The sequence below is a fragment of the Fistularia commersonii genome, chromosome 17 (genome assembly GCF_037954325.1).
Source record: "Fistularia commersonii isolate RoL2024-O1a breed Wild chromosome 17, RoL_Fcom_v1.0, whole genome shotgun sequence".
Taxonomy (NCBI): Eukaryota; Metazoa; Chordata; class Actinopteri; order Syngnathiformes; family Fistulariidae; genus Fistularia; species Fistularia commersonii.
Window position 1 is genome coordinate 8,005,640 of NC_141300.1, and position 72,089 is coordinate 8,077,728.

The following is a 72,089-nucleotide window of genomic DNA, read 5'->3' on the forward strand; positions in this document are numbered from 1 at the left end:
CGGTCTTTTGGTAGACATCGGAGGAGAAATCTTAAAGGTAAATTGCTTGCATAATGGATGTTTCCAAAAATACAGAGGAGTAGGCAGGCACGCTGACTGAGGTTTTGGCGGAGCTCCAAAGTATGGGCCCTGGGCCAGCCATTCTCATTGCACATTCCCTCCACTGGACCTATCCTGCTGCTTTAGGTGTGAGGAGAGCAGTAAGGCAGCTTTTGTACCGCCACCTGATCCCCCCCTGCACACGCATGAAACACACACAAACACACGCACACGCTCCCCAGCATCCCTCTGAATATACAGCTTAGTGAACATCCCACCAGCACCGCCGTCTGACACTCATTTCTTTGTATGCTTTTTCCACTCTCTAATGACCTTCACGACCATGTTGTCATTTTCCTCTCCACTCCACTTGATCTCGTCACCTCTCTTCATCCTCTTCCCTCTTCTGCCGGTCTTTGGGGTGATTGTATGGTGATATTTTATTGCACGAGCATCTGGAAAAGCTAAAAGCTAAAAGTTCGGACATTCCTGCCGATCCAAGTTATTGATTTAGATTATTATAAAGAGACTCTTTGTTTGCAGAAGTCAATTGCTTAGCCTGCTGCTGCTCCTCTCTTGGCTCCAACAGCGCTTTGTGTCTCCAGAGCGTAATTGTATTCAGGAACCAAGTGTTTTGTGTGTCATCTTACACAAATGTAAAATTGTTTTATACTCCGGGTCACCAATCTCGATAGTAATGGTCTGCTTTTGAAAAAAATATTTGAGATATCTTTGAGTGTTCCCAGTAGAAGAACAAAGGACCAGTGAAACCTTGAATAGTTCACAACAAAGAACTGCTTGCAGTTTGAGATATGGAGTCCAGAGGGGCTCTTGGAAAATAGAAAGCAATTGCGAGCTTAAAGCACTGATGTGATGAGTTGACAAAAATTTTCACAGTGCTACCAGCATATTTTCACTCAGGCCAACACCACATACATCCAGCACCAAAATGACAGGGAAAAGACTTTCAGGAAATTGAGTTTTCAATGAAGCACCTTTAACCCACTCTTTCACCTCAGAGTGAGAAAAAAAAAGAGCATAATGAATAAAACACTACTACTTCTGCACACAAAACACATGTGTACCTATACCACAAATACACCAGTTTCTCAACACTCAGCAGTCTCAGGCATCAAACTGGTGCTGTGGTGAAGCCATATGGGGCGCCACTGCTTGAGGAGTTTGGAGATTTGATATGAGGCCAGGAGGAAAGCATACAGACAAACATGCATGCACATAAGGCCTTAATTGACTTGTAAAACCCAACTAAAACACACATTTATGGATCAAATTTTAGACCAGTTATACTGAATTGATATCAGCTTGTGCCCCACTTGCAATTCTGTCACCACCGACATTCTCTCTTTACACGCAGTCCAAGAGCAATTTATACTTTTAAAAATAAAAGTGGATGAGCCATCTCAAAGACACCACCAAATTGGCAGATTGACATGCAGCCATGTGTAAAGTAATTCGAGCTTGTGACAAGGATTTTGGTGTTGGGTAAGAATTATTCAGCTGCAAAGGGCCCGAGGGGAAGTGTGCAAGGCATATGTTAAGAAATAAATAACCCCTTACTCTTTGTAAACTGACAGCTGAGGCTTTGGTGCTACTTTCTTCATACTGCTCTTTTTGTTGCTTGAGGCATTCATCCTCAGCTCCAGACCTCAACCACTGGTCTGGGCAAATACAATTGGGGTTATGATGTATGATCGTGACTGTTGACTCTGTGGAGCTGGATCAACCGCTGCCTGATGGAGGTGCTCGCAGAGCCATTCACACCGGTTTCCCCAGCCGGTGGCAGAGATAGTTCCAGACACTCCTGCTTTCAGATTCTGAGGAGATGTAGAGTAGATGTGATTTTTCACAACCAGGCCCAAACCCAGCCAGGTCTCAGCCTCAAGCCTTCCTCCAAATGTGTTAAATACCTCCGAAAGGTTTACCAGAGGATGAGACAAGGAAACACATTCCGAAGAGTGATACCCCGGGACCGGTCATATAGGCTTCGCCGTCATATTCTCCATCCCTTGTGTCTCCATCTCCTCTGTGTACATCCGAGAGGTTTTTAAATCAATACACCTAATAGCTCCTTTGTGACCATATAACTGCATCACGGGCCCACTTGGTGCATTGTGGTCATTTTTAAAAAGTAAAGCAGTCATTACACTGTGCAGCCTCTGCAAGCTGTCCTGAAGAAACCATATCATAAGGGGGTTTTATTACCAAAGTTTTTAATTAATTTCATGCTTTGTGTAATTTTTGTAGCGATAACCAGCAATACTGGTGGGCCAAGCTCATATTAAAAGACAAAAATGAATTTAACGAAGACAGTGTCATTGCTTTAATATCGGTGCTGGGAGTTAGATTACTTTGCGCTCATGTTCTGCAAAAACAATTGTGTTTTTGGGTTGCTAGTTTCAAATCACAGTGTAGGAAGATGATCATCTGAGAGCATTTTCAAAAGTAAGAACAATGTTTCTCCGGTTTCTTCAGTATCTTTGGTTATGAATTGACAAGATACACTGGTATTTCAAATTTACTGTTACAGCTAAAAGCTCAGATTAGTTTTGGAGGATGGCGGTGTACAGTACGGTGACCAATTATAATAAAAACCTCAACAAATGATTGTTGAAATTGAAATGGCAGAATAGTCCAGGTATGGTGACTGAATCATAGAATTGATCCTGGCAGTCTACAGAAAAATTAGTAACTTACAGAGTGCATTTCAAGGTGCTTGAGACCTTACTGAGACACTTGTCTTTCTTTCTCCAAAGTTTTGCACATATTTTCTTAAAACATAGGTATATTTACCTAAGCCAGTGATTTGCTTTTTTGGTGCCATTTGTCTGTGTCTGTCTTCGAATCAGTTGGATCAAGAAATATTCCAGGCTGATTTCAATATAACACGGTGAAGGACCATAGGCCAAGAGGCAAAACATTATATTTAAGAGCAGATCTGTGTTATAGGGTTATTCCAAAATTCTGTCACCGTTTTTATTTTTTTTTTTATCTTTTTTTTTTTTTTTTCAAGGGGATATTACAAGGCCATTTATGAAATCAAGCATATCTCCACTGAACTGTTATTTCAAGGGATTTGGATGGAATTTGGCTTGTCAGAGTCGTCCTGGGATGGAGAATTCTATACAGTACAATTATCACAGATGTCACATTTTCAAACAATATTCGTTAATATTCTTTGAGTAATTTTTTTTACCCCCTAGAGTTAAGCAAGACGGCTTTTGCATTTGGAAAGAATTCTGCATATTGTATGTGAACCAAATTCTGCTGCCTTAAAGGTGATTTTCTCCAACCACAAGGCCACCCTCACACATCAGCTTTAATATGTAATACCCCAGAGGAATATACAAGAAGGTGAGATAGAAGTTTGGTTACCAAGAAATTACATTTTGGTGCTAACTCTAAGTTTCATCTGGTCTGATCTCAAAAGAAGCAGCTGCAGTGTTAGCCAAAGTAAACTGGGACCTGAGAAGCAGTGTCTGGGATGCCTGAGGAAAGGCAACAAACGTCAGTGTGCCCACCATTTTCACTGTCTCATGGCTGACCGACTAATCCCAGATATTCCTCCATGATCTAAACCTGCCGTCCTCTTAAGCAATAGAACAACTGTGGCATTGTGTCCCTCCACTAAAGGAGTCTGTGATTCATTTACTGGCAGTGCTTTCTGGATCCTTGTCCTTTATTTTTCTCATCCTCTGCACTCTAGTGCGCTTCATCATGTCAAAACCCAACTGGTTTCTTTGTATAATTGTGTTTATAGAATCCAACATGAATCCAACGCTTAGGTATAACCATATTCATTTGTTTTAAATATGATTTTACTGTTTCAAGAAATAGGAATTGTACCTCCAAGTTTAGAGTTTGAGTTTGGCAGAATTTTAGAATTCTCTATTGATAGAACTGGTCATTTGTGTCATGACACCATCTCTTTGAAATGATGCAAGAGTGCTCTCTGCTGGCTAAAGTAAGGAGGGTTATAATTATACTTAAACACTGTACATTGATATTGAGGTTGGAATGATACCTATTTTTATCTAATTTGTCTTTTGGCATAAAAATGTTTGCATAAATCCCTCTCTGTCTTCTGTTTGCCTAGTTTTTCATACATATATATATATAGAGAGAGAGAGGGAGAGAGAGAGAGAGAGAGAGAGAGAGAGAGGGAGGATCCTTTAATACGGGAAATTGTGCTTATTATTTGACAGTGTTTTACCTTCAAATGTGAAAACATGTTAACAGAATTTCAATCAGGCGAAAGCTTGGCAAAAAATATGACCCTCTCGACCCACTCTGCTCCTTCTCGCCAGGTCTGCTTCACCCTGGTGCCAGATCAGCTGTTTACAATGGGAGTGAAGAGATGAGCCTGCAGCCAGCAGCCCTGTCCCTGCAGTTGCTGCCACTGGACGTTTACTGATTCATGCTATCCAGAAGACAATGCCTCTGTCTCCCAGACACCACTTCTGAGGACCACGCCTTCACAGCACACATTGTGCACCATGGCAGGAGAGACTCGGCCGATGCACACCGTCAAAGAGCCGGACGCTGAGTCCACACTGCAGGATGAGGGAACGGTGCTGGAACAACAGAGTGACACTACAGCACAGGAGTCTTCAGAGCACTTTTCAAGCACAGACACTGATGCCAGGGCCAGCAGCAGAGGGCCGAAGATTGATAAAGTAAAGAAGGAAAGGGACGGTACTCAACAGCGCGAGGCTGTTATACGGCCACAACAAGCAGGGAAAATTGACTTCAGATCATTACAGAACCGATCAAAATTCACCACTGACAGGACTTGGTCTGGTAGCAAAGGCAGTCCTCAATCGCCAAGTGGAAAAGGACGCAATCGAGAGAAGAGCAAACGGTCTGGAAAGGCAGATCGTAGCAACCCACAGCACCTGTACAGTCTTAGCATTACAAATCCACGCTCCAACCTCAACATTGGTATTGCCTACCCACAGCAGAAGGTTTCACCGGCGAAAAAGCTGGAGACCAGTCGTGGCCCAGTCTCGGGCAGCTACCAATTCCACACTCCCAGTATACCTGAGAGAGAGGTCGAGATCCAGCAAGAAGAGCTCAATTATAGCCGCTGTTTCCAGGAGGCCTCTTCTAACATTACCTCCTCAAGCTATACCTCACAGGCCCTGGGTTCCTCAAGCGGGACGCCGTCGCACCAACACCCACCCCTGTCACAACAACAGCAGCCTGCTGCCATGGAGAACAACAGTGTTCAGAACGGTAGTCAACTGATCCTGGCTGACTTCCAGCTGACTGGCTCTAACACATGGCAGTCTCCTGAAAGGACTTTTAACGGTGCTAACTACGGAGTTTCTTCCCAAAAATCCACTGCACTTACAGAAGCCAGTAAGTCAAGTGCATTTATGCCAGCTCCATTTCAATACGGATATCACTTTCTGGAGGAATCGACCTCTGACTCCTTTCCCTGTGAACAGAACCCGCAATCCCAAGACTTTACAGACTCTTCTCTCGGTTCTGTTCACGTGACCCACAACTCATTTCCGCTGATGCCCGGTGAGGGACAGAACCTTGTTCCGAACAACACAAATTTTGGTAACGAACAGCAGTCGGAGCACCGGACCTCTTATTCTCACACCCAGCAGCCCCAGTTTATTCAAGGGGTGGCATCCACCATCCAGTGCCCGAGGAATCTGAGCGAGGACTCAGCCAGCAGTGACAGCTCTGGGTCCAGCTCACAGCAGTCAGAGCAAGGGAAAGGCGCCCTGCCAGAGGGTGACGCTGCTCGACAAACGGACAGTAGGGACGCGGCAGTCGCCTCAGGTACTAAGAGGAACTGTCACCCCAAAAACACAACTGCCAACCAAAGAACACTCATCCAAGCAAGTGTGCACCACACGAGAAACATTCAGCAAGGCCCCGCCTCCCAAATGCACTTTTCCAACAAATCATTCAGCAATGCTCCATCTAGCAATGTTCTCACGGGCTCAGTTTCATATGATAAAACCATAAACAGCAAAGTTTTAAATAGGATACCACACACCTGGGAGGGGCCTAATAAGACATATTCTCCAGCAGAGCAAAACAGTATTCAGTACAGTGATATAAATAAGTTTCAGTTTCAGAGCCAGCCTGTGCTCGACAAAAGACAAAATACGTCTAAAAATAGTAGAATGCCCTGGCAGCAGATTCGACCAAGCGCCGCAATGCCTAACCAAAACCGAATTGACATAACAAGGCCAATGGGCAATCAAAAAATGGCTTACATGGTCTCTCCTTCTGACTGGCAGGATGACGGTAAATCACATAAACACAGTTCCCTGAAAAACCCCAGTTTTTTCCAAAACAACAGGACTAGCGAAGGCTTTTCTAACCAAAGGCAGGAGACTGTAAAGCATAACAGCACTGTCTCTACTTTCAAAGTAGAGATGAGCCAGGTGTGTGAGTCCAAAAGCAAGGCTGTATATTTTGGGCTTAATCAGTCTCTTCCGGCATCATCGTCATCGAGAAGCTACAGCTATCCGCCATTACAAGTTCCACAGATGGGACTAATGATGGTGTCACCTTACGAATCCCCTTTGCCTTCCCCGGTTCACACCCCCGCATCCAGTAGTACGTGCTCATCCCTCTCCCCGGCCTCCACTAGCCCCGTTAACATCAGTTCAGAGGACAGTCAAATTTCAAAAACAGCACCCCCTCATCCATTTTATCACCAGACCCAAGCCAACAAAACACAAATACCTTCAGATCACTTGAACGCTCATCCTCACCAGTTCCATTCAGAAGCTCAGAGAAACCTTCCTTATGCGCCAGAGCGGCCAAAAGATGACATGATGAGCTATGTGCAAAATAGCCTGCATCCAAAAGCGACAATAGAAGGAAGCAAAGGTTACATCGACAGTTTCGGAATGGAGCACCTCCAGCCTCCGCCACCGTACTCTGCACATCAGCTCTTTGCCACCTCATTAGCCACAGCGAATCTTGACCAGTTAGATGTGCTTCTAACATGTAAGCAGTGTGACCAGAATTTCAATAACCTGGCTTCATTTCTGGGACATAAACAATACTGTTCGCAGAACGCATTCGCACAAAATGACCTCAAAGACATAACAAAGATGGAGGACACCAGGAAGTTCCACCAGGAACCAACGAAGGCAGCGTCATCTGTGTCAAATGTTTCTATGTCGAGATGCCCATCTGAACTTCACCTGTCTCTGTTGGGTCTGAATAAAAATGGAGAACTTATATCAGATAGTGAAACAAAAGGAGACACCAAGGACGATCCAATGAAACTCAGCTTGTTCTCAGGATCTGGTAACCTCCCTGCCCCTCTTCCTGAACTAGAAATGGAGGATGCAAAATTAGACAGCTTAATCACAGAAGCCTTAAATGGACTGGGATACCAGTCGGACAATGCGGAGATAGACAGCAGCTTTATAGATGCATTTGCTGATGATGATCTCACCACTGTCAAAGCCATATCAAATAAACAATGTGTGAAAACCAAAGAGTCCCTTGTATTTGAGACCAAAAGTAAACAAGCAACAGGTGATGATAGGTCTTTCACCCGTGGAAAGTATTTTTATGATTCCGATGGTGAGAGCCCTAAGACAGATAAACAGTACACAGAGAGCAAGCTGGAGAAAATATCTCTGAATTTGGAACAAGACAAGAAAATTAATATAAAAAAAGAAGTCTCTCATAAAAATTCAAGAAGTGCCTCGAGGGAGAAGACAAGGGAACAAGACAGTAAAGTGAAAGAGGCAAGAAAACTGTGCAAGAACGAGGATGAAAACTCAAGTGCCCCAAGATTTCTCCTAACAAGCAAGTTTTCTGAACGCTGTGGTGTTAAAAGCTTTCCGGACAGCTCTGCACTTCGAGGGTCAGCACCCTCACAAACCTCAACATCGCCAACCTCAAGGACTGCAGTGAAAGAAAGCAAAAGAAAAGGCACTGGAGGAGGTACTTGGAGTAAGGAACTTATTCACAAAATAGTTCAGCAAAAAAATAAGCTCCATAAGCTACATGTTAAAGGTACCAAAAACCTCCAGTTTTCCTTGGTGATGGAAAGACTAACTCCCACCGTGCAGAATCCTGCTTTTGGAGAATATGACTACGTCTCAGATTCGGACGATGAATGCGAGCCTGTAAAGATTGCAAGCCAAGGCCGGCTGAATCAAAGCAGTCGGTGTAAATACACGTACACTAAAGAGTGCAAATGGCGAGCGAGGAGTGAAAGGGACCAAGCCGCGTGGAGGCATGAATCAAAGGAGTGTTTTGAAGTGAAAAAAAGTGAAGAGGTTTCTCTTTCACCTGACAAGCATGGTCCTCACCAGAGACTCAGAAGACGGGGTAGCAGGTCATCGACAAGCAGCGAACTCAGCACATCTGTGAGTGTTTCAAGTGACAGTATTAATAGCCCCAAAAGCACTGATCGCACCGACTCGGACTGTGAGAAGAAGGCGGACGGCAAAAAGAAAGACTCACTCTCGGAGCAGAAGTCCAATGAAAGGTCCTCCCCACACAAATTGTGCAGAGAGTCCGGCACACTCGCACTGACATTCACTAAATCGGTCAAAAAATATAATCCAGACAAGCCCATTCTCTCTGATAACAAAGGTATTACAGAGAATCCGGCAAAGTATCATGTAGAAGCAGACTTTACTGTTCCGACATCTTCCTCACAGGTAAAGGAAACAACCGCATCCTTTGAAAAAAGCAAAAACTCAAATACAAAATCGAGAGAGAATGCAACAGCGGAGTGCAAAGAACCCGGCAAAGCTGTTACTCCATACAGTGACACCTTAGAAAGCACAGACAATCTGTGCCCCAAAGAAGAGCCGGCTCAGTATTGCGGCACAGATAACAAGGGGCTCCGGTGTGACTCGCACTCTCCTACGGTCGACAAAGAAGCTGATTTCAATATTGACAGAAACACAAAGGCCAGACGGAAAGACGGGACCCAAGTCCGACTGCCAGAGCTATCGGAGAGTACTACGTTTAAAAAACAGAGTGATAATGTTTGCATGGCGAAGGAGGGAATCGCTTTAGTCGGTGACCTGGACGCACACAAGCAGGCATCTCTCTGCTCCTCGTTGATGGATGAGGTGTGCCTATCACCGACAGAAACCCAAGGCCCCTTGATACAAAAAGATACGCTTCCCCTCATGCCCTACCCCCTGGATCAGGAACAGGGGCTCATGAAATCCCCTCTTACGTTTGACACTTCATCAATGTTTGGGGACCTCACAGGATTTGACAGTGGGCTTTACACAGATGTGCCAATTCAAAAAGATGGATTTCATTCTATTGAGACCCCGGTTGATAAAAAGGAGGAGTTTGTGTCGTCATTTTCTCCCTTTCTGGAACACCGAGACTGGGGCTTAATCGTAAGTCCGGTGCTACCAGACGAGATATCCGAGTACAAAGGCAACTTCGAGAAATCTAATGAAAAGAAACCTGATTACAATCATGTACCTTTGTCGCTTCCAGAAAAAATAATAGACTACACAGCAAATCTCAGCAGCTGTGCTTCAGAGGATGAGTTGGAGATAAAGAGAATTGTGAATGAGCTTGAAAACCAGCTGCAGACAACAAAATTGGAAAGCCCGTCCTTGGTGGCTCGGGATGTCCCTAAACAGCTGCAAATGAGCAAATTTTCCCCTTTACGACTAGACGAAGAGTCCGAGAGTGAAAGTTCCAATTTGACTATGACGGGCGCCGTGCAAACCATAGTGAGTCCCGTGACAAGTTTGCCCACAGAGCCTTACGCTGAACCTGGACTCCCATGGTCCAGTCCATTCCAGTTCGAGCTGATGGGGGAAAACCAGAGTCCCCGCACTTCAATTCACAATGAAACAGGAGAACTGGAAGATTTTGCCAAAAAGGAGGACAATGCTACAAACATAATAACCACAGCCTCACAAACTGTTCTAACCAAGCTCAACAATGACAATCAGTCAGAGGAAATGAAGCCTGAAAAGGACATTTCTTTAGAGACAAAGGAAGAAATTCTGGAGCAGAAACAATACACAGAAAACCTGATGAAAAGCCTCGAGGTGATTTCTGATTCTATATTCAAAAAAGAAACCATTATATCAGAACACAAGGATCTGAATGTCACCTCCCTCCCAAGTCCAAAACAACCAGAAATTGAATGTCAAGAAGCCGATCCATTTGAGAAAGAAGATGGCCCTGAAAAGGAAGTAATGACTGGGAAGGAGACCGTATTATCGCCTTCAAATATCAAAGAGCCGACGGCTGATATTGAATTCATTCTCACTAAGTCACAGCCATCTCTCTCTAACTGTTCTGACCGCACAGCTGACGTTGAGCAGTCAAGTGAGCCTGCGGAAAACAATATTAGCAAGGCTGAGACTCGAGTCGTGTCTGAGAGGGATATGACTGAGAATAATAATAATTTGATTGAATCCAGTCACTGCTCCAGTGTGGTGACACCTGTCTTAAATTCTCTCACCGAGTCCTTTGTGACCAGTAATGCAGAGGAAAATCTAAATCAGCTATTTGAAAACAATTGTGATCATCCACAGCATTTAACAGATAACCCAGAGGGAGCAGAGGCACTGAAAGAAATATCTGGTCACTGCAGCAGCCGTCATCCCTCCACAGCTCTTCTTGACTCCAGTGTAGACTTTGGCAAGAGAGCAGAGGGTGTGATGAAAATAGCAACGGGAGAAGAATCCACCGAAATACATAATGATCCCAATGACACGGAAGTTGAGTCCACAGACAGGGAGATCAAGGAGGAAACAGATGAAACTTCAAAAAAGCTTAATTTGTTTGGTCTATCTCCCTCCGAGACCTCTGTCAATGCTAAGGCATACACTCGTAGTCCGAGGGCCGACGTGTCGGTGGAGATAGTCACTACAGACAAGCCGTGCAGTCCAATACTGGTGGAAAACAATCCAGAAAGTACCAGTAGCTGCTCATACTTTGAATCAGTTCAATCAACTAAGGGTCAACACGGTCTTATTATCATGACTGATGGTATCATTGACAGAGAAACCAAAAGTTACTCTTGCAAAGTTCTTCCATTCAGTGACTCCATGAAAACTGAGCAATGCCTCAAATTTGACATGATTCAAAAACAAGAGGAGATTTTAGGTGTTCAGGAGATCAAAGAACATGTTCCATTGGACTTTATGGCATGTGAAGAGAACTCACCGTGCAGAAAAGAAGTTGAAGGAAGTCAGTGTCACTTGCCACAAACAGCTCCGCCCACCAGTCCTCCATTAAAAACCTCCCATCAAGCAACCACGCAGAAATTAGACCTAGAAGGGGAAACGTGCCAACCGCAAAGCAAACTTAATATCCCTGTTCACCTGGACGCAGGTCAAAATATGACATCCCATGTAAGCAAAACTGAATATCAAGAGGAGGTTCAAAAGAGTGATGAAAAAATGAGTCAAATAAAAGGAACGGAGTATTCTCTTATTAGCCCACCTGCCCTGGACCTGAGAGTAACTGATTGTAAAATCTCTAGATCTGATGCCGTCATAACCCCTCCTCCTCCTGTGTCCAGCTCAGCCAAACCCCCGGCAGGATCAGATAGCCTTGAGAAAAGCAGTTATGATTTTAAGCTTTGTCCCCTCAACTACAGCAGCCTGACAGATGAACCCCGACAACCGAACCAATATAGCTACATGGCCATTTCACCAGCGAGTAAACCTGTGGAAAATCACGAAGCGAAGCTGAGTCTGAAAGATGACCGTAAAGCCTGTGACATAAGTGTTAACCCTGCGCTAATTTTCAACAAAACTGAAACAGCCATTGACACAGCAATGTCACTGAACTCAGATCCAGCAGCTCAACACAGTTTCACAGACGAACCGTTGGCCGTACAGGAGAATATGAAATTCACGCGTCTCCCATTGGGTCTTTCAGATGAAGTCAAAACCACAGATGACTCAGCTGGTGATTTAAAAGGAGACTGCCACGATTCGATCAAATCCGATGAACATTTACACACACGTGCTCAAAATGTGGCAAAGGTCGACTCTGCAATTTTCAGCCCTCAAGAGATTCGGGTGGAGGGCAGGACACTTCTCACTAAAGATATTGCAGATGGTCTACTCGCTCCTGAAAAACTCCCTGTCAGTGAAAATGAACCAATTCCACCAGCTTCGTCAGAAAGGCAGCAAGCAGTCGAGATATCTCACCAAGTGCAAAAAGAAACATCGCAAAAAAAGATGCAGAGCAACAGTCAGCAGGGCAAAGTCCTTTGTGAAATCTGCTTGATGTGCTTCAGGACTGTGCCAGGCTTAAAGAGACATAAGGCCATGAAACATTTGGTCAGGGCAGAGAAACACATTGGTCCACAAAGCTCCACTGCACCCTATCAGGGGAATATGCTTGTTTATGAAGTAACACAAAATCCAGAGAAAGATCACAAAGATGACTCACCAACCTACCAAACGAAAATAGATGGTGTGTCTGAGAAAAGTAACACCCTCAAACCTAAGGCAGCAAATACCAAGTCGGTTCGAGCGGAAATAGCAACTGATATAAATGCAGGGGCAGCGGATGAAATACGCCATCAAAACTCTTTGTTGCCCAATAAAGCAAAAAAGAACAACAAACCTCGGAAGAACAAAAATACTGTGGCAAACATAAAACTTGATCCTTTCTCTGATGAGCTTTTGAATATACTAAAAACTGATATTCTTCAAGCTATAACTCCTGATTTCAAAAGCGGCGGACAACAAGAGCATTGCAGCTCTCCTGAGGGCGAAATCCATTCGCATCCTGACAGGCATGTTGCTGGAGCAGAGGAATTCCCCCACTCTGGTACTTCAACTTCAAACTCCGCCTTAGATAATACATCTCGGTCCCCAACAAAAGACAACAATGTACCCGCCGAAACTATGGAAGTAAATCAAATCACCGATAAGGAAGAGATTAAATGCACGGGAGTGAATGAAATTGCGAATGTGGAAAAAAGTAAAAATGACAATTTGGAAAGATCAATATTTGCAGACAAAGATATTACCAGAGATCTCGATGGGTCCAAAAAGATAGGTTCAAGAACGATGTATTCTGTGGAAGAGTTATGTGAACAAAGAGAATCAGAGGAGGAACTTGCTCAGGAGATTCTAAGAAAAGTAGCAGTTGAGATCAAGAGTGAGAAAAACACTTGCCCTTCAGATGAGGTAAATTCTCTCTCTTGTCTGGCTCCCTCTCCTATCAGTCCTCCTGGCATAAGTCCCGATCTGAAGGCCTTACTTGACGATGACACCATTTTCTCACAGTTGTTTCCCCGAGACGAGGAGGCTAAAAGGAAAAAGTGCCCGAGGGTTTACAGTAAAAGAAACAAAAGACAAAAGCTCTCGACTGAAACAAACGCAGCTCTGGAATATGCACCTTCTTCTGACACCACCTTAGAAAACAAAGATCACTTTATGGAGAGACAAGCAAAGAAAGCGCCCGCTGTCGACCAAACCAAACCCTGTGAATATGAAACAATATCTATCGATGATACAATCATGTTGAATATATGCCACAACACCAGCTTGAAGGCCGAATCCAAACCAGCGCTGGACATCGCGCAAGGTGTTCAGAAAGATGCCCTCGATGATATTGAAGAGCTAGGCAACAATCTCTTGAACCCCCTTCAAAGCACCATTGATAAATCTTCAATCGAATGGAGTGGCTCTGGTGACTTCAGTGGCTTTCACGTAGACTCCATGGTGACTTCCGACCCCTGCGCCCATAGCCTGCCCATTGCACCTTGCGCTATGCCCATTCCCGATGACACATACACAATGGAGCCCTGTGTTTCAGACAACATACAAAACTTCCACAGCATTGACATTCAGAATATCAATACCACCTTTCAGCTTCCTGAAATTCAATTCTTTGACTCCAGCAAAGACATCTCGGTGGCTCCTCCAAATGCAACTGGTGACATGGAGAACAAGGAAGAGGAAAAGTCCAAGAAACTGACCGAGCGGCGTGGCAGAAAACGGCAAGATGGTGGAATTAAGGTTAAAGATAAGCAGTACAAGTGTAAAGTGTGCTTCACTTGGTTCCTCACTCTTGGCGAGTTGAACTTTCACAAATTGTCCCACAACCCGTCACCTCCGCCAACCTGCTATATGTGTGTCCAGCGCAAGTTCAGCTCAAGAGAACAACTAAGGGACCATTTGACAGAGAAACATGCCAAAAACAAGACAGGTATCTGGACCTGTGGCATGTGCCTGAAGGAGATATCAGATGTGTGGATGTACAATGAACATTTAAGAGAGCATGCCACTCAGTTTGCTCGCAGGGGCCAGACCCAGGGCTCCATGTTAAGCATTTCAGGTTGCTTCATGCAGGAGACAGCCGTGAAGAATTTCATCACCTCTATCATGCAGCACCGTCCAAGCAAAGCCAATAGAGAGTCCAGTAAAGCCACTAAAGAACAGGAAAAAGCTGTTGCTGGAGGCAGCACTGTGGGAGAGGGGAAAACCTCTGAGGAGGCCGAGCCAAAACTTCCCAAAACCAAAAACAGCAGTGGAGTAGGTGGGAGGCAGAACACGTTAACCCCGCTTGAGGTTCTCCATAAAACCGACACATCTAAAAGTGTGGAGATGCATCCCAACTGCAAGGACCCCTCGAGGGACTGCCACCACTGCGGAAAGAGATTCCCCAAACCCTTCAAACTGCAGAGACATTTAGTGGTTCATAATTTGGAGAAGATTTTCCTGTGTCACAAATGTCCCGTCTCGTATCAGGAGGCTCAGGACCTTAAGGAGCACCTGAAGAGGGCTCATGAAGAGGTGGATGAGCTGGATTCGAAACATACCACTCTTTACACCTGTGAGCTCTGTGCTGATGTCATGCACGTGATTAAAAAGTCCTTCATATGCAGCACCTGTAACTATACCTTCTCCAAGAAGGAGCAGTTTGATCGTCACATGGAAAAACATCTGTCGGGCGGAAACAAAATTTTTAAATTCAGAGGTGTTCTCAGACCTGTCAAAGTCTCTGTATCCAAAGAAGATGAATGTGATTCCCCGGCAAGTAAAAAGAGAAGGATTCTCTCTGACAGCCTGCAAGACAACAGTTCAGACAGCGGCATTGCCAGTGTATGCTCATTGCACCTAAACCAAAACTCTGAAACACAGTCTTCCAAACAGTCTGTTTCCACCCTAGATGATTCCACGCAAACCATCGTGAATGAATATCACTGCGATGCGAACAGTACAAATGTGAAGACAGAGGACATTGCCGAGGACTATTCAGAACTACTTGTGGAGCTGGAGAAATGTATTCATATGGAGTCCGCGACACCCAAAGAGGAGGAAATTGACCAACCTCCATCACCTAATCTTGATAAAGAGAATAATGGAAGCTCAATTACTGAATCATTTGATGTGAAAGAAGAGAATGAGTCTGTCTGTATTAGAACGGAGATGACCTCATGGTCCAAAGAGAATAGCAGTGTGGTGGAGATAATTAAAGGGAGGGAAGCCTCCGCTGAAGGTGACACAGCTGAGGCAGAAGAAAGAACAGATTCAATTCCACCCGGTGAGGATTCTGTTGTCAACTCGAGAGAGCCCGAGTCAAAAAAGCAAGAATTAGAAGCAGATATGATAGACCAGCAGAGAGACGACAAGGTGCAGATGCACGCTACAAAAGCCTCCAGCAATGTCCTCAAACATCAAACGTTATGTCTCGGTGCTGTACAAGAGGGTGGCAGTGAAATGAAAGACAAGATTGCCCAACTCAAAACAACTGATAACGGCAAAAACAGCGCTACAACTGGCGGCGCAAAAACTGTAGAATCGACGCCAGTCCTCCTCTCCAAGATTTCCCCACATACCTCAGCCATAAATGAAGACAAAGAATCATTGAGAACACAGAAAAAGAGAAAAGACGTGAAATCCCCCCAGAGCCTGCAGAGAGTTTCCTTTCCAACCACACAAGAGAACTTCGGTGTCGACTCTCGGGTCAAAAAGAAGTATCGTCCCACCAAGAGTGTCAATCCCTCATTGCAAAGAAAGTCAGATGGACCCAACGATTACCCCGTGCTGTCCTCAGTGCGGGATGATGTTGTGAGCAACAAAATAGTGTCAAAATGCAAGACGTCAACCTTGGGTATGCAATTCAAAAGAAGTTTGCTTGACAGCTGTACGCCAAAGAAAGCCGAGATTGTGAACTCTCTTAATGGGGATTACAAAGCCAAAAAGGGACCTCTGGGACGGCCTTTTCATGCCTCCATTTCTAAAGTGTCCTCGGTTCCAATGAACAATGCCTTGAATAAATCTAGACCAAAGCAGGGGGTTAGGTCAGTGGAGACTCACTCGTACAGGACTGCAGAGTCCCAGAACCACCTCCTAAGCCAGCTGTTTGGCCAAAAACTCACTAGCTTTAAGATTCCTTTACGGAAGGACACGTCAGAATCTATTAACTGAGTGGGGTTTGAGGGATCTGTGAAAAAGAGACTGTAAATTTCACAGTCATCAATGTTAAGACAATTCATTATGGTGAATGAGTTTGCACAGCTCTTTTCTGTGAAATGCTATCTTTAAATACTTACATAGTCACTTTATGTCTTCTTTGTATATGTGTTTTTTTCACACAAATGTGAGGACTAATAACAGATATGAATTTTGGGTCGGAAATGAATATGTTAGTTGGAAAAATCATTTTGCTTTTTCTGCTTTTCTTTTGCCGGATATTATCTGTTTCACAGATTCTATTTCAGTTACCAAAAGGAAAGTAGAAAAAGAATACTTGAAGATACAGCAACCATTTTCCATTTTGCATTTGTAATTTCAAAAAGGACCAAATGATCAAATAATTTCCCTGGACTATTGTCTTCTACATGCTTCCAACATATTCATTTTGTATTATTTTTAACATTACTGCACTGCATTGACATTCATCATATTAGCCTTTTGTATAAACATTACCTGGTGCTACATTGTTTTGTTTGTAATGTGAATGCCAATGTCCTCAGAAGGGAACATGAGACCTGTAGCAGTTACAGTACATGCATCCAAGTGTTTTTACTGGTTCTCTGTAATAATTTACTGAAGATACTGTGTAAACCCTCCAAGTACTTCATATGCAAGAACATAGAAAATGAAATTAGGAAAGATTCCATTGTATAAACTCAGGTGCATACAAGGGCATCGCAGTCCCAAGACCTGTAATCGGAGTTCTTCCCGTGCACTGATAATACCACACAAAAATGACAAACTCAATCATCTGTGTCTTCAACTCCAACTGTTTAATTATGAATAGTATTTACTTGGACAACAAAGGTGCTTTATCTTGTTTATACTGTATGTATCTTATATTGTATAATATTGTAGGTAGATTATTGTTTGGTGTAATGCTTATTGTCAAAGTTTTATTTTAATAATGTGCAAAAGATTCAAGGTAAGAAGAAAGGGAAATGCAGTGCCTCTTGCAAGCTGTAAAGTGGTTCTCTAAGTGCCTCTTTTATAGTTGTTTATTAAAGATCTGTATTGGTCTCTCTTTTCTGTTCTTCTTTCGTTCTTCCCCATCTCATGCAGACACTCTATGCAATGAATGCGAATGGCTGAACCCAGAAACAGGTGCACATACAGAGAATAACACTATCTAATACTTCTTTTGGCCACAGATAGGCACTTCCAGCTAGACGGGTCTGACTTTACATCTATTAGACATTTAAGACAAGATAGAACCTTCCATTGATTCAGCCTTCTTTTAGTCTACGAGGCAAGAAGTTGTCACTTGTGTTGTGTTGCTCTCTCACCATGTGTAAAATGGCTTCTTTTCCTACACGAAACTTTTTTTATCATCACATAGGAATAAAAAGCCATAGTGCACAGTGGCACAGGTGTGGAAACACAGTGGCATGATGGTGAAGAGGAGCTGCATCTCTCATCATCCTCTGACCTCCAATGATACCTGAGAAAAGGGCAGGGGGCGGGGGTTACTGGTGGTTTTGGAGAGAGAGTCAAAAAACAAAATGGAAGTTATTTTCTTTGTCAAGAACCCCATCTAATCTCACACAGTAGGCCCCTGTGGTGACAGTATATCTCGGGAAAACTGTGTCAATGCTTCATGTCAGCTGACCTAACGTGTGGAATTTCAACCACTAACTTGAGTCTGCAGGGGTCCTGGAACCAGATATATTAAGTTTCATGTTGATTCATGACCAAATTTTCCTGTATGTCAGGTTTTTTTCTCTATCCATATCTTGTTTTCATATATATATTTCTTTTTCTTTGCCCAATCTTAATTATGTGCTTGTTCACACACTGGTGCTTAACGTCCACAAACAGCTCAATAAATGGAGTTTAACAAACCCCGAAAGAGCTGATTTCTACGTGAATAGCTGTTGCCATTCATTTGCTCCGCAGACACAGAAATGAAAAGGAAGTGGCAAAAAACCACAATGATATAATGAGATGTTGAGATGCTGGAGAAGTTGAGGGGAGGAGCGATACTTTATTTGGGTTTCTCAGCAGCACGGCAACTAAAACAATGACACATGTTGGCTTAAATGAAAAAATGTGACTGAAACTAATACCATTCTTTGTTACGATCTTCAGACAATGAACACATTTAAATAATAATCAGAATGATAACTTCAAGCTGGCAGGGAGCACGTCAGTCAGGGGCTGTGAATACCAGATGCCACCCGACGCCACAGGAATACGCAGCACTCTATTCTGCTATAACCATAATCTAACAGCGTTTGTCGCTCCATCAAGGCTCTGTGAACCGAGCCCAGGTCAGCCATAGGCTCAGTCAGTAAGTTACAAGCTCATCATGTAATTGTATAAGGACACATAAAGTATTGACATGATGAGGTAAGAATTATTTCACAGCCTAAACTGGAACTACACAGTCTGCGGCTACACACGGACTCACTGCACTTTTAAGATAACGGATTTCTGTGTGGGGAAGAAGAAATCGTACTGTGTGTGTTCGGATGTGCGCATGACATCTATCTCTGGCCCAAGGTGGAGAGCATTTTCCTACATGCGCAAAAAATTCCGGTATATCTTCATAAAACATAAAAGTACATTTTCAAGTTACTCTGAGACGTCATCAGTCACTTGAATGTTTGTAGAAACAGTTTCGCAATCTCATAAATACTACTAAGCAGCCAAAATATGTGTATTGATTCTGAGGTGTGGAAGAAACAAAACCAAGCCGTGGCCCGACATCCGACAAGAATTTCGAACAAAGGCAATATGTGAACTTGAAGGACTCTTTCCATGCCTGCCACTCACTGCTCAAGAATTATACAACAAAGAAAATTTCCAGAATTTCCATTTTGATGGCAGATGTTTTCCGTCTTGACCTTTACTGCACTACAAGCAAAATAAATTACAAACAGCAATTTAAAAGTTTTCATGAGCGTGTTACGCCAAGGAGATAAGTCATATTTGGTGACAGCAAAAAAAAAAAAAAAAAACAACTTCCTGTCCAGAACAGCATATGCCCCTCATTACAATTTGGATGATTTGTATTTTCATTGTATGAAATTATATAAACAAACAATTTGAAAGATCTGAAAATAAAGGCTGTACAGACATTCTACACGATAATAAATTTTGGTTCTGTTTTTTAGATTGTAAAGTAATTCTAAAAATATATAATATTATAATATAATATAAAATAATAATAATAATACAATATAAATACTATAATGGTGATAATAATTATATTATATTATATTATATTATATTATATTATATTATCATCAGCTATATTATATATAGCATCAGCATCAAAGTTGACATCTGACGTCATCATTCACAATTAAGATGTCAGCAATATAGATATTTATTTAACTGGTGTATTAATGCTTCCATAGTAAATCGGCGCACCATCTATGGGTGATGTCATCCTGGATTTTACCTCCTCTGCAGCGCATCTCCTCCTGATCCTGTGGTCACCAGGAATCGTATGTGGAGACAAAATTAAATCAGAAAAATATTTTGTTACAGTTTAGCCCAGAATATGATACATAGAATGAGTAGGAACCCCATGCAGGATACCCCCTCCTTATACCGTCAGCCATCCTTTTATCATTTGATCTACGAAGAAATTCTCAAGAGGCACAGTCATGCAGGAGCATGACAGGCACGCTTTGCACTTTGAAGTAGAGTGACATTATCAGTATGTATCGTCTTGAAATAGCATCTCTTCTCTTTCCCACTCACCCTATCAACGAGTCTCCCTCCTTTCCCATGTAATCTACAACTTTTTTCCCCTTTGTCTATTTTCTTCTGGTGACACCCTCATTCCCTTTCTCCTGCTTCTCCCCTCTCATTCATTTATTACTCAGGGCCTCACTCGTCTCTCCATCTTTTCCTAAAACCCTTATCTCACCCATTCACCTGTGATTTTGTTTGTATTCCTCTCTCTTGCATTCTCCCCCTGTTTCCATTTTCACTTCCTTCATGCTACCTTTCCACATTTTCCCCTCTTTTTCTTTCTGTCCCCCACCCCGCCTGAACCTTTCCTCCTTCACAGTGGAGCCGGCTATTGCCTGCCTCCCAGGGAGGTTGGGAGATCAGGGGCAGATAGAGATGGGCTGCTGGTCAGCAGTAATGACACACAGGCTGAGGGGCAGGCAGGTCACCTCTGTTGGGAAATGTGAGGTTTCAGCCTTCACAGAAGGAAATAAATAAATGGATGGAGTGGGATTTGTCACACAAAGGGGAGAGATGACTGAGCAACCCATCTCCGCTCACATACACACACACACACACACACACACACACACACACACACACGCTGGTGGGGTAATGAATTTCCATCGGGATGATATCTGAAATCATTTGTGTTCTACAGTGCGAATGTGTATGAATAATTCAATATAAACACATTCCCCTAGTGTGAACAAAGAGGACAAAGAAATCTTTGAAATCAAGACATCAAACCAATTTTGCCTGACAACCATCAAAACAGTGCCTAACCCCCCTAACATCCTCAAATGGGAGTGTTGGCAGGCAGAAAACTACACAGGAATACTACACTCCCTCAAGACCTTCACCTGAAACAGTCGTTAAAGGAACTAGGGCAGTAGTAACATCAAAATGAATCGCTAAACAAAAGAGCAGATAAAAATAAATCACAGTGAAGTGACGATAATATGGAAGGGGGAGCATTAAAAGTCAGGCGCACTTTGTATTTCTTAATTAAAGGCCTCTCAGCAGGAAGCCAACATTCTTTGGAGACAATGGCACCTTTATCTACTCAACCATTTGTCACACCAGACGCTAGGAGGGTGAAAAAAGCTGTGTGCAGGAGCTGAAAGTACCTGTGTGATGCTTGAGGTTTACAGAGTAAATGGGGCTGCTCTGCAGAGGCTATGCAAACAAATGAAAGCCTAGTGCTGCACGTCTGCAGCAAGAGGAACCCTGCGTACAACAGCAGGTGTCATCCCAGCCACTCCGGCAGATGACACACATCTGCTTAAAAAAATAAAATAACACATCTATTCTGTGTATAGTTTGTGATCAGCTCTAGATGCTAGAAATACAGATACATTGCATGTATGTTCCATATACCGGTATATGTGCGTGTCATTTTCTAGGGGGGCAAAGAGAAATTATATTTATTTAATCAATTCATTACATTACTTTGGTGTATGTTTATGTATATATATATATCGACGGATGATGAATTGATCCGCATATGGTTATAGACGACAATCGGAGATTTGTGTTTATAATTCTGAAAATGAACTGACCCTCTATGTAGAGAAGCGTACCTGTGGATCCCCATCCTAATCTTCATCCTCTCCCCTCACTAACAGCGTACCTCCTTCATCTTCCCCTACTGCTGTATCTGTGAATCACAGAGGATCTAAAGGATATTCCCTGACATTTGATGTGCCACAAAATTGGATTTCCAGTGTCATTCTCTCTCCAAGACCCTTCATGGAGCAAAATCCATGCTTTGACTAATTGAGTAGCATGCCAACAGCCATGACTCTAAATGGATGGCTGCTGATTTTGTGACCTGCTCTTTTTTTTTCTTGCATCTGATGGCCTGTGAGTTCATTAGACGGTGCGAAGACACACATACAAAGATGGACATGCAAACACACACACTTCATTGCAAGTGATTCTTTAGTAGAAAGCCATAATTCTCTCAACGTCAGCGGTGATTGTGTTGAATGTGACCCTGCGTGTGCCTCTGTCTGGCCGTCTGTGACTCCTATCACAAATCCCAGGGCTGGAAATCAATTTCTGTCATATCAATCAGAATTGATTCCATAAACTTTGACTTTTAACAATCGCATTAACCTTTTTCAGGTGAGCGAGATGTGAGACGAAGGGGGAAACAGAGGTCTCAGTAACAGATGTTACAGGATGACTCACCACAGCTATGTCACTTGTCTGACCACCAATATCCCAGAAGGCATTGCTTTAACCTGTCAAATCTCTTATCCAGACTGAAGAAGAGCTTTGTAACAATAACGCCACAGGGGAGGAAAAAAAAAAACATATTGATAGGTTCTGTTTGTACCAAATCCCTCAGCTTTAAGCACAATCCTCTGTTATGCCCTCTGCTCCGGATATCCTGCATCTGATTTGGAACTGAAAGAAACTGAATTTGGAATTTAAGCGGTTTTCTCCCCCCGGAGGACTGGATAGAGCAGTTTTCTCTTCATTAACAACTTTATGTGTTTGTCCATCATTTATTGTGAGCATTTTCCCTTTATCATATACACACCCACATATATTCACACAGACATGCAGAAATACAGAAGTATGCATACATCATACGCACTACACACAGACATGTGCACGCATCCGCACGCGCTTCGACACATTCTAAAAACAGGTTAATTACTTTGAACAGATGAGACGCCGGCAGCAATTTAAAGCATAACAACAGGCAGCACGCAACAAAAAGAGATAATAAATGAGATCGATGATAACGTGGCATACATACCTGCATCTTTTCATTGACCAGACCCTCCCTGCTTCTGCCCTCTGGTTGTCTCTGCCCTCATCTTTCATTGAGGATGTGGATGTCCCTGCCTGTCTCTTTCTGGAAGAGAGAGAGGGGGAGGGAGGGAGAGAGAGAGAGAGAGAGAGAGAGTCTCCCTGCGATCGAGTCGGGGACCAGGGCTCAGCTGCAGAGACTGACATCATCCCTTTGAGAGAAGAGGTTTTCCCCTCCCGCTATCTGCACCCTCACTCTCTCTATGTGTCTCATTCCCCTATCTCTCTCTTTCTCACTCGCTATCTCTCTGCCTCTCTCTCGCTCTCGCTCTCTCACTCCCTCTCTCTCTCTTGCTCTCCCTCACTCTCACTCAGCCACTCACTCACTGTACAGTAGTAGACTTCCCCTATCTCTCCTCTCGCTCGCCTATGCTTCTATTTATCTCTCCTCTATCCTTCCTTTCATTTGCATCCAAGTATTGCAACTATTTTTTGCAAAACTGGCCCTAAAGGAGCACTAAAACCGGATTCAAGGATTCATGGCAGTTGTAGTTTGATTTACTCTCTAATCAACTGTTCGAATGTGTCATCAGAGGGAACTCATCAGCCAGTAATCTTTATTAATAGATGTGTCTGCCTGCAGGTCTTTCACAATTAACTTGCCCTCTTACTCTTCGTCCCCGCGTCTCCTTTCCATCTCTGTAAAAGATCAAGAGAGTAAATCAAGACTGAAGTCTAATGGGCAGCCTGCTCTTACCTATCTGTTTCTTTTAGATCAGCCAGAATGAAAGTAGAAAGGAGCTAAGCAGGGGGAGCCTCTTTGATTCCATTGAGATTGATGCCTGCTGTGGTGCCTGTGGGGGAGGAAATCGGTGTTGCTGTCCATGGTGCTGATTACAGCTGAAGGAGACATCACTAAGGACAGCAGTGACCCCGCAGACCCACAGAAAATAGCCTTGAACAGAGCAGGGAGTAAAAACCTGTTCCAGCTGCCGTGGAAACCTTGACAAATGTACATGGGCGCGCGTGCATACAAGCACATAAGAATGTGCACATGCTTAGAAGTGGACATAAACACACACATATAGAGACTTACATCCAGCCCCCCGCCTCGTCCTCTGTCTCCCGCAGGCATTTCTCTGTGTCTTAACTCATTTAGGCTTACATTAATCATTGTAAGGTAACAGTGGCAGGTGAGATTAAAATGGATTAGCCCTATTAAAGAATTGTGTGGTGCACATTACACCCAGACCCACACACATACACAGCGGTCCTCAGTTAACGTAGGCATGCGGTCCCAACGCAGCAAACAAATTAAAATGCACATATGTGTGAGTGCACAGACAGGCAGGCAGGTGCTTGGGATGATAAAGGCACAAGACATGGGGATAAAGGTGAAAGGCTGACAAAGAGGCTTGACGATGACGCTCAAATGCCAGAGGAGTCTGGAGCTGTATAGATGCTAGGGATATATTTCTGCTTTTTTGCCACTCATTCTATGGACTCCTTTTTGTTGTCTTAACTCTCATCTCAAGTGGAAGCTTTTAGAATCTTGCCTCCTTGTTTCCATAGTGACACTTTCCCTCTTTTGTGTGTGAGTGAGTATGTGTGTATTTCAGAGAGACACAGGGAGGAGAAAGACAGGCGTGGGGGGCAGGGGGATTACAGCGGAATAACTTGGTTCATGTACATGTTCGCCACAAAGAGAGAAGGGAAAAGCTGCACATTAAGTTTTCTACATTTGGGAAAGTCTTGCTTGTCACATCTCACTGATCATTGGTTCCAGCTTTTCACTAATGGCTCTGCAGTAGTTCGCAAAAATAATACTGTCAGTTGCACATATTGTACCTAACCTCATCAGTCAGGATATTGTTATATGATGCATTAATAAAACTAAGACTATCAATTGATAAAATAGAACTATGATATTTTGAAGAAAAAAAAAAGGTTTGCAAATAAAACCTTTTCTGCATTGATGTTTGTTGATTTTTAAGGACACTCTCTTGCTGTCTTGGGTTATTATTTTCACAGAACAGAAAAGGACTTTCCCAAAGGTCTACATGATCTTGTGACAAGGACAATTTATTTTTATTTTTATCATTTTTTATGGTCAATTATTTTTGCCTTTGAGAGTTTCCCAAACCATACAGGTAGATAATAAAAAATATTTCATTGGGATCATTAAAGTATTTCTATTCTCTCCTATTCTATTCTATTCTATTCTATTCTATTCTATTCTATTCTATTCTATTGAATTGAGAAAACTAACTTTACACTACTACTTGCCTGCGCCTGCACATTTTACTTTATCCTTAATGGAATTTTGTCTTTTCTCCCTGATTTTGGGGGACATATAAACAGAAGTCAGTGATGAAAAGCAGTTTGACCGACCTTCAATGCTAAAACTAGATAACATACAGCCTAATCCAAATCTTCATCATATTGTGAAATTGAGTTAATTATGGATACTAAATGAGTGAATTTATCATCTGCAAAACAACCTGGGCTGATATAGTGCATTGATGGCTTTCAGTATGTGTGCGTGTGCATGTGCGTGTGTGTGTGCGTGCGTGTGCTTGTGCTTGTGCGTGTGTGTGTGTGTGTGTGTGTGTGTGCGTGAATGTGTGATAATAAGAGGCCTCTCGTGGCCCAGTAGGAACCGGTGGAGAGAAAAGACTTAGCAGAGGAGCAAATCCCTTCTCCCCATGCCCTCCAGCACCTCAGCCGACTGAGTTCCACATCAGTGAATCAGTATCAGGAGCAAGGACACTGGAGGCTCGGCTCAGACAGGATTGTCTATACAGAGACTTCTGCCATCTTGAGCTGTCACAACTCTTGTGTATAAACAAGGATACACCTGACAAACTTAATGATTTGACGGATGAGGTAAAAGGGAGCTTCTAAGCATGTATGAAGTCAGGTTTCCCTTCTTAATTAGTCACCGTTCCTGATAACGCAGCAGATTTATAACGCGGCCTGAGAGACAGCCTGCGAAAAAAAATATTAATAACCACCAAGTGTTCTTTCATTCAGTATCTCCACAGGTTACTACTCCACAGTTTCTGACTGCCTAACAATGACTAACATGACAGAAAAACATGATCGGAGTGCAGTGCTAGGTTGGTATTAAATAAATTGGAGCTGTTCCCCATGAGTGGTTGGAGGTAAGTGGAGGTTCTTGACATCCCCTCTGGCTGTCTACGATAGCGGGAGTAAGAGAAAAGCCAAAAGAGAAGCCTAGAAAATGCAGAAGGTGTTGAAATGAGACTGTTTATGTCAGGATGTTGACTGATGTTTGAAGGCTTCCCAGCAACGATGTGAAGTCGGCGAAGTCCGCGTATTGTTCGGCGGCTCCGTGGCCTGGGAGTTATCTCCATAAAAATCATCTCTGTCGCCCTGAGAATCAGGTGAAGGTCCCGCTCCCCATGCTTACATTTCCAATGACTGAAAACCTGCCTGCTCAAGATGTTCAGCCATGCCACCTTGCAAGGATTTGTTATCAGTAAGATATTGAACTTACTAGTCCATGTGATTTTAAATCTGTGTTTTAGTGAAACTGAGTAGCGCATGGCTGTAGATGACTGCAGTCTTCTCCTCACTTTTCTATTTTGTCTTGAATCATACCCCAGTGTGCAACAATACCTATTTCTCTCTGTATAATTGGACTGGATGACAGGCACATCTGAAGTCAGCGGATGAAAGCCCCTCCTGACAATGGAGTGTCTGGCCTGTGACATGACTTGAATGAAGAAGAGATAACGCCGCCACATAGGCGTGCACACATAAATGTACACGTGTGCACACTCACGCACACACATAACGTATGCTTCCATCACTTGACTGAATGAAATCTATTTCCTTGTAACGTACTCCTTACTGTACTATCCTTGAACTTCAACAGAGTCTATGAAAATTAAGGCCAAGCAATGAAGGTTTTGGTCTTTTTTTTTGTTGAATTTTTCTGAAAAGCTATTGGGCGATTTATTTTTCAGACCCTACATAAAAAGTTTGAATTTGATTTTGGTGATTGATTCAAGAGTAAATAGTGGTATATACACATTGGGTGAATAAAGGTTTCAAGTTTACCTGAACTCAATATCACCCTTTCCCAGCTGAATTGATGCCTAAAGTTTGAGCATATTTTCATATCAGAAACAGAGGTGACTCTGCACACTGTAAACAAATATTGTCCTCACAACACGAGCTATACACACAAATATACTCTAAGTGCTTGTATAAACTTGCACACATATCAGATCTGTCACTGAACACACAGACGGAGCCAGGGAGATGAAATGATGGGATTTGTATTATTATCTTGAATGTGCGCTTCAGTAAATCTCATCTGATTGGTGAGAAATAAGTTGCCGAGGGGATTTATTGCAAATATTTGCCATCAAGTTCTAGATTCTGCTTGTTCTGCATAACACAAGTATGACAGTCTGCAAGTTTGAATAGCTGCCAGTAAGGCAAATTATTATTCAGTCCCCCCTGTATTCTGACTTGCCTATTTTTATCTGTATGTGAGGGTGTGAATATCCTGATGCATATAAACCCACACGGAAGCACACAGGGAACACACAACCACACATGCAAACAGATTGTGAGCAAAACACTGTAAATGCTTCTTAATATAGCACTCAATGTGGTATTTGTAGAGCCAGATTCCCACCAAAAAGCACAAAATGTCTTGCTCTGAGTGTATTTGCTTTTCGCTTTGTCACCAGGGAAACCACCATTACCCGAGCATCCCCATGCTGATGGACACTTACATTAAAAGTGTCTCCCTCTATTAAGCCCCTCTCTCCCGTCCTCACTTACTGTCGAGCAGGGTCAAGTGAGTAAAAATCACTAAGAAACTGAACAATGCCCACTGTCGGTGTTTTGTGATCAACGCCTTTCTAAAACGGCAAAAAATATCACTGTGCTCAATATTTTTTTCAAATAAATTAAAAACCCCAGTTGGAACAGTATGTGGTGCCTAAATCAATAATGTTGCAAGGCCCAGAGTGAAATGTCTCTCTGAACAGAGCATTGATTTATCTCGGCCACGTTGGCTATATTCATACTCTCTAATGACACCCTCTGTGCCACATCATACACCAAGACAGTCCATGTGTGCACGTGAATGTACGCAATAGGTAGGAGTATATAATAGCAGCCATAAATCAATATGACATAATATCCAATAGTGATTGGTTTCCATTTTGTCCTTTAAGTCTGCTTCACCAACTGAATATCGCCTCAAGGAGTGGAGAAAATTCTCCACCAAAGTTCAAAAACAGAGATTCATTTAAGCTAGAATGCTCTGCAGCCTGCGAGCAAGGAACTTGCAAACGGGGAAGATATCACCCACCAAGAAAGAGCAGAACATTAATCACGAACCAGTTTAATCATGTAAATAAAGAGCAAATTGTTTTATTGAGAAAAATTCCAAGTTTTATGTCTTTTGCCTTATTTATAGCAAACACTGCAGCGCTGAAGTCTGTGTAAACAGTCCAAAGCCCTTGCAATAAATATTGAAGCTTACAAAGTTATGTTTATGTTAATTCTGTCACAAAGGTGGTGATTCAACTCTTTCCGAGGAATTGAGGCTCGTACTTCAAACTCAGTTTGTACCATTGTTCCCCCTTTCATCTGTTGCCTTCTTTAAAACCCAAGAGGGAGGGCAAAATAACACTAGCAATGCGTTAAAGAAAACAGATTAAGAATAAATAGGCAAAGCCGAACATTCATCGAGTTCAAACGAACCCCGGCAGCACAGTTTACAGTAACTCATTCCTGTCACCGAAAAGGAGTCAGATACAGAAGACGTATTATATGTCTGTAATAAAGTAAATAATCTATTCAGCGTCAAATCATTGTCAGAGGGCCGGTAATTCAAGTCTTCCATGAAGCAGTAAACAACAGGGTTAATCCACATTTTAAAGTATGAAATAAAGCACGCGATGAATTAATGGTATAAATAGATACATGTGCTATATATACAGCATATATATTTATACACACACACACACACACACACACACACACATATTTATATATATGTGAAAATAACAATGTCATATAAAGACTGTAAAAGAAAAGATGGAATGATTTAGTAAATGCATAGATCACCGGTTTATAATTTCATTCATGCAGTCAGTACTATATTTTGAACTATTAAGGTTTTTGATATGACTGTTCTGTTCATATATTATAATGTATATGTCAATCTTTTGAAGCGAGTGATCGCATGTTTCTCTGAAAGCAGGTCAGGAGTCTCGTCTTGGAGTTTTGTGCATGAATTCACTATATCGATGCCTTGGAGGTTCGGCATCAAACACACGCCGCCTCCTCGCTCTGCTGCTGTCAGACGGAGTGACATCAACATTATTACATTCAATTTAATGACATGCAACATACAAGAGTCTGTGTTCATGGTGGAACAACAATGTCAAAGTAATAATACCAGCCTCAAACAGATATTCATCATCATCAAAGAGGGAAAGTTAGTGTGTTTCATAATTGCGACGATATTGTTGTTACAGGAGCAATGTGCACCATGTCTGGCACCGTGAGGTGTTTCATCTGGTAAGAAGAAAAATAAATCTGTTCATTTGGGATTCGGGTAAAACGGAACTGTGGCGTGATTTAACACGGAAACATGAGCCACAAAGGCTTTCGGTTCAATCTGGAATCCTTCATGCTCGTGACTGATCTCATCACTGTGACCGCAGATCTAAACCTGTATTGTCAGCTGTGTTGTGCAGCACCAAATAAGCAAATACCAACAAAAAAAGCTACATAAAATAAAGTGCCTTGTTGTAATTCTTTAATCGATGCTTTGAGGATCGACAATACAGTTAGTATCAATAATCCTCGTACTATAGGCAACATTGTTTGACCGATTTCGTGTAGAACCCACTCAAACTACCATATTAACACATTAAATTAGATTTAATGGATAATGAGGTGTGGGTGTTGGCTCGGTTTCATGTCGTTGCATTGGAATTAAAAAGGCCTATTTGTTTTCTACATAAAAAAAGGGTAAATCAAGTATGCTGGTGAGCTTTCACCAGCAGCAAAAAATGATTTAATGATTTCTACCACTTCTAAGTGTATCCATCATAATCTGGCTGCTTGACACGTTGGTCAGCTGCAGCAGGTGGTATAATGTGGCTGGAGTGTAAGTGGATTTCAAATTGCGGGATAGCCTGTCAGCCAGACGCCCTCGGGGAGACGGCTTCACACCATGTTTGGTAGCAGAATGGCCTTTACAAACTTCCTCCCTCGTTCAGTCTTGCCGTGTGTGTGTGTGTGTGTGTCGGTGTGTGTGTGTTAGACTGAGAGAGGGTGTTATTGGGGTGGGTGTAAATCTCTGTCCGGCTACGTGTTGGGATGGGCGTTTTGGGACTGGTTGGAGAAGTGTTTCACAGGGGCTCAGATTGATGAAGTGATGGTGATGGATTGAGGTAATAAAGGCCTGGAAGTCCTGTCTGTTGCCAGTGATGAGGCTGGTATGAATCACCCATCTGGGGGAGCTGCTGAACACAATGCTGCTCAGTCCCCAGGCCTTCTATCCCATCACCCTTCTGCACCTCAGTCCTGAGTCTGTCATGCTCAACATCTTCACGAGCGCTCGGAACGAGCAAAATGTATACATTCAACAGCACGCAACTGTTGGGGTGATCTGTGCCCGTTTTTTTTTTTTTTTTAATTAATATAAAAGTAAATGTGTTTATTTATGTCAGCATGTTCACAGTTCAAAACATTGCTTGAGTGATTGCAAAGCATTTGAGAAAAAAAAAATCCAATCAACTCAGCCAGCTACTCTTTCTGAACGGGGTCATTAGAATAAATACAAGCCTCTCAAATTGCGGTGTTTGTGTCAACATAACAAGTTGATCTCAGATGATAATTGGTAGTTGGATGCCGGGGTTCTGTATTGTGGCCCATGACGGTTCAGCGCCAAGGACCTCTGGTGAAAAAATGAAGCAACACAAGGACTTTCAGAGCAGCACGCGGCTGTAGGCAACACAATTCATCAATGCCCCATGAATATTCATCCGACACCCTGTTTCCTGCAGGGCTGCTGAAAACATGTCTGTATTAAGTCTCTTTTCTGTGTTGGGGTTTTGAAGACACCTGAACCCTTCTGGCCCCTCATTACCAGACTGCGATCTTGCAGGCCCACAGTCATGCGGCTGCCAAAGAGGAAAGCTCCTCTTCATTAAAATTATATGGAAATTCTCTCGGTAGGTTCACTAAAAAGGCAGAGGTCAGACAGTCAGATGATTGTGAATTTACCTTAATGCACACAGACACAAGGGAGAGGATAAGTGATTGTGATTGGGTTTGCTTTGAATAGTGAGCGAGGAGATTTCCCCGTTCTCGGTAGGCAACACAGAACACATACACCGCTACACACACACCCCCAGGATCCCGGAGTAACACTCGTTTCTGAGGCATCTTTTCTACGTTTTATCAGACCTGCAGGCTTCTAAGCACTGTCCCCACATTACGGTTTAGGGAGGGGGCACTTGACTGACAGGCCTTGGCCTCCGAGGTCCCTGAGGGGTGGAGGGAAGGGGGATTTGTGATGGCTGCACTGACTCGTACTTCTCTTACAATTTTCTCCACGCTGGTTTCAGACTGTCAGCCTGAGAGAAAGCTCTGTCTGCATAATTCATTAGATCTCTTCTCTTTTTCACTCCTGGCTGCTGTGTGGCAGGAGCCGTTGCCACTATTTAAAAAGAAAGAGTAATGGACCATGTCACAATGTATTAACGTAGTTTATTGTTCACAGCAACAGTTTGGAAACAACTTAACTTCTCTTCAAACAGGCTATTCCGTGTATCCAATCTAATATAATGTAGGAGGCTTCTATCTGCATTTATGTTCCTCCGTCACACCCAAACACAAAGAGAGAGTTTTTGGCATGGACACTCTTATTGCCTCCAGCCCACACATAGGCTGCACCAGTTTAACAGCGGAGGTCATAATTTTTGAAAAACGTTTTTTAGAGCTAATGGAAAGTGCTCTAATGAATTGCATCCTGGAGCAGGATGACACAATTTGTCTGGTCATGATCGCACATCAGCACTGCAAAAGAGTGAGTCAATTGGCCTCCAGACAAGTCAATTAAAAAATGAATAAAACTAATACGATGTTTTGTTAGGTTATGTTTTTTATTTCTTTATTTTGTGATTGTTATAAGTAAAATACCACGTTCAGCCGGGAAACAGAATCAACCTACAAGGATATAAAAGTTTCATCACAGTTATAACTGTTCCTTTCATACACATGTGTATCCAGATGTGGGGGAATACGGTTAAATTCTCCCCCTTAACTTTTCAGAATCTGATAGGATTGGGTTGGTGTTTATTAATCAAATATTTTACTCGTCAGTGCAGGATAAGCGTAAGAAGATGGATTTTACTCATCAACGTCTTATCTGGGCTGAATTAATTGATTTATTTTAGTTATCTTTGTTGATGTGTGTTTACCAAGAGTAACTCATTTTAGAATAATCCGATTGTTTGATTGATAGGCCATTTTTCTGTCTAGGTTGTTGGATTCGAAAACTGCCCGACACTCCAAGATGAACAGTGTGGTTCCCCCGGCATACATGCAGTGGGTTGCAAGGCAAAACGTCAATTGATTTATTTAAATGCTAGCGTTTTAGCACAAGAAAGTAAAAGTGGTGAAAACATGTATTTGTAATGTTATTCTCATTAAATCGCTATAGATAGATAGATAGATAGATAGATAGATAGATAGATAGATAGATAGATAGATAGATAGATAGATAGATAGATAGATAGATAGTATTTTTCTTCCATTTGATGCCTTGATCTTTGATCAGTGGTTCTTTTGTATCCCAGTGCATTCCTTCAAGTAAATGTTTAGAGGAGCAGCTCTTGTCTTAATCACTGTCTGCTTGTCATCGGTTTGCGCCCCAGGGCCCTCGACTGAAGTAATATAAGGGTAATCAAGCCAGCAGAAAAAGGTTTATGAGTCGAAGTGAGGCAGCAGAAACCCTCTATTGAGTTTAAACATCAGACAGTAATCAGGTGTGAATCCAAAGCAATATCAACGTGTGGTTCTGGTTTTGGTTTAAATGGAATTCTACCATTTTGAAGCTCTATCGCACCTCTCGTTATCAACCCCGGTCGATCTATCATGATTTTATGATAAAATGATTGACAGGCCCCGATATTATCCATCCCAAGTGATCCGAGGATCTGTTTCTGTGCTGCATCCCGGCTAAGACCACGCTGCAGCTCGCCGCCCTAGACGAAGACTAAAACTAGAAGGAAATACCAGGAAAGTAAATCCTGTTTATAGAAATATTACTTCTCTAACTCTGTTTTACATTATATATATGATTCAAGGTTATGAATTCACCACCCCCCTAGACCTCATTCACAATACTTATTTTAAATTCATAAGTGAACAGCACCGTAAAGGAGATTACTTCATGATCTTCTCTAACACAACATCAGTAAACAGCTCTAGCTGCACCGCAGTAATGGATACTGTTATCCATTACCCACAAAGGCCGACTTCACACCAACCATTGTTTTTCATCTAAAGTCTGTATAAGAAACAAACACAGGCCGCTGCTTTTGAAGTTTGTACACTTTCTCTGGTCACAATCAAGTTGACATTTACCTCTCGGCGATCCGCAAGCATTATATCCCATCTTTGATACTACATGACATTCCCTCTCACAGAATATGACTATGCGCATCCTCCGTTCTGAAGCCACTTCTGTCAAAGTGGCAGCAGACAATTGGAGGAGAGATGGAACTTTTGATGAAAACGTAACATAACAAGAGTAACGTTGACCTTTAAACCTTATGTGTGCAAAAGCGTTGCGCGTTTTATAATAGCTTTTGTATCGGCTGGATTTTCCGTACCAAAGAATACTGTGAACAGAACACTTGGATGCACACAGGTTTATTCTGAAGTTAAAATGAGAAGTAACTCGCCGCAAATCTTGGACAGATGTCGATACATCATCTCAGTGATAATGACAGTTGAAAAATATCATGGAAAGAACCAAAGACTAGATGTCTGAATTTCAGTGAAAGATATTGTCACAGTAGAGCCATCTGCAGCTTCACTGCAGATTCCTTGACTGTTATTTGTCATTTTTATTGATTTTTGTCAATTAGGGAGATTAAGACTGACTTACATTGGTGGTATAGGGGCTTTTAAATTCCCATCTGTGTTGCTGGCCATATCTTTATCAACGCAGATATGTAATGAAAAATCTTGATACCCTCAAGCTGAAAATGTGGAAAATCCTTCTCCACAAAACAGGAAATGAAACAGTATCAAGGAAAGAAACCAAAATAGTAAAAAGATACAAAGGAAGATTTGGTTGATAAAATCTACAGGTGAAAAATAGGAAGGAGGTGATTAGAAGGACTTCCAGGATCCTTGTAACACCGTGTGAACTTAACAGCTTCCTCCACACAAACATTAATCTTGGCGACAAGAGAATATGTATCAGGCCGAATGTTTCACATGAAGCCTCGTTCAAACACACACACACACACACACACACACACACACACACACACACACACACACACACACACACACACACACACACACACACCGCCTTTTCCGGAACTGCTGCGGCATTTCCCCTGGAACAGGTCACACATGAAAAGGAGCCAGGGTTCCTTTTTTAAAATGATAAATCTACACCGAGTAATAATAACATTACAGGGCTATGAAGGCTACGTGTGAAAATTACTTGTACTGCTGGCTGAGAGGTATTTTAAGAAATTTACTTGGAACTTTAACCTCAAGATGGAAAATGACAGACAATTTGACTAAAATCCAAGCAGATGTATTGAATTCATGGTCAATCTCCAATCTGCACATTATAGAAAATTGAAGATCTTTTTTTTTCTTGTAATTAAAAGCCTCCTTTTCTTTCATAAATGAAAGGAGCCATTCATTGTCTGATTGGAACACAGTGGTTTCTGAGTTTCCGAATGTGAGCAAATAAGTCAGCTAGGTTTTGCAGGACTGAGTCAAACCAGGTCCATGTGAGTCAAAAACTGTCCAAATAATAACAGAGGGACAGGAAATTTAAAGGAGAAATATTTGTTTAAATATCGATAAGCAACTTGTGTTGATTTCTGATTAAATAACAGAAATGTGATGTCAGTGTGATTCTTGGCAATAGTTTTGTTCCACAGAGGAAAACTTGACTTTCACATCTACTATTTTCACACTAAAAACAAACTCTGTGTTGAAATCAGACACTGAGCATGTGTTTAACATTTCAATCCAAGCTGCTGACTAAGTGAATCTGGTCCTCGTCATCATTATCATCATCATGTTCTGCTGAAACCCAAGTCTGAAGCTGCAGGAACATCACACATCATTATTTATCAGAGGGAACAGGACCTTGGATGAAGCTCTAGCATATGGAGCTGTTGCTTTTCAATCCCTTCAATGGAGATAAGCAGAGATGGAGATCAATCACTGGAGGACACAGCAATTAGGATTCATTTCTTTAATATCGTAAAATTCAAAACGGCAGGAAGCAACAGTTGCTGATAACTAGTTCAGAGAAAGATGGGGAGACTGAATTTTTATTCAAAACAAAGACATGCCCACTGTAATCTCAAAAATATGTGCATTTCAGACAGCTGTGAAAGAAGTTTGGACAAAGACATTAAACAAAGTCAAGAGAAAAAAAGAAAATCCGTTCAAAAATGCAATTGAAGTTTGTATAAAAACTAAATCAACCAATGTGCAATTTGTTGTTATTGACCACATAAGAGGAGCCAGACAGTTTATGTGAGAACACAAGCAGACTGTGGGAATGTTTGTCTCCGTTTGGTTATTGACCTGACTTAGCATCTGTTTCATCCAGTTTTCTATTTGAACACAGTGATTGATGCTCACATGTGTGTGTGAGTGTATGTGACTGAATTTCTTTTCTTTTTTTGTTTTGTTTATCTATTCATCATCTCTACTCACTTTGTATGAACAGCGTTCAAAATTATGTTTCATTCATTAAAATTGGAAATGTCTCAGCATGGTTAAATAAGGAGGCGTAACCATGGGCACCAGAGACAATGTGTTGCAAAATAGAAATTTAAAAAAAAATTGACAACCATTTGAGGTAAAGCATGTTCACTAATTCAAAACAACTGAATTTGTCCGTTTATCTTTGCTGTGCTTAATAAAAAAAATATACCTCACTTTCCTACAAAATGCCTTTTGTAGACATTTACAGTGTTGCCTCGAAAACATGACGTTAGTTGATGTGAGAGAAGAGGATACTGAGAATAGGTTTAGATGGAGGAGGTTAATTTGCTCTGGCGACCCTGAAGGGAAAAGACAAAAGAAGATTTACATCGTTGCCTCAGCCTTTTATTTATCTTTGGTTAAACAGATAATGAACTTATTGATGTTTTGAAAAGATCACACACAAAAAAAATCTATGAACGCTTACACCCACACATACATACACATGTATGTGTGCATGTGTATGTGTGTGGATATGTATATGTATGCAGTATATAGTGGGTACATCTCAAAACCAAACTGTTACTCCATTTCTATTCCATTCTATTATTAATAAACTAGCAAATTAACATATTTTCAAAAACACATTTAACTTAATTCATACTGTATGATGCCGGAGAACAGCATCTCACACATTTTGAAAATAGTCAACTGGTTATCATATCAAATTTCCAAATCTTTCATGTTTCAGAGGATTGAGTTCAGTGAATCTAATGTTATATTACAAGTGCTTAAACAGCTACTTCCCATTTCCGCCCTGAGAGAGAGAGAAAAACAGATTCATATAAACATATATAAAATCTTTTTTTTGTTCATGTTTAGAGGCACGATCTTGTTCCATGACTGATGTTAGACTGTTGTGAGATAAATGACAGACAATGCCCACCCTCCCCATTTCATTACATTCAAATGTTTTCCGAAGGAATAAAATACTGACAGTTATGTGGCAGAGGTGCTGTGAAAATGGTCACTTTAGGAATCATTACAGTCTTGCTGTGTTATATTAATAATGAGAGCATGTTGCCAGGGGAGAGCAGAGACGACTGGAGAACAAGATAGGGAGGGGGTAAAAAAAAACAGCTTGACAAAACCACATTAAGACACATAAAATAGTCAGTCATCATGGGGGTGTTGTGGTGATGGGTTAATCAATACAATGTAAAATGGGAGGTGTCTTTAGGGGGAGGATGTTGAAAAACAAGACCTGGTCACGAGAAAATTGAGAACACACAACTCTGCTGTTTCATCAAGTTCACATAAACAACATGGGGGTGGAAGGCAACATAAAAGACATCTATTTTCCAAACAGCAACCACAAGAACATAATTTATCCACTTTTTACCACATCCTTTTTAGTTATTCATTATGAATATTTTAATAAACTCATCCCCAGCCTTGCTTGCTCTCAGAATAACTGTGGATTCTACTTATTGAAACTCTGGCTCTTTCGTTTATTGGATTTAGTACTTAGTTTGTTTAAAAAAAGGTAATGCATTTGGTAAAGGACAAAACACAATTTTATTGAGGACCCTTCTCCTAAAATGTGTGGCTTTTCAAGATAGATCTTCCAAGCCGAGTTAACAGTGACACCTGCTGATCCATATATGTAATGACATAGAATCCATGCCTGATCGTTTATAAAAAATGTAACTGTCAGATATGCTGTATTTGTGTGTGGCCCATTCAAACTTGAAAAGCCTGGAAATTTATAATGTAAAACATTTGGTACCAATGAAATTAGGGTTTCTTACATGAAAATATCTCAAGTCATGTGTTCTGGATTTTTGCATTGGACGGATGATTTATTCATGGTGCTTGAGGAAAGAGATGAACAGGTTGGTGGCCTGCAAGTCAGCCTTGGCTTTATGTACTTTTAAGATACTCTATCAGGAAAAGTCTATTTATCATCTTGAAGAAAGACAAAGTCATGCTCTGCTTTACTTTGTTCTTTATTACACATTAAATAGGAGTGGTGAGATTCATGGCAAAAAATAGACTCATTTGAGATCAGATCACCACTCCACACTCCCCACAACAGGCATGTTGCAAAGTGGTCATTCATTCACTTCCCTAGACCTGGATGCAGTCACACTCTAGTCACATACACAGAGCGGAGTAAAACTCCATTAAAGCAACATTCATTTAGACACACCAACGAAATGCACAATTTACAAAATATGCACCTTTCAGTATCACAACTATACAAAAGGTTGTTAAAATACGATCAAGGTATAAATGATACATTTCAGAAATCAGCCTTGGCACGCAATCAAAGAAGAGGAAAATGATCCACTTTTTTTTTTTTTTTTTGAAACCTTGAGAAACATTAACACGCCACAAAAATCATTTCTTGCCAGCCTCCAGAGGTTAAACTTCCTACCTTGCTGCAACAATGTAGAGGTGCACTTGTGGAGCCCATGGCATCACTAGACAATGTGGATACAGTTGCAAAAGGTTAGAAACTCCACCCGATGGGGTAGCAGAGCACTGATTTTCAGCCAGTGGTTAAGTTACTCTTAAAACATCAGGGCTCTGGATTTCAATTGCATTATAACAATTAACTACTAAAAAAAATGTATACCGGGTCAAAATACATTAATTAAAAAAAATTAATTCCTGGATTTTCTGTGTTACTCATTACTCATGCATTAATCTGCTAAAAACCAGTATCTTGTGCATTTTCTTGAGCAAACAGACAATATCACTGCTGTCTCAGCTCTTTCTAAATGTAGCACCTAATGCAAACATAAAAAGGCAAATAAAACCCGAGGGGAGCAGCTTGTAAATTTGATAGAAGAGGTGAAATACAAGTTGACTCTTAAGAGAAACTAGGCCTTCTTTAAAATTAAGTTGGACAATCTTGTCTAAAAAACCAATTTCATGACAATTATTGCCTCATTTACAGACACCACTTCCAGTTAAAGGACTGCAAGATAGAAGCTTTCTGAGAAAACTAACAAATTAGGCTGCAGGACAATCACTGCTGTTGAAAGGCAGCCTTCCAAAACAATTTTAACACTTTCTGAGGGGAGAATATGACCAACCAGCAACACAAGAACAAGATTCCTGAAAGCTGTTTAAACCATGCATTCTCTTTCCTGCAACCCACAAGCAAATGAGTCAACAGGCAAGGAAAATATTCAAGGCATGACAGTTCATGGGCTTCTATTACAAATTCACAAGTCCTCAAAAAACTGAAACCGAAGATGTTATCTAAATTTTGGGAGATATGAATTCCTCAGATGGGAGGATGTTTTGACATTAACCCTGCCTTTCGTTGTTTGTAACAAACAGGAATGTGATGATTTTTTTCAAACCAATGATCATTTCATTCCTTAAAATTAAAAATTAAAAAAAGGAAATATGTGACAAGCTGACAGTTTGTGTTGAGTCAGGGATTCCTGCATCATAAAAATGACTGTACAACACAAAACCTGGCTGCAAGTCTCATTTCAATATCAAAGAACCGGTTGAATGGATCTTTTAATTTGTTACAATGAAAACAAAAATGGCAGAATTCATTCTTTCAAATGCAAATAGTCTTTACTGTATACCTGATTAACTACTAATGTCAACTTGGGTCTGCATTCGTTGCTGCCAGCTCTTGACCCGGGGCAGTTTGCAAATACCATTATCTTCTGGGACACAACACATCCAAAAAAGAAAATCGCTCCCCCATACAATACAAAGCAATGACAAACTGCAAATGAATTAATACCAAATCGGGGCGTTAAAAGGAGGAGAAGAGTAAAATTTTCCATGCATACCTACATCAGTGACATAACTAAGTCATAGCAAGAGGACAGTACAAATGGGAACATTACACAGTGGCTAGAACCATTTGGATATCAACTGGCTGGACATTGGTCCTTTCGTTACGTCAGTTTTGTCATCATGAACAGGATAATTTAATTCTTTGGCATCCGGTGCTTTAGAAGACCATCGCCCAAACCTTGCAGGTCATGACCTTTTAAGCACAGGAATAATTTTGTGACTGGATCATGTGTCGGCATGTGTCGCAACTCAGCACTTACAGCTTAGCAGTTAGAGAAAAATCATCCAAATCAGCATTATCATCCTGGAAAAAAAAAAACAAACCGCTGGACCAAGACACGTGGGCAACTGGCACTAAACTGAAAATAAAGCTTATTGGTGTCCAAGTAGCACATAATAGAAAGGCAAAAACTGGGTCAGGTTTAGTATTCAGTATGGTGGGTATTGAGAAAGAGGCTAATAATTTAGTGTAATGTACAAAATGTATCACTTTAACTGTTCAACATAGTTTTTATTTAGTCTGTCTTGAAAAGGGATGACTATTCACATGAGTGTACACTTTGTCTTGGACTTCTTTTTCTTCTTTTTGCCCTCCTTGCTCATCTTCTCCTTATGCTTCCGGATTTCTCTCACTAATGTGTAAAAGGCATCGTCAACACCCTGGAAGAGAAGTGAAAAGAATGCAGGTTACAGACACAGGTTGTTTTGGGATTTTTTTTAAAGCACCAAAAAACGTGAAATAGCATCACCTTATTTCAAGCAGCCACTAAAAAATGAAGTCAAAGGTCAGCAATTATTCCATCCATGGTGGGTTACAATAAAAAAACAGTCATGCAAGAAGGAGGACTCCAATGAAAAATACAACAATTACTGGATTCCACTGCTAAAATTGAATGCTGAGGGCAAGAGGAAAAAGAAAGTGTCCACACACACACACACATATATATATATATATATATATATATATATATATATATATATATATATATATATATATATATATATATATATATATATACACACACACACACACACACACACACACACACATACATATATATATATGCATATACACTGGGGCAATTGTGCAAGTTCTTGTGCAAGTTCTTCCGCTTAAAGAGATGAGATTTTCATCATAGGTACACTTCAGTGATTAGAGACAGAATGGGGGGGATCCTGGAAATCGCATTGTAGGATTTTCAATTAATTAATAGGTAAATTCCCCAGTAAATAAGTATTTGGTCACCGACAAACACCAAGATTTCTGGTTCTCACAGACCTGTAACTACTTCTCCGAGAGGCTCCTCTGCCCTCCACGTTACCTGTATTATGGCATCTGTTTGAACTGGTTATCAGTATAAAAGACACTTGTGCACAACCTCAAACAGTGACACTCCAAACTCCACTGAGACCAAAGAGTTGTCAAAGGACACCAGAAACAAAATTGTAGATCTGCACCAGGCTGGCAAGACTGAAACTGCAAAATATACAGTATGTTTTGGATTATTGTCCATCTGTTCTATGAAACACAGCTCAATCATCTTTGCTGTATTTTGCTGAATCTGAGCAGAAGTATATCCCTATATACTTCAGAATTCATCCGGCTGCCTCTGACTTTCGTCACATCATGAATAAACACAAGTGACCCAGTGCCATTGGAAACCATACATGCCCATGCCTTTACACTGCCTCCACCATGTTTCACAGATGATGTGGTGTACTTTGGATCATGAGCTGTTCCAATTCTTCTCCAAACTTTCTTCTTCCCATCATTATGGTACAGGTTGATCTTAGGCTCATCTATCCAAAGAGTGCTGTTCCAGAACTGTGCTGGCTTCTTCAGGTGCTTTTTGGCAAAGTCAATTCTGGCCTTTCTATTTTTAAGGCTGATTACTGGTTTCCACCTTGTGAATCCTTTGTATTTACGCTCATTAAATTTAGTCTTTATGGTAGACTTGGATACTGATACACCTACTTCCTGGCAAGTGTACTTCACTTGAGTGGATGTTGTGAAGGAGGTTTTCTTCACCATGGAAAGGATGCTGCGATGATCCGCCACTGTTGTCTTCCGTGGACGTCCAGGCCTTTTAGAGTTCCCAAGCTCACCAGTGCACTTTTTTTTTTCCTCAGAAAGTGCTGAACTATTGACTTGGCCACTCCTAACATTTCTTCTATCTCTCTGATGGATATCTTCTCTTTTCCCAGCCTGGTCTGTTTCACCTCCATTGAGAGCTCCTTTGACCAATTGTGTGTTCATTGCAACAGCTTCTGAATGCAAATGTGTACATATACACGCACATATACATATATATATATATATATACACACACACAAATAGATACATACGTACATATATATACACACATACATATATAAACACACATACATATATACAAATATATACATATAGACATGCATATACCTATATACACGTACATACATATATGCGTATATATGTACATACATATATATATTTAATGTGATATATAAATATATATTAACAAAAAAATATATATCTATATGACACACACACACACACAGTATTTGATACAACATTGATACATTGCTGATTTTTAGTCTTTTCCCACTTGCAAATAACGTAGAGGTCTGTAATTTTTATCATAGGTACTCAGTGGGTGACGGAATCTAAAACAAAAATCCAGAAAAACACATTGCATGATTCTAAAGTAATTAATTTGCATTTTATTGCATGAAAAGTACTTGATATATCAGAAAAAACGAACTAAATATTTGGGACAGAAATCTTTGTTGGCAATTAAAGAGATCAGACATTTCCTGAAGTTTTTGAACAGGTTTGCACACACTGCAGCAGGGATTTTTGATCCCTCCTTCATACAGATCTTATCCAGATCCTTCAAATTTCAGGGCAGACACTGGGCAATACGGACTTTCAGCTCTCTCCAAAGATTTTCTATTGGGTTCAGGTCTGGAGACTGGCTAGGCCACTCCAGGACCTTGAGATGCTTCTCATGGAGCCACTCCTTAGTTGCCCTGGGTCTGTGTTTCAGGTCGTCATGCTGGAAGACCCATTCATGACCCATCTTCAAAGCTCTTACAGAGGGAAGGAAGTTGTTGACCCAGATATTGTAATACATGGCCCCATCCATTCTCCCCTCAGTTCGGTGCAGTCATCCTGTCCCTTTTTGCAAATAAACATTCCCAAAGAATGTTTCCACCTCCATGCTTCTTGGTTAGGATGGTCTTCCTCCAATCACAGCAAGTAGAGTTTAGACCAAAGAGCTCTATTTTTGTCTCATCAGACCACATGATCTTCTTCCATTCTTCCTCTGGATCATCCAGATTGTCATTGGCAAACTTCAGACGGGCCTGGACATGTGCTGGCTTCAGCAGGGGGGATCTTGCATGTGCAGCAGGATTTTAATCCATAACAGCGTAGTGCTTTACAAATGGTTTTCTTTGAGACTGTGGTCCCAGCTCTCTTCACGTCATTGACCAGGTCCAGCCCTGTGGTTCTGGGCTGATCCTTCACCTTCCTTATAACCACTGATGCCCTGCCAGGTGAAATCTTGCATGGAACCCCAGACCAAGGAAGAATAACTGTCATCTCGATCTTCTTTCATTTTCAAAAAATTGTGCCAACAGTTTTTGCCTTCTCACCAAGCTGGCTGCCTATTGTGCTGAAGCCCACCCTAGCCTTGTGCAGGTCTACAATTTTATCCCAGATGTCCTACAGCTCTTATACAGGGGTTGGAGTTTTTGATCAAGTGTGTGGACAGGTGTCTTTTATAGAGGTAACGGGTTCAAACTGGTGCAGTCAACAAAGGTAATGAGTGGAGAACAGGAGGGCTTCTTAAGGAAAAACTAATAGGCCTGTGAGAGACGCAATTCTAACTGGTTGGTAGGTGATCAAATACTTATGTAATGCAAAAAAATGCAAATTAATGACTTAATAATCATATAATGTGTTTATCTGAATTTTTGTTTTTGATTCTGTGCCTACGATGAAAATCACAGACGTCTATGTGCTTTGCAAGTGGGTAAAGTGAAAAAATCAGCAGTGTATCAAATACATGTTCTCCCCATGGTGCATGCATGCAAACGCACACCCACGCACACACACATGCGTGCACACACAGCATTGGTTTCATATAGTATTAGTAGTATTTTCATAACAAAAATGAAAAAAAATATGAAAAGGTCTCTCAAAAGTACAAATAATAATAATAATAATATAATAGGGGCACATTAAAGATTCCTGTATCAATATCTAGCAGTGAGAAAAGCAGCATCCCATCCTGCAGGGAAAAAGTCCTGACATTAATTCACTGCTGTTCCTAAACATGACTTAATTCATGAGATTAGATGGCCGTACAAAACTTTGATTTCCCAGTTCAAACCCAGAGATTAAACCAAGAGATCCATAAGAAAAAAATCAGCAATGATGATCAGAGTTGCAATTCATTTTTTTTTTCCATCCATCGAAAAGTAAATTGGCTAGATTAATCAGGTAGATTCATCACTTTCAGTTTCAGATATTGGAGTGAATCAAAACAGAACAGGATGAATATTACTGGATCTCACCAGTAGAAGTCAGATTGTCCAAGGACTGAACCACTGTGCGTAGCTACACTTACATGAGCCAAGTGTTTGGAGACAGGACAAGTTGTCCTTTTCTTCGCTTGAATCATTCTAAAAATTGACTTATAGAGGTAAGAAATATCCTGTCTGTATTTCCAAGCCTAATAAATATTCAAAGACTACAAAGAAGGAACAATGAAACTCTAAAAAATTAAAGCAGTCATGCATTCATTTAAAATAAGTTAAGCGATTCTTTAAAATATATCAATATATTTAAAGGAAATCCAACAGTATCTTTTATATTTTAGGCTGAGGTGTTTTTTTTTTATTATTATTTATAAATAATCAAGAAAAGGTTTCCATGTAGATGCAGCTACTTCACAGTGAGGACTATTTCAGACTGAACTGTGCAGACCTGAACTCACTTCAGATTGCATAAAAATAGAAGAAAAGAGGTGATTTGCGTGTCAAGGAGGAACTCAAGAACAAACACAACCTTGTGCACAATATGTCCGCCCGTTACAAAGAAGCACACACACACACTCTTGGAAACATTTTGGTACATGACTTAGTCCCAGATTCAAGAAAATCTCCATTAATCACATAAGTTGGCTCATGAGCTTGTGCACCTTTCTACATCTTGATTTCGGCACATTGAGGTCATTCCACACTGGTAGTTTAGCCAAAATATGAGGCAGTTTTGCCAGGAAATTTTGCAATATTAAGACTTTTGCTGTAACACCAAAAGCCTTCGACGCACCTACCACCTGTGGGAGGTAGTTTTGACAACAGTTGAAAATCTACAACAGATACTGATATAGGGTCATCACAATGTGGTCCCATCCCAAAAGAAAAATAATGTGTTTCTAAGAGCATTTTAATGACAAAAGGGGTGTGGATGAAATATAACCCGGCCAAAGAAGCACAGAACAACCGCTGCTCATGAAACAGGACACGGAGAAGAGGTGAGGCAGTTCATTCAAAGTGGCTACAATCAAAAAGGCCATTGGTAGCATTTCATTGTGGAAATGGCAGAAATTAGACATTTGCATCTTAACAGGAAACACCACTGTACAACATACTCTGGATCGCAGCAGAAGCACACAAGCATGAAAGCAGACCAGTGAAATTAGAGGACAACTGAACTCATGTTTAGAGTCGGGTACATCAAGCCAGGGGGGAAAACAAACCTCAGATTATAATAAGCCATGATTCAGACACACTGAAGCAGAAAAGAATCATCAGTTGTCTCAGCCTCTGGTTAGAGCCTCACCACAGCCCCAGTAGAAACCATGAGGTTAGCTTTAAGAATCCAGCACCAACTCTTTTCCCATTGCCTTCACCACTATCAGATCTAACAAACACACAGAGCTGGTGGGGCGCGGCTGAAAACACTTACCCCTTTCACATCACAACACACTTTTTAAGCTTGACACAGCGCGGAGTCTTTTCTTCCTTGCTGAGCTTATTGAGCCGGTACAGCCTGATCTCCCGTACCAGAGTGTAAAAGGCATCTTCCACTCTCTGCAGCATGAGACACAACTTCCCTCAGTGTTGAGGAATACAACAGGACATGTTGTATGGGTTCATGAGTTACAGCTTAAAAACACAATGGATCTACCAGCAAACCTTAGGTCTGCTAAAATCTAGGAGTGCCATAGCTACATGAACTTATACTCCTCCCAAAATCTCTTTTTGAAGGTCAAACACTTACCTCCTGTAGGCCTGAAAAAAAGTTTACACTTTGCTTTGTCTCAGAGAAGGGGGACTGCAGCTCATTTGAATTTCAAAAGGTGATAACTTATTAGCATATTGGAAATTAAATCATCCATAAGAATGTTCCGCAAGCATTTTTAAACATTTTTTTCAACGTGCTGCTGTAAAAATTGATTTAGAATTGTATTACTGTTGCCCTCTGTAATGCTTTAACTCAATCAAACATTAATTTTTATTTGAAGCTCGGTTGTTAGCTGTATTTGGTTCAATACATTAAAACACAGCCAGTGAACTATGCATCAAGGAGCAAGAATTACAGCTGAGCTGAATAAGAAACAGCTACCTTTCAAGCCTACCTTGTGAGCTAACATTAACCCCTGACAGACATCAGACACATATGCAGCCCCATACAGAGAGGTTATATACCTGAACTGGCTTGGCCTTCGCTGTGTCAATTTGCATGCCAGCCATGTTTTCTGAGATTCCTGTGATCTTAAGCAGGATGCTCCTCCTGTTAGTTTCTCGATGTTTTTCCTGACTTGATTATTTTCTGTGAGTGAATAATGATAGTTAAAACTTGAGGTTCATGGATATATGTTGAATTGGATTATGAGTTTTGGTAGATTGAAATTTCAAAACTACTCATTGTACTGCTGACTCACAGTAATCATTTGAAAATTACTTGTTATTTTTTAATTTATTTATTTCCCCCCCCAAAGACTGACTTCACTTTAAAGACATTTCTTAATGTTGATGCTGGGCACGACAGCCGTATCATACCACCTAAATGTAAAAAATGAAATACACCTAAATGTCAGGTGTATTTCAGTGATTTTAAATTTTGAACAAAGTAGCACTTTCATCGATTTTCTTAACATCTAGTAAAGGTACTTGCAGTAATGGCAAATATAAAGTGTGACATGTAATATATGTAATATAATGTAATATATAATGTATATAAGAGGGATCTCAACTGAGGTCTGGCTATTCCCTGAGACAAGCAACACTGGGCAGCTTCGAATTTAATGCAGTCCAATAGCAGCACCTTGTGGATCGTGACGTAATCGTACACACAGGTAAAAACAGGTGATTCTACCTGCAGAGAAATGATCTCTTAGACAAAAAATTCTCAACACCAGTTAAAGCTCTGATCAACCCCAGGAGAACCACCAGCAACATCAGGCCATGATCTCAACACACACCATTCGGTGTACCTGTACATCATCATCCCAATATTCAGTCATAGTAACCATTAGACAGAATCATCAACACCAGTTGGTCCGTTCATGCACACACACACAATTACAGATTTTCAATGATGCAGGATTCACTGCAGATTGAATTAATAGAAAATAATTCCACATTTTAATGACAAAGAATCATGCAATGATTACAGTATCACCCTTGAATTAAAAATTCACTTAAGAGGAGAGGTTCTAATGATGCACAGCATTTTCCAGGGAAGAAAAAAAGCACAGTTTTAACACAAATCACTATTACCACATGGCAAAAGACCCCCTGTGCCAAGATTATTAACTCTTTGCGAGGACAATTTTCAAAACACTTATGATTTAACCTAACTATTACTGAAATGGATTGTAATGTGAAACTTGTACAAAATAAGCAGTGCCCTTTAAGCCAGTGCCCCCAAGAAATCATGCATGTTCTCACCAATCAACACAAAGTAAATCTGAAGAGAAACCCTACCGTGGTTTAGTGTTTGTTGAGGGTGTGGCCAAGTGTGGCTGAACTCTTACCTGTCTGGTTTTAGCTGAGGTCTCAATAAAGGGAATGCCGTAGCTGCGTGCTAAGTCCTGAGCCTGCTTGGTGTCCACAGTCCTGGACGGGAGGTCACACTTGTTGCCAACCAACACCATGGGGACGTCCTCAGAATCTTTCACCCGCTTAATCTGTTCTCTATAGGATGACATATCCAGGTAAATGTATCTATTAATTCAAACTTCCAAAGCTTTATGTATTTAATGTCTTGAGAAAATGGCATATCATTAAAACAAATTGCAGTAATGTCAGACAAATATGGACAATTCTGGATAATGTTTTGTAAATGTCATGACAACCAACCTTTATAACTTGCCATTACTATCTATACCACGATATTCTGCCAATTTGCGGCTGATGTTTAATTTTTGGAAAATGGCAGTCAATCAAAAAATGGTACAATCTTGTTACTTCCTTATTTTTCATTGTACTGGATGGAGCGTAATGCCAGTCAGGACATGAAAATGTCCAAATTATTTAATTTTATGCTTGGACTGAAATTTTGTAATTTATTATTTTTTCCCCAAATGCTAAATAATTGCTCAAAGTGACAACACTGGGTAAAATTGAGCAATTTAGCTAAATCATAAACTCCTAAATTGCATACTTAACAATAATGACAAGATTTTCTTTTTAAATGTTTACTTGATAGAAAGTTCATGAGAAATCTCAGATTATGAAGATAGATAGAAGACAAATGAAGTGGATGAAGTTATGTTTGTTACATGTATGATTTATTGCTCAGTGAGCATCTGATCAACCCTGGCCGGGTAGCCCAGGCGAGGCCATGTGAGCTGATGAAAAAAAAAAACAGCTCATGACATCACCGTTGCTGTATGCCAGCATGCAGACAGTAGAAGGTCTGCCTTTCATTTATTTTGCTTATCACTATGAACATGCCAATCATTAATTGCGCCATTAGACTACATTTGATTACATTTAACAGTTTCACTTCAGTCAGCATTCAATTTAAGTGTGTGTCATGGGCTAAAGAAAAGCTGGTATTGACGTTCAGTCTCGGAAAAGGGTGACAGTAAGCTGAAAACAGTGAGGAAATGAGTAACAGTCAGAAGTCTGCAGCAGAATAAGTGATGTGTCAACATTTCTTCATCTAATAATCATGGTGCTAGGGAATAAAGGGCACATTTGTCACCATGCCGACAGGGTTTCCTTTACTAGCTAGATAGGTAAATTAATATCACATACTTCTCTTGAGATTGTTTTTTTCCTATCTTTTCAATATCAAGAGGATTTTCTCACAAATCCGAAACACAAACTTATAAATGATAATCAAAACATTCCCCTTACAACAAAAAAAAAGTTAAAATCACTTTTATCAGTCACGAGATCAGGACACGTTTCATGCTTGTCCCTCGGACTCTGTAGAGCTCACCTGTAGTGGTGAATGTCCTCAAAGGACTTGGTATTGTTGATAGCAAAGACACAGAGGAATCCTTCCCCTGTCCTCATGTACTGATCCCTCATGGCGCTGTACTCTTCCTGACCTGCAGTGTCCAGGATATCCAGCAGACACGTCTCCCCGTCAATCACCACCTGCTTTCTGTAGGAGTCCTGGAAGAGACGGGTCAAAAAAGTATAGGTTTTCATCATATTTAGGGTTGTTGTCTCTAAGGTTCTACTATTTTGATGCTTTAAAATTAAATTATCGTGAAGATTATGACAAAATAACCTGCATTTTTGAAACCTCACCTATGTATTTGTGACCATACAAAACATGTATTAAACGCCTGCTGTTTTTATACCTGCTCTGTCAGATGTGACCTGAATTTTACTTATATTGTATGTTGGTCACTGTAAGGTATTGAGCTGTTGCTCTAACCTAGCTGTAGTAGCACAATCCCATTTTTCCAGGGGACCTAAATTTATAATGAGGTCCTAATTTTAACTGTTCCAGGGCAAGCGCGCACATACACAATGATATGATCCAGCAGGAATAATTAACATCTTAATTGCTATCTCATATATATATATACACAATCTACTGTGGAGCAAAACCACTCTAACACATCGATTATTGTTTCAATGTAATGAGACTGTTCACTATAAATAGGCCAGTTCCATGAGAAAGTATGATGACAGACATGAGTGGAAAATTATTAAAAACCTGTTAGGTGTCCTTCTGACATAAACCAGAAAAACCTGCTGCGACTACTTTTTTGGAGGAGTTTCTCCTTGTGCTCCCCCCATATCCACATAAAAAGCCATGTCAGTGTCCTTCAGAGACACATGCATGCACACAGACGGTGTCTTTACCTCAATGGTAGGATCATATTCATCGACAAAGTGATTCTGGATGAGCTGAATAGTGAGTGCGCTCTTGCCAACGCCACCAGCTCCCACCACAACCAGCTTATATTCTGTCATGATTCACCTACAGGACAGAAGAAATTAGCATTTCAGCACAGACAAATTTTTGGTTACATTGTCAAGAAATTTCATTAAGGGTATCTTTAAAAGTATTAAAACCACTCTGTAAGAGTAATGCTCTAGGCAGTTAATTCCCCTGAAATCTAGAGTGTTTGGTGGAAGCATTCTTGGCCTTCATAATTCTAAGTGGATATGTTTAATCCTGAATTTTGGTCCTTGACAACTTCAGACAACTTGTTTAGCGAGCGATCTCTGCACTTGGTTGGTGGAAAACCAGAAAATGCTTTATAAATCAATTTCATCCCATTTAATGCTGTAACTATTCCTGTCATACCAGAAAACCCAGTTAGATGCTAGGATTTATTATTGACGAGAGAACAATAATTGTTTTGAAAAAAAATTTACATTACACTCAGTCATATAGTCATAACCGTTATTTTGAGTTTGGGTGACTCAAGAAGTCTTTTTGATTGATATAAGACACTTTTGTAAATGTGAAGTTGTTTTGAAATACCAGTAAGTGTCAAAATTCTGCCGTTCATGAATAAGTGTCATGGAAAAAATTAGATATGAATATCAATTTCTGCATCAATGTGCAGATAATATGCAAAAAAAAGCTTCTATTGCCTGGTAGAACACTACAGCCCAAATGGTGATTATCCACTTCACCATTTGTCATACCTTTTTCATTGTCACACCACTATTCAATTACTCAACAAAAAGCTTAGAGGAAACTTAAATCAACCATGAAACCAATGATTTTACACCTGCAAATGATTAAGCACAAATGCCAGAAGAAAAAAAATGCTTTACCATAATTACAGGCCCCCTCAAATTCTGACCTATTAAAATTAACATTAAATTGATTTTAATCAACAGTGTTTTGTGGCAAAAGTCAAAAGGGGTTTAAAACCAAAGAAACTCGATACACAGGAATAGTCTTTACACAGCAGTTGCTTTTGATTCTATTTGTAATAGAGGCATTAGTTTGAGCACTCCTTTTGGGATTATTAAAGTATCTTATCTGCGTCTCTGTGTTTTCTAAATACAGCAACCAACCCAAAACTATCCTCAGGCAAACAAAACACTTCATTTAGGTTCCAAAACTGACGAGCAGGCGGGAGGTTGTCTGTCTGGTTGCTCTGTTGAGCAGCAGCCCAGTTACAGAAGTTACAGTGTGAACTACTGACATATCTGCACAGCCTGCAGTCAGGGAGGAGTACTACTGAATATTACATAACAATGTTAATGCAAATAAAACTGACAATGATGCTTCATAGGTATTACAACGAATGCACATTTTGGACTTTCCAAAGCATCCAAGATGCTCAGGACAAAACAGTGAGTTTGACAAGGTCGCAGTTCATTCACCATTTATCACATGCTTATCTGTACAAATCGTTTATCATGTTTGTCTTATCATGCTCAAAGAGCTCCTTCACATCAAAAGTTAGTGACAAACACATTTAATGGATGTCTTAACCTAATCTATGGTTCCACAACAGATACTTAGATTTTATCTTTGCACAAGTAATATTTGAGCATGAAGAGCAAGTTCAAAAAGAAGAAAAAGTAGATGAAACATTCATGGAAATCCATCACTTAAATCGTATAAAAGTATTGATAATGTAAGGATTCATAGACGACCTTTTAGGGTTGCCCCTTCACAGAACCCCACTGTACTGAGTTGTGATTTATTTAAACGGGAAAAAAGGTCTAATGTTATATATGTGAATGTCACGGTAATCTTTGTTGTTGTGTTTGTTTTGTAAATGCAGTCTTTATACTTACATTTATGATATTGGGATGACAAAAGTGTTTTAACCAATAAACGCTACCTGTCTTGCCAATTCTATGTGTCTCGAAACTTCAAAGTGTTCACGATAAATTTGAGTAAAATAACAATCTCATCTGCGACAGTTCTATGGGATGTGGGTATAAAACTGGCCACACGAGACTCGATTAAGGTCCCAAACACAAAACAGCACCCACCGCAAGTTCAAAAGTGGAGAGGAATTTAATTTAAATCCACTGCTCGCTGCCTGCAGGGTTGCCAGATTGGCTGTGGGAAAACGGTCGATTTATTGCTAACAAGCGGGCTGCAGTGTTACAGCTGGGCTAGCCTAGCATGCAACTCAACCCACAGCCACAGAACTAAGCTAACTTAGTCGACAATAGCTAGGTGACTTCGTGTCATGTAGCAAAGGGTTTAACTAAGCAGCGAGTTGTGCTAAGTGTGTTGAGGAAAAGGTCAATATCATTCATTCAAAGTGGAAGGCTGGGTTCGAATCCGCCATTGACAAGCTAGCCAAAAGGTCTGCATTGCAGGGCCAGACGACAGCCACACACAGTTGGGCGTAGTTTACACTTAAAACGAAAAGGGGTAACACCGAAATAACAATACGGCTTAATCACCACAAACTTTGTGCATTTGTCAACCACATGAGTAATTCTTTCAAGCGTTGCAACGAGCCGCACAAGAACTCGAATGTATGAATCTTATCCATTTGTTTTACCTTTTAGCGAGTGGAGTTCCGCGTCCGAAGTAGCGACCAAATATGTCAAGCTGATAATCCTCTCGTTTCACACGATCTCTGCATTTCCTATTTCACAACCAAACGCCCTGCATTTAAATCGGTCTAGCTCGTCTCAGATGCAGGATAAAAGTGGACAATTTAATCGATTGAACTTTCCATTGGATCCAGCGTCCGGCCTAGCTGCTCAGGTTGGCCTCGTTAACAACGAATATGGGCGGATACCGGGGCGCACTTTACCCAGAAAGCATAGCAGGAGATTTCAACCGGTTTGGGACAAATCACTTAGCATTCGTGTCGCAATAATATAAGCATGAACGCTATATGGCGCCTTCACGGCCACCCAACTATATTGTTTTTGTTTATTGCTTCTACTTTTAATTACATTAAAAATATGTACAAAACCATGTACTGGGAGGGGAATCAAGTTCATTTCACAGTGCGCAATTAACGGGAATATTCTCAAGCTGTCTGAAGCCAAAACACACACATCCACATTTATCTTTTTTGAATAATCACAGACAATATCATATCGATGTGGGTCACATGTTGTGAGTTTCAGGACATCATGACTCTCCGCTGCCGTCTGCCTGCTGCAGAGTCAACAAATGCTAGGGGGCGACTCCACTATATATAGGCGCTAAATATAACTGGAATGTGCTGGAAGGACGTCATTCCCAGGCCGGCAAGTGATTTGGCGATTCCCTGTCAGTATTTCTACGTGTTCGGGACATTACCTCCTGCGCGCCGCCAGCGCATACACGCAGCCCCGCCGAAGCTGGAGGGAAAAGAAAGGACATCGCATGCATTCTTCCACATTTTGCAAATGATGACATGTACGTATGTGCCTGACTGTATGGTTGAGGGCTAAGTGGTGCAACGTAAATTCAAAACGCATTTGAATATAAAAAGGAAAACTGTGTTAAGGGATTTTAACTTTATTTGTTTGTGAAAGAAAAGCATGTGCATAGGGAACCAGGCCTCATATTCATGTCAGTGAGTCAGTTCTTTAATCACAATTACGTGGGTGAACTCTTACACACTAAATAGAGCGTTGCATCAATTTAGTTCTAGTTTCTTTACTCTTGAAATGGTCAAGAGGTAAATGTAAACCCAGGTGACCCAGGTCAATACTACTCCAGATATAGATCCAAAAAGAAATAAATCTTATCTATGTTATAAATTCCCACATCAATTTACATATCATCTTCGGATTCAAGTGCAGGCTTCCTATGAAGAAAATACACTATATTACTATGACAAATTGCCAATGTCCCCATTAAATTCCACACTGAAATATGAAAGAGAATCTATACCTGAGAGAATATCCTTTTTGTGTTTCGATCATCTGGATTGTCAAACTGGGTTTAAATTACACGTCCAATTATATTCCACTCAGGAGGATAAAAATCACTCTCTGGGCCCTGATAGCATGCAAGTTACCTCACTAGAATGGCACACTTGACATCCAAGAGTCACCATAAAGTTTAATGTAATCTCATTACAGGCAAATAAGAAAATAGGCATGTCTTCCTTAAACACTGTCACTAGGGGGCAGTAACTTATCAGTTTTCCAAGTCCCAGAGCCCACGGGTAATCAATGGTTCCCATTGACCACTTATAATAGTAACCTAATATCATTATAAGTATTCTAAATAAACCTGTCCCCTGACAATTCTGTGTATTTATTTCATAGGGGTAATTATATGATGCTGCCAAACTCCAATAAGTTGTACTTGTAGGTGCTTCTAATATTTCCTCCATATCCTTACTCTGTAATGAAATGAAGAAAATACCAGACAGATCAGGACAGAGTTATGTGTTGCATCGCAGGTCCGCTGCATTACACTGCACTAGTTTGATCTCATGTACTTATGAATTGTGCACTGAATGTGTGCTGTTGATTATTCGCAATCCTTCTCAATGAGCTCAGAAAGGAAATAAAGTGGGTCAATTATTACCAACTCTAAGGGGTGCAACTGAACATACAACATTTAATATTCAAAAATAATAATATGCCTGAATGACATAAATAAAAATGATTTGTTCAAAAACATTTTTTTTCATTGTGTTTATATACGCTACTCATATAATTGTTATATCAGATGACTAGAGATGATCATACTAGATTCTAACATTACTACCCTCTAACTTCTGCTATTTATATAGTATAAACGTGATGGGAAGGGTTTTTTTTAATAGTTTTACTTCGTAACAGTCGTATTTAGATTATTGGTCCCCATCATAGTAATGAAATGTCTGAAAACAAAGAAATATGTATCCATGTAAATTCATGTAAATAACCTGACGGGCTTATTGTATTAAAACAAAATAAACTCCCAGATGCAGGTGATGTGAGGGGAGCACGGGCAGGGGTCCACACTAGAAAAACAAGCTTCAACATCCAGGGCTTTAAGATATTGCTCGTTTTATAAATAAGCCATGGGTTTTCCATTTATGTGGCAAATTTGGGGCATTCTTGAGCTCATTGATGTCAACTGCTACTCAACAGACGGCATTAAATGTTGCAGACTATTTGCTAGTGAGTCTGTCATTTTCCCTTATTGCAAAGTGATAGATGTCACTTCCATTTTTAATTTAGGTAATTGTTTTGATTATTTCTGTGTACAGCTGTTCATTACACTAATAGTACACATACTGTTAGTGATGTTTAAGTCCAAAAAACAACCTAGTTTTCCACACCACTCTATCTCTTTTCTTAGGTGACACATTAATATTGAAATGTACATCAGATGATTAAAAAGATTTTTTTTTATTTTTTTTCAAGCTATTATATAGGCCCAAATGAAAAGAAAATGCATCAATCTTCACCAATTACCTCGTATGTCATGAGCCTTCAAGGTGAGGGATGATGGAGATTCAAGTGTGAAGGATATATGTGTACAGTGACTTTCAACATTAAAAAAAGAAAGAGAGAGAGAGAGAAAGAAAAGACAAAAAACACGAAAGAAAAAATTTGGCAAAGTTAGGCCATTTTTAAGCTCATCAATGTCATGTGTTACTCAATAGCTGGTTATATACATTGCCTAATAGTTGATAATTAGTGTGGTGTTTTTAATCGTCACAAAGTGAAAAATGTTACTTCCATAGAAAGAAAGAAGCAGCTGGTGGGACTTTTAATCCTGAGGTGGGAGTCCGGAAAACCATGTTTACTTTCAGATTTATTCAGACATGTGATTCAGAGGAGTTTAGACTGAAAAGTTTGACTGATAGCTTTCCAAATAAGTAATGTGACTCCCTAAATTATTTCTCTTGTGTTTTGTCATGTTACTCACAGCAGTATCCCTCCTTTATATACCTCCTCCCACTCCCATGGGAAACAGAAGAAAAACGATACGTCACATAGTGAGTGGAAACAGCAATTACTGGGCCTGGAGCCAGCAGCTTGAATTTTTATCACCTACTAATGTCCACTTAATATGATTCTAGATACGGAGGGGGGGGGTCGCTGTCGCTCCCCATGTCTCCAGGGTCACATAATCACACTGGTGTGTGTGTGCACGCACCCGTCTGTGCACATGTGCGTCATTTTCCAAGCAAAAAGTACTTTTATAACTTTGAGTTCTGTTATATTATTAACTGCACACATATGTTCGTGATTAGGGTTTCCAAGATATTCAAAATGTAGGTTAGGCCTCTTCACATTCTAAAAGACAGTTCTGAGAAGTACTGACCACCACATTTACCAGTACACTTTAGTCGCGTACTATCGTGACATACTTATACTTTACTTGTATATTTCTTTGTTATTCTTTATACTTGTATGATGATTCGGGGGGAAATGCTACACTGATGATGACTGCGACGTTTCGAGTTCTTTCAGTCCAGTGAAACCATAGATCACATAACGTTTTGAATTTGAAAGCCTTCGCAAAACTTACTGATTGTTTCTCTCTTAGTTGAGAAGATTCCTCTGCTTCTAGAGCTAACTTGAAAAATGTTAAGCCGTTGGATCAGCGGGGAAATGAATCATTACAAAGTCAAAACAGGCTGTTTGTCTGAACCCAACCGCGAGACTACAAGCAGGATATGCTGATGAAAGTACCCGACAGCACATAAAGTAATCAAGTGATCTCAGACGTAAACATACACTGTAGTAAAAGGCCATATTGGCCTTCATATTAATACGTATCATCCCAAAGCGTCATCTTATATAAAAACAATGTAAAAACAATGGGATTTCACTGCACCAGTAAAGCAAGTAAAAGTATGCTGGTACCACTTAGATATTTCCAGTTTCAAATACAGTGGTTTTGCTTGCAGTGGAACATTTTCATTGCAGTATTTGCACTTTTACATCAAAGTTAAGGATCTAAAACCAAGTTATTCTGGTATCGGTAAAGGGTTTAAATAGCAAAGGAGTTTTTTTTTTTTGTTTTTTTTTTGAGTCGGTATCTTATCAGGGGCAAAGATTCCGTTGCTGTGCCCAGGGCCAAGGCGTCCTGGGTGGATGGGGAAGTAGCCTCCCTCTCTCTCTCCCTCTCTCTCCACAGTGTATTGCAGCTTTAAACAGTCCATAATGCCTTGCGGTGTCCCAGTTCCAATGTGATGTATTTACCAGCGGGAGTAATGAGACGAGCAGAGGGGGCTTTTTCCGCAGCTCAGTGGTGAGACCGCAGAACACTGGCGCACACAGGAAGGACCCGCACAAACTTTGGAACGTGAACGTCGCTTATCGCTTGCGGGACGCGTCGGTGCGGCTCTATTTTGTTTGAGCCACACGTTACTCGATCACAAAACGGGACCGATTTTCGGGGCAATGGTGAAGGAGGAGGACCAAATTTGCGGATTTCTACCCGTTTCTCCTCTAAACTTCGCACCGGAGCACCGAGTTTGAATCCTCTTTGCGCCATAAAGGTAGGAAATTCTAGGGGGGAGGGAGAATACTGGATGTGTCGCAGCGGAGTCCGGCGAGAGACTAGAATAACGGGAACAGATTTCTGTCGCGGGATAGTTTGGCTAACAGTTTTTTTTCCAGAACCCACTGCAACCCATTATCGCCATTTCCCCCAGACCCGTCCCGTTCCGTGCCAACTGGATGAGGCGGAATGCTGTGTTTCATCAAAAGCTGCCCGTGATGAGTTTAAGGACACTTAGCGCTGGCGTTTTCAAGCAAGTGTTTGAAACCATGTCCGTTCCAGAAGTCACGATTTTAAGCGCAAGTTCTCATTTCATCCACACATTCCGAATTGATTCGTGCGTTTCAGTAATACCGGACCAGACATCTTGGAGGTCTTATTTTTTCCTCCTCCAAATCTTGCTCCCCCCCCCCTGGTTTCAACGTCGTCTCTGAAATGAACGACCTTTTATGAACTAGCGGGACATTTGTACACATTGGAAGTTATAATAGAAAGTGTCTGGTTTAACTTACATCTACTTTAAAGAATGCACCAGATTTTGCAGCAACAACCTGTAGAGTTTTTATTTATTTTTCAATTTCATTTTCTTATTTGTAATTATTCTACACACATAATTCTCTGTCCCATTGCCATCGAGATGCGAGATTGCTTATTTTACACACAGAATGGTGTGCATCCAGACGTTTTTTTTTTGCAGGAGCAACCTGTTTCATCTCAGTGACCAGGCTGCAGAGAAATTATATATAGGCTGGAAAAATGAAATGGCTTTGGGCACTGGCTGTGTGTGAGTTCTACACCAATAGATGCTACAAAACCATTTAAGTTCCATTAATGTTTTATGCACAAGTGCGATTCAGCACCAGATGATGTTTTACAAAACCACTGTAACATTTAATCCTTGGCCAAAGGCCTCTTGCAGCCCTGCTGTGCCTCTGTCCCATGCAGGAGCCTGCTTGCTCTTCAAAGCTGGCTAGTGAGCAGTGGATATGGCAAGGAAACAAAGGCGGCATTATAGCTGGCTCAATGTGCCATCCAGATGTTCGAGATGCTGCCAGTACTGACCTCTCAAATGGGGGGGGCAGCTCTCGGGACTAATAGTTTAATATCAGCCAGGCAGAGAGGGAGAGACGAAGGGGCATGGTCCAATGTGAATAAAAACACCAACCCTATAATCTCCAGACTTTAACAATGACGAAAGTCTGGCATCGAATTTAGAATTTGCTTGTTTTCAGGATGAAAAGCACGCACAGGAAACTCTCGAATGCAAACTCCTTTGTGTTACTTATGTCCTATCGGTTTAATTATTCATTTCAGAGATGCTCGAATGAAGTGATGAGGTATTTTGCTCGGGTATTTGGTGGTTTAGGGGTTCGGGACTACACGTAATGGTCGCCTTCCTCATTTCTCAGCTGTTCTTTTCCGCCAGAACAGGCAAGATTCCATCATGATTTTGTTTGACTTGCACCTGTGTGTGTGGGTTTGAACGTTGTTGTGTAGATCATATGTCTTAAAAACGTATGTTCCACCCAACTTGTGTGGGTCTACCCATAAATCAACAGAGATTATCCACTAAGAAGAACATGGCACAGTGTAACCCATACTTAAGACTGTACTGCTGCTTGCATTCATGCTCATGTTTGGACTTGTTGCATTGTTTTAAAAAAAAATACTACTCTGGACTGGCAAAGGTGTTGTGAGCGAAACCTGGTCTTCTTTTGAAAGAAATTGACATGGATGTTATTGCACAGAACTGCTCATCGCTGTTTTAAATGCAATGAAATTGTCTGGACACTCAGACGTTCTGTTCAATTTCTGTTTCAGCAATATTTTCCGTCCGCCTTTGTGGTTCCTGTGGTAACTGGGCAAATTACAACATTGCTTTACACACTTAAAAGAGTCTGACAAACACTCCTTACATGTTTTGCAGTTGTGGATTGACGATAGTACATTTAGTTTCAGTATTTATCTGACAGGCTTAAGACCCAACGAAAAGATTAAAATTGGTTTTCTTTTAATTGAAATCAGGAGTTTCATCCATTTTTGCCACATCTGTGTATATGTTAGCCAATATGAAAACTTTCCAGATCACTATTTAAAAAAAATAGTGAAATGGTTGTTTTGTGGATTGTTTGGAAGTTCATATTCAGTTAAAGGGGCCTGTAGTTTGTGTTGTTTGTGTCAGGACCTCTGATGCCAAACATTCAATGTACAATACTTATGACAGCTGAATTTTGTATTGTTTTTTTCGCTGTTGAGTTCTGACTAGGCTCTCCCTAGTCAGTTTTGATTTTAACCTTGTTTGTGATTTACAACTGAAAGGTGAATGTCTGCCTAACATCTTTCTCATGTTAGACTAATGCCTGGGGCAGCGGGTTGCGTTAGACTTGTTGACATTAGCTGTAATATAATACTTTAAATTTGGTTCAAACTATGGTCAGTTAGCAATATTGGATATTTTCTTCCTACTTTCTTTAAATTAATAATAGTATTTGCTACAAATGTCTGGAATCAGCAGGATTCTAACAGTCACAAGGTTTTGACATTATGTTGAGACTAATGCATCACTAAACAACCTGAGAGGGGGCCATCAGTGTGCACAGCAGATGCCTTTTACAATGACGTGAGGAAAATGATAGGACATTTATATCTTTAGAATGTCTGAAGCTTGTGTTTGATGGGAATTCACACTTGATTTATAGAGCTGTTATTCCGTAGCTGTTAACTATTCAATAGACATCAAGATCAGAGCAGAAGGCCTCTTAGCCTCCTTATCTTTTAGTCATGGCCCATTGCATTCTCAGAGCACAGGAATGTATACCCTGGAAGTTATCAGTTTCACTCACAGGATCAAGGCTTGTCACTGACAGCAGTCTTTGCCATGCTCAGAGATGTTTACACTTCACAGGCGGTTTTATAAACAGGACAGCCTGGCATATTTGTAATGTGGACCTTCCTTATCTTGTTCCCACTGCCAGATCCTTAACTTTTGACCTGAGAGACTCGCTCCTGTTTGTGCATCTTAAATAAATGCTACACTGATACTAAATAGGTTTCTGGATCAATGATCACTATTCGAATCCACCTTGGTTCTGTTACTTGATTACAATGTTGAGGTCTCAAAAACCAGCAAGATATATTTATTATGTACAAAAAAGTAAAATATTGTCTGACCTTGACTGCTGCGTACAATTACATTCAAGATCTGTTACCCATTACACTGTATAAATTGCTTGTAATTACATGTTGTACAACAGGAAGTGCAGTTCCAATTAAAGTTGCTGGCAATAAGCAAAAGGTTTCAAGCACTTCAGGAGACCAGCCATTTCTCTTGTCTGTAAGAAATACCCTATCATAGTAAATTCACTCCAGGGTAAGGGTAATTTTGTATCAAAGAATCTCTTTAGTAAATTAACTACTTGTTTAAGTTTATAAATGTTCTCATGCTGACAAGGCCTGGAACTTCTTTGTCTTTTGTGAAAGAGTTGGGTTTGTTTGCTGCCTTAAGAAACCCTGGTTGTTAGATGTGACAGGTTAAAGACTCTGACTATCCATAAATTGCTCAACTGATTTTTTTTTTTTTTTTTTTGATTATTTATCTGTTTTTCACTTATCTATAGCTATGCCTGCCTTTGCCAGTATGAAAAAAATAGTGGATTAGCAGTATTTTCCAAGTGAAATATCTGAGCAGGTTCTGTGTTTGAGGCAAATGTCTGATAACATTTGATCAACGTATGTTGTGATGTCAGTATCAGGATGTCTAATATCAACCATGTTTTTAACACACACCTTGCATTACAGTTTCCACCTGAGGATTAATTCCAGCTGAAATGTAAAGACTTACATCTCTTGGATGTTAAATTGACATCCAAATTCTGTTGCAGCTTTTTCCTCCAGACTATACAATGCCCAGTGTTGTCATCATCTCAATGACAATGACAGCATTTAAAATCCGCTCAAATGTCATAAATACGATTGTCAACACATATTTTTGAAAACATGCTCAAACAGCACGGGAAAAAAGAAAGACAGTCAAACAAAATAGGATTATTTTCATTGTTAACTAACTGTGTTCCAGAAAACACCAGAATTTAACGTCATCATGAATTCCAGGCATGTTAAAAAGATTAAACAAAACCACTCGTAATACAAGTAACAATGGAACCAAACACCAAACACTCTGTGGATGCCCCTTTATAAACAAAGATTGATAACATTAGGCTGCAAGTCAAGTTTCTCACTTGTAAACAAGAACGATGACTTCAGTCGTTGGTCCCGGTTAGTTCCACATAACAATCATAACTGCATCTGAATCGACAAACACTCCATGGACTGACCGCTTGCAGGTTTTAAACCAGTGCCAAAGGGGGCAGCCCTTCTGTAAACTTTCTCTCACATAAGCCAGCAGGCAAAAAGACATATCATGCCAAGCCTTTATGGAATCTGCCTTTACCTAATAGTCGCAATAGTTTGTTTCGCACATCTGCAGAAACAGGTCTGTCAGAGACCGAGGATCAGTGTTTCTTCTCAGGCAGAATTTCAATTCTGTATCCTTATGTTTCAAATCTTATTTAAGATCTGTTTTTATTAAGCTGTGATTTGTTAGAATTACTAAATTCAACAATTGATTAATCTGTAATCGTAGTATCAATACCATGTTCTCTCAAAACCAGATATAATTTACAGTCCAGCCACAAGTATATATGCAATGGTTTTTTTTTCTTAACTCCAAAATTACCTGTACTGACTTCAGAAATCCAATATTGCTCAGACTCTGTCCAGTAACATCTTTTTTATTCAGTGGATGATAACCAGTTTCCTGTGGAGTTATTTCTTCCATTTGGTAAAGACATCCCTGCAGCAATTCTCTTAAGTAGAGGTTTTTCTTGATTTTATTATTTTCAATCAGAAATTCACACTTTGTTTTGCTCAAAATCCTTCATGTGCTGCAAAAGTGGTTTGTGATGCTTCACTGGCTTAACCCCCCACCCACCACCACACACACACACACACACACACACACACACACACACACACACACACACACACATACACATCTCCCACCCCAACCAAAAAAAGAAGCAAGGCCATTAATAATCTCCTTCTGCAAAAGCTCCTGCAGTATTTTTTCATTGTGGATGTAACAGCAGTGTTTTGGTCATGAGGTAACACCCACAGGAGCATATGGTAGGTTGTTTACACCAGAAGCCAGTTGAAGTCTTGTCTCTGCCAGCTCGGTTTGGTCCTGTAGGCCCGAAGAAGCGTGATCAGCAGCCAAGCAGGCAGGCTGCTCTCTGCGCCACTCACTGCTCGTAGAGGAATGCACGGCAGCTAAACACTCAAGTAAATGCGCGCTGGGGTCACAAAGGTTTGAGGTTTTTCTGCAGTTGATCGTATCACACAAATCGAAGCAGTCTCGTGTCTCATGAAATGCCTCTCCAGCACAAGATGAGCCGCACAAATCAGGGAGTGGGCAAGTCCCCAGGCTGCGGCTTTGACAGGCCAGAAGAACGGAGCTTGCAGGGTTCTGGATGGCACTCTGCCCTTCACCGCTGTGCCTGCATCATCAGTTGGGTTTTCTGGGTTGTGTATTAATGAATAGAAATGACCCCCATCTGGACCAGTTAGAAATACATCAAACTATGTTTGTCCAACGTACATGTTTTTAGGCTTTGTGCTTTTTTTGGAGAGCAATTTCTTTTTAAAGAAAAATCCATAAAAAAGGTAACTTGCAATACCAGCCCACTAGTAACAAATGCTATGCAGTCTGTCTGTGAACCACTGAGTAGATTTGGGAATGGAAACGTTATACTGGAGCTTCTCTTTTTTTTTTTTTTTTTTTAACTTTCCCCTTGTAATATCCAGATCCTCTCTCTGGTTGATCCTCTATGCCTACTCTGCAGCAATAACTCTTGGAAAAAGGGTTAAACAAAACAGTATTTTTTTCTCCCTGCAGATAAATCTAGCAGATTGTTGTTTGTGTATGTCCATAATTACATCAAGGACCTTTTTTTGAATGAAGGACAAAATCCCTTTAATAACACCCATTGACAGGGGTGATATTTGTACACCAACTTTATATTAAAATTCTCAATCAATAATCAATGCTTAAGAACATGGAAAACCCTTGGCTGTATTTGCACTTGTTTCCCAAAATGTAACCTTGCAGCACTCGTGTGGAGTGTTATCACCGCATTTAGTAAAGCAGTGGCTGGTGGGGAGGACAGGCTGGTGTGGATGACTTTGTGAATCGGGAAAGGGAGTTTAAGGCTTGGGGGAGGTGAAATTGATGGGAGGAGTTGGAGAACAAAAGGACCCTTTGACTGGGGAGTGTATGTGCAGTAAAGGTTATATCCACAGAGAGCGATACTGATCTCGAGAGCTGCCATTCATTCTTCCTCACCACCATGTCCTTGAACATTTTGAAGAATCCATCCTCCTAGATGGACATTTCATGTACTGCACTACAGCTGCAGTTAACCTTCACATTCACAATGCTGTCTTTGTGGCTCAGGCAGTAAACAGCTGACACGTGCATTTCTGCATACATGCACTACAGGCTATTTAATTGTCCTTGTAATGTGATCAGTGACCATTATGTTTCACAAAGTCAGTCTTAAAATTCTTGATAAATTATAATGTTGTCTAACAAAAAGAAACAAAAAGAAAGTGCCTTATGTTACGGAATTGTAAAAGTAAGAGTTGCAGGAAGAGCAACAACCTCCCATAGCGTGTTGTGATCCATTCTGGCTTAATCTCTTTTATTGTCTATAACATGTTGTACTTTTGTGTTTCACTCTGTTCCAGTCCTCTCTCAATATTTGCAACAATTTTCCCTCTCCGTCTTCACTGCTTCATGTAGTCCTCTATACAAAAGCAGGAACTGTGCTTGAGAATCAATGCTGGCAGTCTCTTCCTGCTCCTCCAAAAGATATGTACTGTACCTATTCATAGTTGGGTACAAAAGAAGTGTTTTGTCATGTCTAAATGTACGTGCTAACCGCTATCTTTTCAGCATAAAAGTCTATGCGAGCCACATGACACCTTGTGTGAAATAAAGGCTTGTTGGAAATTTTGAGTCAGTTGGTAATATTTCCTTGTATTCTTGTGTCTATCAACTTTTTTTTTTTTTTGCTTTGAGGGGAAATGCGAAATACAACTCTAGCCTCGAGCACATCCTGACTAACTGTTTCCTGTTTTCCCATGTGCTTCCTACTCAGAGACTTAGCCGGAGGGGCTTCAGCTGCCCTGTGCCACCGGAGCCTTTAAGAATGCGGGGGCCAACACACCACAGCAAGCCTCCTCATTTCTGACCCAAAATGGAGCTCAAGGTCTGGGTGGATGGTGTCCAGAGGGTCGTCTGCGGGGTCACTGAGGCGACCACATGCCAGGAAGTAGTGATCGCACTGGCTCAGGCTATAGGTAACCATTCTGTTTGGGGAAATCCATGCTCTTGGGAACTCCAAAGTCCGCACCTGTCATACATCCGGTTTTCAGGCCTGTCAGAGCTTTTCTTCTGTTTGTATTCTAGATGGAAAAAGACAGTACAGCTGGGTACTGTGCAGGTACACCTCTCTTGCCAATACTAGAAAGTGTTACGTATTTCCCTAGTCAACAGAAAACACCTGTTTTAAAAAAAAAAAGTTATTTCTGTTATTGCTAAGAGTGGTGTGAGATCAGTCATTGTACTATTATCATATTCATCAAATTATTTTTCTGTTAATACCAAAATATAACTTCATTCATACTATACGAAACCTTTGAGTTTCTGAAGTAGGGGTGGCAAGCGGGTTGTAACATAAGCAGTTTTCTTTCTTTTTTTTGCCAGACATGGACTACCAAAAGACAAAATAATGGAATATAATAATGTTGGACTGCAAGATAATTTGGTCCCTGCCAGACATGTAATATGTGTCAATTGCAGGAAAGCAGCCCCCTCTCTCTCTCTCTCTCTGACTCACAGTGTGACCCACTGCACATTAATTCAGAAACAAGCTCTTTAATGTTTACATAAGTCATGGCCACAGTATCTAAATACACCGATGCTCTGGTCATCATGTGCTTCTGTTATCGTGTTGTTTGTTCAAATTAAATTCATAATGAAGGCAGTCCTGTGATAAGCATAGGAGAGCTAGTGATTGAAAGGTTTGTCTGTACCATCAGAGTGTCTTTGCAGTTCTCTGCAGAAGCAGTTACATGCAAAACCAACTTCTTCATCTTTCTTGCTGCATATTTGATCCAAAACCAATTCTGTCCCTTCATAATTCAAGGTCATTGCTGCTCATCATCCTAGTCATCAGCAGCTCATGATCCTGGTGATACAAGCTGTCATCACAGCCTCAATAAGAATCTGGGGGAGTAGTTTTCATGCCTAGCTCTATTTAGTAGTTAAAGCCCGATGTACAGAATAGTGTTTTTTTGCCACAGATGTAATTTAGGATTCCATTTATAAATTATTATTACTGTTCTTGTTATTATTTTCAGGGCTCTGACAATGAGCCAAGGGCTTAGGGATTTCTTAAAAACAAAATAGTACTCATCATGAAGCCTTAAATTGACAAGTTAAGATGTGACTTTTAGCTTCACTGTTTCATACAGCGGAAAGGAAAGGTGGTTTTATTTTACCTGATCTTCTGTGTGCTGCCAAGGCATGCAACATTAGGAAGTCATTATTGAAAATGACACCTATTTAAACTGTTGCATGTATGAGAAGGAATAAATTAAAAAGCCCAGACTTAAGTTGTTTTTAATCGCATTTTAGATCCAACTATTGTGAGCATATCCTTTGAGTCATTGAAACACAATCCTTAGTTCACAGTTATTTCCCTCCTGATTATTTCCGAGAATTTTATCTAACATCTATGTAATTGAGGTATTTGATGAATCACAAAGTAAATGTTTGTCATATCCTTTAGAAACATTTATGGAAAAATATCTTAGTGTTAAGTGTTATTGTTAAATAGCCACCATCCCACAATGTTATCTGGGAATGTGCTTTTCCAAAACACCACAAAGCTTTTTTTCTCCTCTTAAAAAGAAGGGTAGGCCCTATGAAATGAACAGGTGTTTAAGTTCTTTTCCGACACATTGCTCCAGCATAACAAGCGTTTTTGCCGTGTACAGCCCCCCTGTCCCATATGGCTCTCACAGGCATTGGTTCAATTATAGAGGCACCACTGACATCACTTCCCTCAAAGATGGTGTTGAAGGAGGGAACGTCTGACTCATCCCTCTCCCTCTTGTCAAGCTGGGGACACAGCTCAGCCAAGCCACCCCCTCTTCCTTTTCTTCTGCTATTTGACGTAAATGCCATGCTAAGCGATTGGGCGGGGGGGAGCATATTTATACAATTGTCGGTTGGAAATGTTTTCTCTTGATTTTCTCCAAAAGGCATAAAGCCAGTTATGTTTTAATTATGGAATCTAAACCAGCTCTTCCAATGCGGAACCCCCTGGGGAATATCAGCCCGACACTGTAAATCTATTTAGTTTTTATTAGTTGAGTGTTCTCGATTTCTTCACTTTATTTTGCTAAATGGCTTAGACTTGAGAGGCTGTCACTTGCCCAAACAAACTCATAAAAGCTGTCTGATTTGAGACCCATGTCGTCATCAGTTACCCGATGCTTGAAACAGCACTGTTTCATGTTGTTCACAGGTCGTACTGGGAGGTACACTCTAGTAGAAAAATGGCGGGACACTGAACGTCACCTGGCCCCTCATGAGAGTCCTGTGGCCTCACTCAACACCTGGGGTCAGTATGCAGGCGATGTGCAGCTCATCCTGCTTCGCACAGGTCCGTCCTTGACTGAACGGCCGCCCTCAGAAGGGCCGCCTCTCAGAGGCCCCGAACGTGGGTTGCATCGGCAGAGCCTGCCTCCACTTGCAAAGCTACGCCATCCCAACGATCGTTCCCTCCGCCGCCGAGAACCACGCCGCAAGTCTCTCACTTTCACAGGCGCACCCAGAGGACTTAGGGAGATTCTGAGCGGAGGTCGGACAGGAGAAGCTGAACCCAAACGAAGGCTTCTTCTAGGAAACAGCGGGAATTACCAACATGCGGGAGGTGCCATTGGGACTGCATGTCATGGGTTGTGGGCCTGCCGCATGGAGGACCTAGTTAGACTTGTTAGCCTCCAGAGAGAGACTCTTAATGTGCTGGAGAAGAAACTTGAGGCTTATGAAACAGAGCTTCAGGCCTGGTCTGAGGCAAGAGGGGGTCACGGACCTGGAAATGGAGGAGACCCAGGTGGACGGCTGATTGAGGAGATCCTGAGGCTTGAAAAGCACCTGAGGAAAAATGAGGTGGAGATGGAGGAGGAGGAATTTTGGGCCACTGAACTGCAGATTGAGCTTGAAAGTGAGAGACAGCTGGAGGAGAGGCTGCAGGAGCTGCGCAGTCGACTGCAGAGCTGCGAACAAGATATCGAGGAGAAGTTGGCAATGGTAGAGGTAGGCTGATCCTCAGTGAATTAAGAAAAAAATATATTTTCTGAGGCAAGTGTTTGGAAAAAAATTTAAAGCTCCGTTCTATTGACTACTTGTCATCTGGGGTGTCAAGCTAATGTCAGCTAATTCTAAATACATTTTTTCTAGTGAGTATACATGTGTATGTGTATGTTCATGTATGTGAGACAAGCTGTCCTTGTATTTTGCTTTGTTTGTCTCTTTATCCCATCAGGGGGTTGAGGCAGGTCTGAAAGAGGAGCGTCTTCAAAGGGAGCATCAGGAGACCCAGTGGGTCAATGAGGCCGAGGCTCGTGCTCAGGTCCTCAGGGTCAAAACCGAGCTGAAAGCCCAGGAGAGGCAGGCTGTCCAACTAGAAAGCAGCTGCCGTGCCGTGGACAGGTCGCTGGGACAGAGCAACAAGAAACTGCTGGTGAGACGCATATGCACAATTAGTGCAACTTTGGAGTGTTTCCATCATATTCGAGAAGCACAAGATATTAAATTCATCTTGATTTTTAGCATCTCCTCATCTGCTGGTAATCCTGTATCCATCTTGATTAGTGCAGGAAAAAACAAGATGAAAATGAGTTTGAAAATAAGTTGTTTTAAAAATGCTATCTACTTTAATTTTTTGGAGGCAAACGTGAACGCAGTCATATGTTTATGATTTAAAATAATTGAAGTATTTAATGTTCTCTTACACACCCGTTTGAGAATGGCACACGCACCAGTTATTTTACCTCAAGGGATATAAAGTGAGATGGAGACAAAACCGCCATCGCCATTTCCGTTGCTAAAGAACACACCACCCCCTTTCTTGTTGTTTTGTTATTGAAGGACATGCAGCATGAGCTGGAGCAGCTGACCAAGGAGCTGAGGCAGGTTAACCTGCAGCAGTTCATCAAACAAACTGGCACCAAGGTCACAGTGCTGCCGGCAGAGCCAACAGAGGATGAAAGTACCAGCAACAGCCATGGTAAGTCTTATGTTTATTCTGCAAATTACAAGAGCGGATATAGTGACTGTGTCACGATGCAAGTGTTTTCTCAGCAGTGATTTCAATTTAGAAATAATTCATAAAAGTACAGCCGTATGTGTGTGCGCGTGTTTTTCCAAGTGATCAAGCAACAAAAAGTGTGCTCAAAAGGACTATATCAGTGAGAAAGGGAGGAGGAACAAGAACAAAAAATATAATAAGGCGACAATGGCAAAATAAAACAAAAGGAGAGGAAATATGGGCTTTGAATCAAACAGCTGCAACTAAACTGTGTTGACAGGAGCTCCCTCACGGGTTTGAGACGTTCCTCTCAAACATGTTATTTTACAAATGCCCACAGATTCACCACAGTGACTTGCTAAATCACAATATTGTGTGCTTTTATAAGTTATTTTTATTTTATTCTTCCATTACACACTTTTGGAAAAATAACACCTCAAATTGCATATTAAGTAAGGCGTATTTACTCAATGGATAAGTCCTGTTTTTGTGTGTGTGTTTTTTATAAATATTATTAATAAAGTAATATTATTATATTACTATTTGATAGAGACAATTCTCAGTGAGATGGCGAATAGATCAGATTGTGCTTCAGTTCAAGTTTACATGTTCTTGCGCACACCACACTTAAATACATCCTCTCGCTTTCATCTGTCACGTGTTCTGACCAAGGCAGATGTTGCAATGTGCTATAAGTCATACCTTAGGGTTCAAGGGGCAGAGTGAGTGGTCTGTTCGAGACTATTCTCATCGGTTGAATATGACCTCTCGCCATCACTTTGTGTGAAGTGCAGTTTGACAGCCAGTACTTCCTGTAAACCAAGGCGCCAACTGTTCCACTGGCTAATGTCTTGAAATTGACTCAGCTGAGAGATAGGGAGAAAGAGAGGTATCAGAAAAAAATGGGGAAGGGGCAGAGGGAGTGTGGCGTACAGTATTAGTTTTACCCACTCTTAGAGTCACCATACCAACAGCTGCCTGGATACCGACTGATTTGTCGTAATTCGTTCACCCTGCTTTCTCCATCCATCCCTCACTCCTTCTATCACTCTCATGCTCAGCACTTTCTGTGATGGGCTCGTTTGACTGTAGCTCTGTCATCCCACAGGATACTGGCAAAGAGCTGACACATGAAGGGAAGGCTCTGAATAATGAGACCATATGCTTGCCAAGTGCCTTTTTTGAAATGCAGTTTTCCTTTAAGTTTGGATCAATCCATCTTTCTGCTTGACAACTAAATGGAATGTGTTCCTATATGGACAGGCGTGTGAATCAATACAAAGTACTCTGACAAACTTTTACAAGAATCTGACACAAAGCGAATTTTGAAGCTTCACTTTGAACATCAAGTATCAAAAAGAAGAGCAGAATTTTTGCATAACAATTGTCTTATCGTTTAGCACAGCAAGTCTTTTGTTATTCGTCAGCATAACGCTTTTCAATAACAAATAATGATAAATTGAATGTGCAGTCCTTCAAGCAACCTCTATGTATGCGTGTGTGCCGCGTTGGTTGTTGAATATGAGGAAGAGATTTTGTGCCCTGTCATAAATTTCCCTTCATATGCTGATCTGGCACAGCTCACTACTGCCTCCTGTAGGCCACTTAGTACACCTATAGCGCACATGCTTTTAAAATATATTGGTTATTTTTGATTTTAAGACAACAACAAGGGAAAATTAAATAACAACTTCAGTAGTAACACTTTCGCATTAAATCTCATTTCAAATATAGTAAGATAAAGATCAATGACTGTCACTCCACACAATTGTAAAATCAGATTTACCCCTGAAGCTCAAGAATAAATCACATCGAACATTCATTCTGCCATTCATTCTGGGTTCGGAGGTATTTTAAATCATAGCCTGAAAAAATCGACATTATGGGCTAGACAATACGGGTCTCTCTAGTTACTCACTACAGTACGCTAGTTATCTCACCCCATGTAATTATTGCAGGTTTCCCTGGTGTTATAATGACAGTCATGTAATTGTTCTCATGTAACTATGATTGCACTATCCACACCATCATTAATCTCACACTCTTGTGATCTCTGTGACTCTTTGTGTCACTTGACATATGCTTCTCCCATTTTTTTCTTTCTTTCTTCCATGTCATTCTCAGATTTAGTCCCTCTGACTGGATCCCTGAAACGCCCCGTGTCCTTGCATCCTGTGTCCAGCCACCTGCGGGTCCTCCATAGCCCACTTACTTCTGGCCTGAACCCAGAGGGGATCTATGTGTGAGGCTGTCCGAAGCACTTCAGCTTGGAGGTAGAAACATCATGGCTACCTTTTAAAGAGCCCAATTCTCCCCGAACCCATTTTAGAAGTGGACATCTTAGTACACAATACCTCAGTAGCACACCACTATGCACTGTTGCCTCGTTTTACCGAAGGCAACCTTGATTGTGAAGACTTATAAATGAAGGAATGACGTCGAACTAGAGTGGAGGTGATGAAGCACGTGTTTGGAATGGAATGTGGCATGAAAATAATCAAACAGCAGTAGCACCAAACCCCATGGTTGCCTGTTGACGTTCTAGACATTAGGCTGTCACAGACTTTCTTTTAAAATTAATTTTACTCAGACTCAAGTACCTGCTGAAAGATTTGTATGGCTTTCTCACCGGCAACAATTGCTTTGTGACTTTTTGAGAATCTTTGTATGTGATTGAATGACTTATTGCCCTGGAAGCATTTGTAATCTGCGGTGAATACATTAACGCAGCATAATGCCTGGGTCTTGTTGAAGTGATGAAGGATCAAATTGTATTTGTCAAAATCCACGTCTATTTTGTAACTCAGAAACCGTTCCTGTTGCTCTGACTTTCTGTTCGTTACTATGCACAGATACTTTAGTTACTGAGGAATGTTACTTGTCTCTAGAACACATCTTCTTACCTTTTAGCTTTACCTAGAGAATACATTTTATTACTAAGTGATGCATTCACAGTTACAAAAATGCAGTGCCCTCATTCCTGCAGTCATACAGTATTTGCATCATGCAACCATGTTGATTTTATTC

The 72,089-nt window shown here is 40.9% G+C and overlaps 3 protein-coding genes across 4 annotated transcripts in view; 2 read left to right on the plus strand and 1 right to left on the minus strand.

The window, feature by feature from the left end:
- The first annotated feature begins 4,538 nt into the window (after positions 1-4,538).
- znf469 (zinc finger protein 469) lies at positions 4,539-17,520 on the plus strand. Its single transcript, XM_086163648.1, has one exon. The coding sequence runs from the start codon at positions 4,554-4,556 to the stop codon at positions 16,446-16,448; it is 11,895 nt and encodes a 3,964-aa protein (XP_086019774.1). The 5' UTR covers positions 4,539-4,553; the 3' UTR covers positions 16,449-17,520.
- Positions 17,521-37,921: 20,401 nt separating this feature from the next.
- kras (KRas proto-oncogene, GTPase) lies at positions 37,922-52,967 on the minus strand. 2 transcript variants are annotated; one of them, XM_086162986.1, is made up of 6 exons: positions 52,724-52,967; positions 50,094-50,211; positions 49,213-49,391; positions 47,798-47,957; positions 45,724-45,848; positions 40,287-40,424 (listed from the first exon to the last, which is right to left on the minus strand). In XM_086162986.1, the coding sequence occupies exons 2-5, from the start codon at positions 50,202-50,204 to the stop codon at positions 45,729-45,731; spliced, it is 570 nt and encodes a 189-aa protein (XP_086019112.1). In that variant the 5' UTR covers positions 50,205-50,211; positions 52,724-52,967; the 3' UTR covers positions 40,287-40,424; positions 45,724-45,728. The 2 variants fall into 2 exon arrangements, with proteins under 2 accessions (XP_086019113.1, XP_086019112.1); XM_086162987.1 differs by lacking the exon at positions 45,724-45,848 and having other exon boundaries at positions 37,922-40,424; positions 52,724-52,963.
- A 4,351-nt stretch (positions 52,968-57,318) lies between these two features.
- Positions 57,319-72,089, plus strand: part of rassf8a (Ras association domain family member 8a) — a 15,989-nt gene continuing 1,218 nt past the window's right edge. The window contains exons 1-6 of the mRNA XM_086162985.1: positions 57,319-57,619; positions 64,839-65,040; positions 67,275-68,068; positions 68,298-68,495; positions 68,903-69,041; positions 71,187-72,089. The exon at positions 71,187-72,089 is cut by the window's right edge and continues 1,218 nt beyond it. Coding sequence (XP_086019111.1) covers positions 64,938-65,040; positions 67,275-68,068; positions 68,298-68,495; positions 68,903-69,041; positions 71,187-71,308 — 1,356 coding nt within the window. The 5' untranslated portion in view covers positions 57,319-57,619; positions 64,839-64,937 and the 3' untranslated portion in view covers positions 71,309-72,089. The remainder of the gene's footprint in view (positions 57,620-64,838; positions 65,041-67,274; positions 68,069-68,297; positions 68,496-68,902; positions 69,042-71,186) is intronic.

What these genes read in the sequence shown, in the direction of transcription:
- kras (XM_086162986.1), bottom strand. Translation starts at nt 50,204, where the DNA reads ATGACAGAATATAAGCTGGTTGTGGTGGGAGCTGGTGGCGTTGGCAAG. An exon ending in AATATGATCCTACCATTGAG is followed by an intron (nt 49,392 to 50,093) that starts GTAAAGACACCG and finishes CGTCTCTTCCAG; the next exon opens with GACTCCTACAGAAAGCAGGT. An exon ending in GAGGACATTCACCACTACAG is followed by an intron (nt 47,958 to 49,212) that starts GTGAGCTCTACA and finishes GTCATCCTATAG; the next exon opens with AGAACAGATTAAGCGGGTGA.
- znf469 (XM_086163648.1), top strand. Translation starts at nt 4,554, where the DNA reads ATGGCAGGAGAGACTCGGCCGATGCACACCGTCAAAGAGCCGGACGCT.